The sequence below is a fragment of the Tachypleus tridentatus genome, chromosome 3 (genome assembly GCF_004210375.1).
Source record: "Tachypleus tridentatus isolate NWPU-2018 chromosome 3, ASM421037v1, whole genome shotgun sequence".
Taxonomy (NCBI): Eukaryota; Metazoa; Arthropoda; class Merostomata; order Xiphosura; family Limulidae; genus Tachypleus; species Tachypleus tridentatus.
The window spans coordinates 51,830,411-51,902,288 of NC_134827.1; the positions used below are offsets into that span (position 1 = coordinate 51,830,411).

The following is a 71,878-nucleotide window of genomic DNA, read 5'->3' on the forward strand; positions in this document are numbered from 1 at the left end:
TGGTTCTTTTCTTTAGTGATAGGAACTTCTTTTCAGGTTCTTTCTCTTCTTTAGGAATGGGAATAATCTCTGGTTTTTCAGCTTCAGCAACAAGAACTATTTCTTCAGGCTTTTCTTCTTTAGGAATAGGTGTTATTTCTGTTATTTTCCTTTCTTCAGGGAAGGGATTATTTTTGGTTTTCTTCTTCAACTTCCTAACATCTTTTGAAATAGTTATTTTTCTTGAAATTTCTTCCTCCTTAGTAATTGCAATTATTTCTTCAGTTTCTTTTACTTTAGGAATGGGAATAATTTCTGGTTCTTTTTCTTTAGTGATAGGAACTTCTTCTAAAAGTTCTTTCTTTTTTTTCGGAGTGGGAATTATTTCTAGTTTTTCAGCTTCAGCAACAAAAACTCGTTCTTCTGGCTCTTTCTCTTTAGGAATAGGTGTTATTTCTGGTATTTCCTTTTCGAGAGAAGTAGGGAATGTTTCCGGTTTTTCTTCCTCAACTTCTTTTGAGATAGTGATTATTCTTGAAACTTCCTCCTCCTCAGTAATTGGAATTATTTCTTCAGTTTCTTTTACTTCAGCAGAGGGAATAATTTCTGGTTCTTTTTCTTTAGTGATAGGAACTTCTTTTTCAGGTTCTTTCTCTTCTTTAGGAATGGGAATAATCTCTGGTTTTTCAGCTTCAGCAACAAGAACTATTTCTTCAGGCTTTTCTTCTTTAGGAATAGGTGTTATTTCTGTTATTTTCCTTTCTTCAGGGGAAGGGATTATTTTTGGTTTTTCTTCTTCAACTTCCCTAACATCTTTTGAAATAGTTATTTTTCTTGAAATTTCTTCCTCCTTAGTAATTGCAATTATTTCTTCAGTTTCTTTTACTTTAGGAATGGGAATAATTTCTGGTTCTTTTTCTTTAGTAATAGGAACTTCTTCTAAAAGTTCTTTCTTTTCTTTAGGAGTGGGAATTATTTCTGGTTTTTCAGCTTCAGCAACAAAAACTCGTTCTTCTGGCTCTTTCTCTTTAGGAATAGGTGTTAATTCTGGTATTTCCCTTTCGAGAGAGGTAGGGAATGTTTCCGGTTTTTCTTCCTGAACTTCTTTTGAGATAGTGATTATTCTTGAAACTTCCTCCTCCTTAGTAATTGGAATTATTTCTTCAGTTTCTTTTACTTCAGCAGAGGGAATAATTTCTGGTTCTTTTTCTTTAGTGATAGGAACTTCTTTTTCAGGTTCTTTCTCTTTTTTAGGAATGGGAATAATCTCTGGTTTTTCAGCTTCAGCAACAAGAACTATTTCTTCAGGCTTTTCTTCTTTAGGAATAGGTGTTATTTCTGTTATTTTCCTTTCTTCAGGGAAGGGATTATTTTTGGTTTTCTTCTTCAACTTCCTAACATCTTTTGAAATAGTTATTTTTCTTGAAATTTCTTCCTCCTTAAAAATTGCAATTATCTCTTCAGTTTCTTTTACTTTAGGAATGGGAATAATTTCTGGTTCTTTTCTTTAGTGATAGGAACTTCTTTTCAGGTTCTTTCTCTTTTTTAGGAATGGGAATAATCTCTGGTTTTCAGCTTCAGCAACAAGAACTATTTCTTCAGGCTTTTCTTCTTTAGGAATAGGTGTTATTTCTGTTATTTTCCTTTCTTCAGGGAAGGGGATTATTTTTGGTTTTCTTCTTCAACCTCCCTAACATCTTTTGAAATAGTTATTTTTCTTGAAATTTCTTCCTCCTTAGTAATTGCAATTATTTCTTCAGTTTCTTTTACTTTAGGAATGGGAATAATTTCTGGTTCTTTTCTTTAGTGATAGGAACTTCTCTTTTTTCAGGTTCTTTCTCTTCTTTAGGAATGGGAATAATCTCTGGTTTTCAGCTTCAGCAACAAGAACTATTTCTTCAGGCTTTTCTTCTTTAGGAATAGGTGTTATTTCTGTTATTTTCCTTTCTTCAGGGAAGGGATTATTTTTGGTTTTCTTCTTCAACTTCCCTAACATCTTTTGAAATAGTTATTTTTCTTGAAATTTCTTCCTCCTTAGTAATTGCAATTATTTCTTCAGTTTCTTTTACTTTAGGAATGGGAATAATTTCTGGTTCTTTTCTTTAGTGATAGGAACTTCTTCTAAAGTTCTTTCTTTTCTTTCGGGTGGGAATTATTTCTAGTTTTCAGCTTCAGCAACAAAACTCGTTCTTCTGGCTCTTTCTCTTTAGGAATAGGTGTTATTTCTGGTATTTCCTTTTCGAGAGAAGTAGGGAATGTTTCCGGTTTTCTTCCTCAACTTCTTTTGAGATAGTGATTATTCTTGAAACTTCCTCCTCCTCAGTAATTGGAATTATTTCTTCAGTTTCTTTTACTTCAGCAGAGGGAATAATTTCTGGTTCTTTTCTTTAGTGATAGGAACTTCTTTTCAGGTTCTTTCTCTTTTTAGGAATGGGAATAATCTCTGGTTTTCAGCTTCAGCAACAAGAACTATTTCTTCAGGCTTTTCTTCTTTAGGAATAGGTGTTATTTCTGTTATTTTCCTTTCTTCAGGGAAGGGATTATTTTTGGTTTTCTTCTTCAACTTCCCTAACATCTTTTGAAATAGTTATTTTTCTTGAAATTTCTTCCTCCTTAGTAATTGCAATTATTTCTTCAGTTTCTTTTACTTTAGGAATGGGAATAATTTCTGGTTCTTTTCTTTAGTGATAGGAACTTCTTTTCAGGTTCTTTCTCTTTTTTAGGAATGGGAATAATCTCTGGTTTTCAGCTTCAGCAACAAGAACTATTTCTTCAGGCTTTTCTTCTTTAGGAATAGGTGTTATTTCTGTTATTTTCCTTTCTTCAGGGAAGGGATTATTTTGGTTTTTCTTCTTCAACCTCCCTAACATCTTTTGAAATAGTTATTTTTCTTGAAATTTCTTCCTCCTTAGTAATTGCAATTATTTCTTCAGTTTCTTTTACTTTAGGAATGGGAATAATTTCTGGTTCTTTTCTTTAGTGATAGGAACTTCTTTTTCAGGTTCTTTTTTCTTTAGTGATAGGAAGTTCTTTTCAGGTTCTTTCTCTTCTGTAGGAATGGGAATAATCTCTGGTTTTCAGCTTCAGCAACAAGAACTATTTCTTCAGGCTTTTCTTCTTTAGGAATAGGTGTTATTTCTGTTATTTTCCTTTCTTCAGGGAAGGGATTATTTTTGTTTTTCTTCTTCAACTTCCCTAACATCTTTTGAAATAGTTATTTTTCTTGAAATTTCTTCCTCCTTAGTAATTGCAATTATTTCTTCAGTTTCTTTTACTTTAGGAATGGGAATAATTTCTGGTTCTTTTCTTTAGTGATAGGAACTTCTTCTAAAGTTCTTTCTTTTCTTTCGGAGTGGGAATTATTTCTAGTTTTCAGCTTCAGCAACAAAACTCGTTCTTCTGGCTCTTTCTCTTTAGGAATAGGTGTTATTTCTGGTATTTCCTTTTCGAGAGAAGTAGGGAATGTTTCCTGGTTTTTCTTCCTCAACTTCTTTTGAGATAGTGATTATTCTTGAAACTTCCTCCTCCTCAGTAATTGGAATTATTTCTTCAGTTTCTTTTACTTTAGGAATGGGAATAATTTCTGGTTCTTTTCTTTAGTGATAGGAACTTCTTTTCAGGTTCTTTCTCTTTTTTAGGAATGGGAATAATCTCTGGTTTTCAGCTTCAGCAACAAGAACTATTTCTTCAGGCTTTTCTTCTTTAGGAATAGGTGTTATTTCTGTTATTTTCCTTTCTTCAGGGAAGGGATTATTTTGGTTTTCTTCTTCAACCCTAACATCTTTTGAAATAGTTATTTTTCTTGAAATTTCTTCCTCCTTAGTAATTGCAATTATTTCTTCAGTTTCTTTTACTTTAGGAATGGGAATAATTTCTGGTTCTTTTCTTTAGTGATAGGAACTTCTTTTCAGGTTCTTTCTCTTCTTTAGGAATGGGAATAATCTCTGGTTTTCAGCTTCAGCAACAAGAACTATTTCTTCAGGCTTTTCTTCTTTAGGAATAGGTGTTATTTCTGTTATTTTCCTTTCTTCAGGGAAGGGATTATTTTTGTTTTTCTTCTTCAACTTCCTAACATCTTTTGAAATAGTTATTTTCTTGAAATTTCTTCCTCCTTAGTAATTGCAATTATTTCTTCAGTTTCTTTTACTTTAGGAATGGGAATAATTTCTGGTTCTTTTCTTTAGTGATAGGAACTTCTTCTAAAAGTTCTTTCTTTTCTTTCAGGTGGGAATTATTTCTAGTTTTTCAGCTTCAGCAACAAAACTCGTTCTTCTGGCTCTTTCTCTTTAGGAATAGGTGTTATTTCTGGTATTTCCTTTTCGAGAGAAGTAGGGAATGTTTCCGGTTTTCTTCCTCAACTTCTTTTGAGATAGTGATTATTCTTGAAACTTCCTCCTCCTCAGTAATTGGAATTATTTCTTCAGTTTCTTTTACTTCAGCAGAGGGAATATTTTCTGGTTCTTTTCCTTTAGTGATAGGAACTTCTTTTTCAGGTTCTTTCTCTTCTTTAGGAATGGGAATAATCTCTGGTTTTCAGCTTCAGCAACAAGAACTATTTCTTCAGGCTTTTCTTCTTTAGGAATAGGTGTTATTTCTGTTATTTTCCTTTCTTCAGGGAAGGGATTATTTTGGTTTTTCTTCTTCAACTTCCCTAACATCTTTTGAAATAGTTATTTTTCTTGAAATTTCTTCCTCCTTAGTAATTGCAATTATTTCTTCAGTTTCTTTTACTTTAGGAATGGGAATAATTTCTGGTTCTTTTTCTTTAGTGATAGGAACTTCTTTTTCAGGTTCTTTCTCTTCTTTAGGAATGGGAATAATCTCTGGTTTTCAGCTTCAGCAACAAGAACTATTTCTTCAGGCTTTTCTTCTTTAGGAATAGGTGTTATTTCTGTTATTTTCCTTTTCTTCAGGGAAGGGATTATTTTTGGTTTTTTCTCTTCAACCTCCCTAACATCTTTTGAAATAGTTATTTTTCTTGAAATTTCTTCCTCCTTAGTAATTGCAATTATTTCTTCAGTTTCTTTTACTTTAGGAATGGGAATAATTTCTGGTTCTTTTTCTTTAGTGATAGGAACTTCTTTTTCAGGTTCTTTCTCTTCTTTAGGAATGGGAATAATCTCTGGTTTTTCAGCTTCAGCAACAAGAACTATTTCTTCAGGCTTTTCTTCTTTAGGAATAGGTGTTATTTCTGTTATTTTCCTTTCTTCAGGGAAGGGATTATTTTGGTTTTCTTCTTCAACTCCCTAACATCTTTTGAAATAGTTATTTTTCTTGAAATTTCTTCCTCCTTAGTAATTGCAATTATTTCTTCAGTTTCTTTTACTTTAGGAATGGGAATAATTTCTGGTTCTTTTCTTTAGTGATAGGAACTTCTTTTTTTCAGGTTCTTTCTTCTTTCTTTTTAGGAATGGGAATAATCTCTGGTTTTCAGCTTCAGCAACAAGAACTATTTCTTCAGGCTTTTCTTCTTTAGGAATAGGTGTTATTTCTGTTATTTTCCTTTCTTCAGGGAAGGGATTATTTTTGGTTTTTCTTCTTCAACTTCCCTAACATCTTTTGAAATAGTTATTTTTCTTGAAATTTCTTCCTCCTTAGTAATTGCAATTATTTCTTCAGTTTCTTTTACTTTAGGAATGGGAATAATTTCTGGTTCTTTTTGTTTAGTAATAGGAACTTCTTCTAAAAGTTCTTTCTTTTCTTTAGGAGTGGGAATTATTTCTGGTTTTCAGCTTCAGCAACAAAACTCGTTCTTCTGGCTCTTTCTCTTTAGGAATAGGTGTTATTTCTGGTATTTTCTTTTCGAGAGAGGTAGGGAATGTTTCGGTTTTCTTCCTGAACTTCTTTTGAGATAGTGATTATTCTTGAAACTTCCTCCTCCTTAGTAATTGGAATTATTTCTTCAGTTTCTTTTACTTCAGCAGAGGGAATAATTTCTGGTTCTTTTCTTTAGTGATAGGAACTTCTTTTCAGGTTCTTTCTCTTTTTTAGGAATGGGAATAATCTCTGGTTTTCAGCTTCAGCAACAAGAACTATTTCTTCAGGCTTTTCTTCTTTAGGAATAGGTGTTATTTCTGTTATTTTCCTTTCTTCAGGGAAGGGATTATTTTTGTTTTCTTCTTCAACTTCCTAACATCTTTTGAAATAGTTATTTTTCTTGAAATTTCTTCCTCCTTAGTAATTGCAATTATTTCTTCAGTTTCTTTTACTTTAGGAATGGGAATAATTTCTGGTTCTTTTCTTTAGTGATAGGAACTTCTTTTAAAGGTTCTTTCTTTTCTTTAGGAATGGGAATTATTTCTGGTTTTCAGCTTCAGCAACAAAAACTCGTTCTTCTGGCTCTTTCTCTTTAGGAATAGGTGTTATTTCTGGTATTTTCCTTTTCGAGAGAAGTAGGGAATGTTTCCGGTTTTCTTCCTCAACTTCTTTTTGAGATAGTGATTATTCTTGAAACTTCCTCCTCCTCAGTAATTGGAATTATTTCTTCAGTTTCTTTTACTTCAGCAGAGGGAATAATTTCTGGTTCTTTTTAGTTTAGTGGTTCTTTTTCTTTAGTGATAGGAACTTCTTTTCAGGTTCTTTCTCTTCTTTAGGAATGGGAATAATCTCTGGTTTTCAGCTTCAGCAACAAGAACTATTTCTTCAGGCTTTTCTTCTTTAGGAATAGGTGTTATTTCTGTTATTTTCCTTTCTTCAGGGAAGGGATTATTTTTGGTTTTCTTCTTCAACTTCCCTAACATCTTTTGAAATAGTTATTTTTCTTGAAATTTCTTCCTCCTTAGTAATTGCAATTATTTCTTCAGTTTCTTTTACTTTAGGAATGGGAATAATTTCTGGTTCTTTTCTTTAGTGATAGGAACTTTTTCTAAAAGTTCTTTCTTTTCTTTAGGAGTGGGAATTATTTCTGGTTTTCAGCTTCAGCAACAAAACTCGTTCTTCTGGCTCTTTCTCTTTAGGAATAGGTGTTATTTCTGGTATTTCCTTTTCGAGAGAAGTAGGGAATGTTTCCGGTTTTTCTTCCTCAACTTTTTTGAGATAGTGATTATTCTTGAAACTTCCTCCTCCTCAGTAATTGAATTATTTCTTCAGTTTCTTTTACTTTAGCAGAGGGAATAATTTCTGGTTCTTTTCTTTAGTGATAGGAACTTCTTTTCAGGTTCTTTCTCTTTTTTAGGAATGGGAATAATCTCTGGTTTTCAGCTTCAGCAACAAGAACTATTTCTTCAGGCTTTTCTTCTTTAGGAATAGGTGTTATTTCTGTTATTTTCCTTTCTTCAGAGGAAGGGATTATTTTTGGTTTTTCTTCTTCAACTTCCCTAACATCTTTTGAAATAGTTATTTTTCTTGAAATTTCTTCCTCCTTAGTAATTGCAATTATTTCTTCAGTTTCTTTTACTTTAGGAACGGGAATAATTTCTGGTTCTTTTTCTTTAGTGATAGGAACTACTTTTTCTGGTTCTTTTCCTTTAGTGATAGGAACTTCTTTTTCAGGTTCTTTCTCTTCTTGAGGAATGAGAATAATCTCTGGTTTTTCAGCTTCAGCAACAAGAACTATTTTTTCAGGCTTTTCTTCTTTAGGAATAGGTGTTATTTCTGTTATTTTCCTTTCTTCAGAGGAAGGGATTATTTTTGGTTTTTCTTCTTCAACCTCCCTAACATCTTTTGAAATAGTTATTTTTCTTGAAATTTCTTCCTCCTTAGTAATTGCAATTATTTCTTCAGTTTCTTTTACTTTAGGAATGGGAATAATTTCTGGTTCTTTTCTTTAGTGATAGGAACTTCTTTTCAGGTTCTTTCTCTTCTTTAGGAATGGGAATAATCTCTGGTTTTCAGCTTCAGCAACAAGAACTATTTCTTCAGGCTTTTCTTCTTTAGGAATAGGTGTTATTTCTGTTATTTTCCTTTCTTCAGGGAAGGGATTATTTTTGGTTTTCTTCTTCAACTTCCTAACATCTTTTGAAATAGTTATTTTTCTTGAAATTTCTTCCTCCTTAGTAATTGCAATTATTTCTTCAGTTTCTTTTACTTTAGGAATGAGAATAATTTCTGGTTCTTTTCTTTAGTGATAGGAACTTCTTTTAAAAGTTCTTTCTTTTTTTTCGAGTGGGAATTATTTCTAGTTTTCAGCTTCAGCAACAAAACTCGTTCTTCTGGCTCTTTCTCTTTAGGAATAGGTGTTATTTCTGGTATTTCCTTTTCGAGAGAAGTAGGGAATGTTTCCGGTTTTCTTCCTCAACTTCTTTTGAGATAGTGATTATTCTTGAAACTTCCTCCTCCTCAGTAATTGGAATTATTTCTTCAGTTTCTTTTACTTCAGGAGAGGGAATAATTTCTGGTTCTTTTCTTTAGTGATAGGAACTTCTTTTCAGGTTCTTTCTCTTCTTTAGGAATGGGAATAATCTCTGGTTTTCAGCTTCAGCAACAAGAACTATTTCTTCAGGCTTTTCTTCTTTAGGAATAGGTGTTATTTCTGTTATTTTCCTTTCTTCAGGGAAGGAATTATTTTTCCGTTTTCTTCTTCAACTTCCCAACATCTTTTGAAATAGTGATTATTCTTGAAATTTCTTCCTCCTTAGTAATTGCAATTATTTCTTCAGTTTCTTTTACTTTAGGAATGGGAATAATTTCTGGTTCTTTTCTTTAGTGATAGGAACTTCTTCTAAAGTTCTTTCTTTTCTTTAGGGTGGGAATTATTTCTAGTTTTCAGCTTCAGCAACAAAACTCGTTCTTCTGGCTCTTTCTCTTTAGGAATAGGTGTTATTTCTGGTATTTCCTTTTCGAGAGAAGTAGGGAATGTTTCCGGTTTTCTTCCTCAACTTCTTTTGAGATAGTGATTATTCTTGAAACTTCCTCCTCCTCAGTAATTGGAATTATTTCTTCAGTTTCTTTTACTTTAGGAATGGGAATAATTTCTGGTTCTTTTCTTTAGTGATAGGAACTTCTTTTCAGGTTCTTTCTCTTCTTTAGGAATGGGAATAATCTCTGGTTTTCAGCTTCAGCAACAAGAACTATTTCTTCAGGCTTTTCTTCTTTAGGAATAGGTGTTATTTCTGTTATTTTCCTTTCTTCAGGGAAGGGATTATTTTTGGTTTTCTTCTTCAACTTCCCTAACATCTTTTGAAATAGTTATTTTTCTTGAAATTTCTTCCTCCTTAGTAATTGCAATTATTTCTTCAGTTTCTTTTACTTTAGGAATGGGAATAATTTCTGGTTCTTTTCTTTAGTGATAGGAACTTCTTCTAAAGTTCTTTCTTTTCTTTCGGAGTGGGAATTATTTCTAGTTTTTCAGCTTCAGCAACAAAACTCGTTCTTCTGGCTCTTTCTCTTTAGGAATAGGTGTTATTTCTGGTATTTCCTTTTCGAGAGAAGTAGGGAATGTTTCCGGTTTTCTTCCTCAACTTCTTTTGAGATAGTGATTATTCTTGAAACTTCCTCCTCCTCAGTAATTGGAATTATTTCTTCAGTTTCTTTTACTTCAGCAGAGGGAATAATTTCTGGTTCTTTTCTTTAGTGATAGGAACTTCTTTTCAGGTTCTTTCTCTTCTTTAGGAATGGGAATAATCTCTGGTTTTCAGCTTCAGCAACAAGAACTATTTCTTCAGGCTTTTCTTCTTTAGGAATAGGTGTTATTTCTGTTATTTTCCTTTCTTCAGGGAAGGCATTATTTTTGGTTTTCTTCTTCAACTTCCCTAACATCTTTTGAAATAGTTATTTTTCTTGAAATTTCTTCCTCCTTAGTAATTGCAATTATTTCTTCAGTTTCTTTTACTTTAGGAATGGGAATAATTTCTGGTTCTTTTTCTTTAGTGATAGGAACTACTTTTTCTGGTTCTTTTTCTTTAGTGATAGGAACTTCTTTTTCAGGTTCTTTCTCTTCTTGAGGAATGAGAATAATCTCTGGTTTTTCAGCTTCAGCAACAAGAACTATTTTTTCAGGCTTTTCTTCTTTAGGAATAGGTGTTATTTCTGTTATTTTCCTTTCTTCAGAGGAAGGGATTATTTTTGTTTTTCTTCTTCAACCTCCTAACATCTTTTGAAATAGTTATTTTTCTTGAAATTTCTTCCTCCTTAGTAATTGCAATTATTTCTTCAGTTTCTTTTACTTTAGGAATGGGAATAATTTCTGGTTCTTTTCTTTAGTGATAGGAACTTCTTTTCAGGTTCTTTCTCTTCTTTAGGAATGGGAATAATCTCTGGTTTTCAGCTCAGCAACAAGAACTATTTCTTCAGGCTTTTCTTCTTTAGGAATAGGTGTTATTTCTGTTATTTTCCTTTCTTCAGGGAAGGGATTATTTTTGGTTTTCTTCTTCAACTTCCCTAACATCTTTTGAAATAGTTATTTTTCTTGAAATTTCTTCCTCCTTAGTAATTGCAATTATTTCTTCAGTTTCTTTTACTTTAGGAATGAGAATAATTTCTGGTTCTTTTCTTTAGTGATAGGAATTTCTTTTAAAGTTCTTTCTTTTTTTTTCGAGTGGGAATTATTTCTAGTTTTCAGCTTCAGCAACAAAACTCGTTCTTCTGGCTCTTTCTCTTTAGGAATAGGTGTTATTTCTGGTATTTCCTTTTCGAGAGAAGTAGGGAATGTTTCCGGTTTTTCTTCCTCAACTTCTTTTGAGATAGTGATTATTCTTGAAACTTCCACCTCCTCAGTAATTGGAATTATTTCTTCAGTTTCTTTTACTTTAGGAATGGGAATAATTTCTGGTTCTTTTCTTTAGTGATAGGAACTTCTTCTAAAGTTCTTTCTTTTCTTTCAGGAGTGGGAATTATTTCTGGTTTTCAGCTTCAGCAACAAAACTCGTTCTTCTGGCTCTTTCTCTTTAGGAATAGGTGTTATTTCTGGTATTTCCTTTCGAGAGAAGTAGGAATGTTTCCGGTTTTTCTTCCTCAACTTCTTTTGAGATAGTGATTATTCTTGAAACTTCCTCCTCCTTAGTAATTGGAATTATTTCTTCAGTTTCTTTTACTTTAGGAATGGGAATAATTTCTGGTTCTTTTCTTTAGTGATAGGAACTTCTTTTTCAGGTTCTTTCTCTTCTTTAGAATGGGAATAATCTCTGGTTTTCAGCTTCAGCAACAAGAACTATTTCTTCAGGCTTTTCTTCTTTAGGAATAGGTGTTATTTCTGTTATTTTCCTTTCTTCAGGGAAGGGATTATTTTGGTTTTTCTTCTTCAACTTCCCTAACATCTTTTGAAATAGTTATTTTTCTTGAAATTTCTTCCTCCTTAGTAATTGCAATTATTTCTTCAGTTTCTTTTACTTTAGGAATGGGAATAATTTCTGGTTCTTTTCTTTAGTAATAGGAACTTCTTCTAAAAGTTCTTTCTTTTTTTTTCGGGTGGGAATTATTTCTAGTTTTCAGCTTCAGCAACAAAACTCGTTCTTCTGGCTCTTTCTCTTTAGGAATAGGTGTTATTTCTGGTATTTCCTTTTCGAGAAAAGTATGGAATGTTTCCGGTTTTTCTTCCTCAACTTCTTTTGAGATAGTGATTATTCTTGAAACTTCCTCCTCCTCAGTAATTGGAATTATTTCTTCAGTTTCTTTTACTTCAGCAGAGGGAATAATTTCTGGTTCTTTTTCTTTAGTGATAGGAACTTCTTTTCAGGTTCTTTCTCTTTTTTAGGAATGAGAATAATCTCTGGTTTTCAGCTTCAGCAACAAGAACTATTTCTTCAGGCTTTTCTTCTTTAGGAATAGGTGTTATTTCTGTTATTTTGCTTTCTTCAGGGGAAGGGATTATTTTTGGTTTTTCTTCTTCAACTTCCTTAACATCTTTTGAAATAGTTATTTTTCTTGAAATTTCTTCCTCCTTAAAAATTGCAATTATCTCTTCAGTTTCTTTTACTTTAGGAATGGGAATAATTTCTGGTTCTTTTTCTTTAGTGATAGGAACTTCTTTTTCAGGTTGTTTCTCTTTTTTAGGAATGAGAATAATCTCTGGTTTTTCAGCTTCAGCAACAAGAACTATTTCTTCATTCTTTTCTTCTTTAGGAATAGGTGTTATTTCTGTTATTTTCCTTTCTTCAGGGGAAGGGATTATTTTTGGTTTTTCTTCTTCAACCTCCCTAACATCTTTTGAAATAGTTATTTTTCTTGAAATTTCTTCCTCCTTAGTAATTGCAATTATTTCTTCAGTTTCTTTTACTTTAGGAATGGGAATAATTTCTGGTTCTTTTCTTTAGTGATAGGAACTTCTTTTCTGGTTCTTTTTCTTTAGTGATAGGAAGTTCTTTCAGGTTCTTTCTCTTCTTTAGGAATGGGAATAATCTCTGGTTTTCAGCTTCAGCAACAAGAACTATTTCTTCAGGCTTTTCTTCTTTAGGAATAGGTGTTATTTCTGTTATTTTCCTTTCTTCAGGGGAAGGGATTATTTTTGGTTTTTCTTCTTCAACCTCCCTAACATCTTTTGAAATAGTTATTTTTCTTGAAATTTCTTCCTCCTTAGTAATTGCAATTATTTCTTCAGTTTCTTTTACTTTAGGAATGGGAATAATTTCTGGTTCTTTTTCTTTAGTAATAGGAACTTCTTCTAAAAGTTCTTTCTTTTCTTTCAGAGTGGGAATTATTTCTAGTTTTCAGCTTCAGCAACAAAACTCGTTCTTCTGGCTCTTTCTCTTTAGGAATAGGTGTTATTTCTGGTATTTCCTTTTCGAGAGAAGTAGGGAATGTTTCCTGTTTTTCTTCCTCAACTTCTTTTGAGATAGTGATTATTCTTGAAACTTCCTCCTCCTCAGTAATTGGAATTATTTCTTCTGTTTCTTTTACTTCAGCAGAGGGAATAATTTCTGGTTCTTTTCTTTAGTGATAGGAACTTCTTTTCAGGTTCTTTCTCTTCTTTAGGAATGGGAATAATCTCTGGTTTTCAGCTTCAGCAACAAGAACTATTTCTTCAGGCTTTTCTTCTTTAGGAATAGGTGTTATTTCTGTTATTTTCCTTTCTTCAGAGGAAGGGATTATTTTTGGTTTTTCTTCTTCAACCTCCCTAACATCTTTTGAAATAGTTATTTTTCTTGAAATTTCTTCCTCCTTAGTAATTGCAATTATTTCTTCAGTTTCTTTTACTTTAGGAATGGGAATAATTTCTGGTTCTTTTTCTTTAGTGATAGGAACTTCTTTTTCAGGTTCTTTCTCTTCTTTAGGAATGGGAATAATCTCTGGTTTTCAGCTTCAGCAACAAGAACTATTTCTTCAGGCTTTTCTTCTTTAGGAATAGGTGTTATTTCTGTTATTTTCCTTTCTTCAGGGAAGGGATTATTTTGGTTTTTCTTCTTCAACTTCCCTAACATCTTTTGAAATAGTTATTTTTCTTGAAATTTCTTCCTCCTTAGTAATTGCAATTATTTCTTCAGTTTCTTTTACTTTAGGAATGAGAATAATTTCTGGTTCTTTTTCTTTAGTGATAGGAACTTCTTTTAAAAGTTCTTTCTTTTTTTTCGAATTTCTAGTTTTCAGCTTCAGCAACAAAACTCGTTCTTCTGGCTCTTTCTCTTTAGGAATAGGTGTTATTTCTGGTATTTCCTTTTCGAGAGAAGTAGGGAATGTTTCCGGTTTTTCTTCCTCAACTTCTTTTGAGATAGTGATTATTCTTGAAACTTCCTCCTCCTCAGTAATTGGAATTATTTCTTCAGTTTCTTTTACTTTAGGAATGGGAATAATTTCTGGTTCTTTTTCTTTAGTAATAGGAACTTCTTCTAAAGTTCTTTCTTTTCTTTCAGAATGGGAATTATTTCTGGTTTTCAGCTTCAGCAACAAAACTCGTTCTTCTGGCTCTTTCTCTTTAGGAATAGGTGTTATTTCTGGTATTTCCTTTTCGAGAGAAGTAGGGAATGTTTCAGTTTTTCTTCCTCAACTTCTTTTGAGATAGTGATTATTCTTGAAACTTCCTCCTCTTCAGTAATTGGAATTATTTCTTCAGTTTGTTTTACTTTAGGAATGGGAATAATTTCTGGTTCTTTTTCTTTAGTGATAGGAACTTCTTTTCAGGTTCTTTCTCTTCTTTAGAAATGGGAATAATCTCTGGTTTTTCAGCTCCAGCAACAAGAACTATTTCTTCAGGCTTTTCTTCTTTAGGAATAGGTGTTATTTCTGTTATTTTCCTTTCTTCAGGGGAAGGGATTATTTTTGGTTTTTCTTCTTCAACTTCCCTAACATCTTTTGAAATAGTTATTTTTCTTGAAATTTCTTCCTCCTTAGTAATTGCAATTATTTCTTCAGTTTCTTTTACTTTAGGAATGGAAATAATTTCTGGTTCTTTTCCTTTAGTAATAGGAACTTCTTCTAAAAGTTCTTTCTTTTTTTTTTCGAGTGGGAATTATTTCTAGTTTTCAGCTTCAGCAACAAAACTCGTTCTTCTGGCTCTTTCTCTTTCGGAATAGGTGTTATTTCTGGTATTTCCTTTTCGAGAAAAGTATGGAATGTTTCCGGTTTTTCTTCCTCAACTTCTTTTGAGATAGTGATTATTCTTGAAACTTCCTCCTCCTCAGTAATTGGAATTATTTCTTCAGTTTCTTTTACTTCAGCAGAGGGAATAATTTCTGGTTCTTTTTCTTTAGTGATAGGAACTTCTTTTTCAGGTTCTTTCTCTTTTTTAGGAATGAGAATAATCTCTGGTTTTTCAGCTTCAGAAACAAGAATTATTTCTTCAGGCTTTTCTTCTTTAGGAATAGGTGTTATTTCTGTTATTTTGCTTTCTTCAGGGGAAGGGATTATTTTTGGTTTTTCTTCTTCAACTTCCTTAACATCTTTTGAAATAGTTATTTTTCTTGAAATTTCTTCCTCCTTAAAAATTGCAATTATCTCTTCAGTTTCTTTTACTTTAGGAATGGGAATAATTTCTGGTTCTTTTCTTTAGTGATAGGAACTTCTTTTCAGGTTGTTTCTCTTTTTTTAGGAATGAGAATAATCTCTGGTTTTTCAGCTTCAGCAACAAGAACTATTTCTTCATTCTTTTCTTCTTTAGGAATAGGTGTTATTTCTGTTATTTTCCTTTCTTCAGGGGAAGGGATTATTTTTGGTTTTTCTTCTTCAACCTCCCTAACATCTTTTGAAATAGTTATTTTTCTTGAAATTTCTTCCTCCTTAGTAATTGCAATTATTTCTTCAGTTTCTTTTACTTTAGGAATGGGAATAATTTCTGGTTCTTTTTCTTTAGTGATAGGAACTTCTTTTTCTGGTTCTTTTTCTTTAGTGATAGGAAGTTCTTTTTCAGGTTCTTTCTCTTCTGTAGGAATGGGAATAATCTCTGGTTTTTCAGCTTCAGCAACAAGAACTATTTCTTCAGGCTTTTCTTCTTTAGGAATAGGTGTTATTTCTGTTATTTTCCTTTCTTCAGGGGAAGGGATTATTTTTGGTTTTTCTTCTTCAACCTCCCTAACATCTTTTGAAATAGTTATTTTTCTTGAAATTTCTTCCTCCTTAGTAATTGCAATTATTTCTTCAGTTTCTTTTACTTTAGGAATGGGAATAATTTCTGGTTCTTTTTCTTTAGTAATAGGAACTTCTTCTAAAAGTTCTTTCTTTTCTTTCGGAGTGGGAATTATTTCTAGTTTGTCAGCTTTAGCAACAAAAACTCGTTCTTCTGGCTCTTTCTCTTTAGGAATAGGTGTTATTTCTGGTATTTCCTTTTCGAGAGAAGTAGGGAATGTTTCCTGTTTTTCTTCCTCAACTTCTTTTGAGATAGTGATTATTCTTGAAACTTCCTCCTCCTCAGTAATTGGAATTATTTCTTCTGTTTCTTTTACTTCAGCAGAGGGAATATTTTCTGGTTCTTTTTCTTTACTGATAGGAACTTCTTTTTCAGGTTCTTTCTCTTTTTTAGGAATGGGAATAATCTCTGGTTTTTCAGCTTCAGCAACAAGAACTCTTTCTTCAGGCTTTTCTTCTTTAGGAATAGGTGTTATTTCTGTTATTTTCCTTTCTTCAGGGGAAGGGATTATTTTTGGTTTTTCTTCTTCAACCCCCCTAACATCTTTTGAAATAGTTATTTTTCTTGAAATTTCTTCCTCCTTAGTAATTGCAATTATTTCTTCAGTTTCTTTTACTTTAGGAATGGGAATAATTTCTGGTTCTTTTTCTTTAGTGATAGGAACTTCTTTTTCAGGTTCTTTCTCTTCTTTAGGAATGGGAAAAATCTCTGGTTTTTCAGCTTCAGCAACAAGAACTATTTCTTCAGGCTTTTCCTCTTTAGGAATAGGTGTTATTTCTGTTATTTTCCTTTCTTCAGGGGAAGGGATTATTTTTGGTTTTTCTTCTTCAACTTCCCTAACATCTTTCGAAATAGTTATTTTTCTTGAAATTTCTTTCTCCTTAGTAATTGCAATTATTTTTTCAGTTTCTTTTACTTTAGGAATGGGAATAATTTCTGGTACTTTTTCTTTAGCAACACGAACTTCTTCTAAAAGTTCTTTCTTTTCTTTCGGAGTGGGAATTATTTCTAGTTTTTCAGCTTCAGCAACAAACATTCGTTCTTCTGGCTCTTTCTCTTTAGGAATAGGTTTTATTTCTGGTATTTCCTTTTTGAAAGAAGTGGGGAATGTTTCCGGTTTTTCTTCCTCAACTTCTTTTGAGATAGTGATTATTCCTGAAACTTCCTCCTCCTCAGTAATTGGAATTATTTCTTCAGTTTCTTTTACTTCAGCAGAGGGAATAATTTCTGGTTCTTTTTCTTTAGTGATAGGAACTTCTTTTTTAGGTTCTTTCTCTTCTTTAGAAATGGGAATAATCTCTGGTTTTTCAGCTTCAGCAACAAGAACTATTTCTTCAGGCTTTTCTTCTTTAGGAATAGGTGTTATTTCTGTTATTTTCCTTTCTTCAGGGGAAGGGATTATTTTTGGTTTTTCTTCTTCAACTTCCCTAACATCTTTCGAAATAGTTATTTTTCTTGAAATTTCTTTCTCCTTAGTAATTGCAATTATTTCTTCAGTTTCTTTTACTTTAGGAATGGGAATAATTTCTGGTTCTTTTTCTTTAGTGATAGGAACTTGTTTTTCAGGTTTTTTCTCTTCTTGAGGAATGGGAATAATCTCTGGTTTTTCAGCTTCAGCAACAAGAACTATTTCTTCAGGCTTTTCTTCTTTAGGAATAGGTGTTATTTCTGTTATTTTCATTTTCTTAGGGGAAGGGATTATTTTTGGTTTGTCTTCTTCAACCTCCCTAACATCTTTTGAAATAGTTATTTTTCTTGAAATTTCTTCTTCCTTAGTAATTGCACTTATTTCTTCAGTTTCTTTTACTTTAGGAATGGGAATAATTTCTGGTTCTTTTTCTTTAGTGATAGGAACTTCTTTTTCTGGTTCTTTCTCTTCTTTAGGAATGGGAATAATCTCTGGTTTTTCAGCTTCAGCAACAAGAACTATTTCTTCAGGCTTTTCTTCTTTAGGAATAGGTGTTATTTCTGTTATTTTCCTTTCTTCAGGGGAAGGGATTATTTTTGGTTTTTCTTCTTCAACTTCCTTAACATCTTTCGAAATAGTTATTTTTCTTGAAATTTCTTTCTCCTTAGTAATTGCAATTATTTCTTCAGTTTCTTTTACTTTAGGAATGGGAATAATTTCTGGTTGTTTTTCTTTAGTGGTATTAACTTCTTTTTCTGGTTCTTTTTCTTTAGTGATAGGAACTTCTTTTTCAGGTTCTTTCTTTTCTTTAGGCATGGGAATAATCTCTGGTTTTTCAGCTTCAGCAAAGAGAACTATTTCTTCAGGCTTTTCTTCTTTAGGAATAGGTGTTATTTCTGTTATTTTCCTTTCTTCAGGGGAAGGGATTATTTTTGGTTTTTCTTCTTCAACTTCCCTATCATCTTTTGAAATAGTTATTTTTCTTGAAATTTCTTCCTCCTTAGTAATTGCAATTATTTCTTCAGTTTCTTTTACTTTAGGAATGGGAATAATTTCTGGTTCTTTTTTTTTCAGTAATAGGAACTTCTTCTAAAAATTCTTTCTTTTCTTTAGGAGTGGGAATTATTTCTGGTTTTTCAGCTTCAGGAACAAAAACTCGTTCTTCTGGCTCTTTCTCTTTTGGAATAGGTGTTAATTCTGGTATTTTCTTTTCGAGAGAGGTAGGGAATGTTTCCGGTTTTTCTTCCTGAACTTCTTTTGAGATAGTGATTATTCTTGAAACTTCCTCCTCCTTAGTAATTGGAATTATTTTTTCAGTTTCTTTTATTTCAGCAGAGGGAATAATTTCTGGTTCTTTTTCTTTAGTGATAGGAACTTCTTTTTCAGGTTCTTTCTCTTTTTTAGGAATGAGAATAATCTCTGGTTTTTTAGCTTCAGCAACAAGAACTATTTCTTCAGGCTTTTCTTCTTTAGGAATAGGTGTTATTTCTGTTATTTTGCTTTCTTCAGGGGAAGGGATTATTTTTCGTTTTTCTTCTTCAACTTCCCTAACATCTTTCGAAATAGTTATTTTTCTTGAAATTTCTTTCTGCTTAGTAATTGCAATTATTTCTTCAGTTTCTTTTACTTTAGGAATGGGAATAATTTCTGGTTCTTTTTCTTTAGTGATAGGAACTTCTTTTTCAGGTTCTTTCTTTTCTTTAGGAGTGGGAATTATTTCTGGTTTTTCAGCTTCAGGAACAAAAACTCGTTCTTCTGGCTCTTTCTCTTTAGGAATAGGTGTTATTTCTGGTATTTTCTTTTCGAGAGAAGTAGGGAATGTTTCCGGTTTTTCTTCCTCAACTTCTTTTGAGATAGTGATTATTCTTGAAACTTCCTCCTCCTCAGTAATTGGAATTATTTCTTCAGTTTCTTTTACTTCAGCAGAGGGAATAATTTCTGGTTCTTTTTCTTTAGTGGTATTAACTCCTTTTTCTGGTTCTTTTTCTTTAGTGATAGGAACTTCTTTTTCAGGTTCTTTCTCTTCTTGAGGAATGAGAATAATCTCTGGTTTTTCAGCTTCAGCAACAAGAACTATTTTTTCAGGCTCTTCTTCTTTAGGAATAGGTGTTATTTCTGTTATTTTCCTTTCTTCAAGGGAAGGCATTACTTTTGGTTTTCCTTTTTCAACTTCCCTAACATCTTTTGAAATAGTTATTTTTCTTGAAATTTCTTCCTCCTTAGTAATAGCAATTATTTCTTCAGTTTCTTTTACTTTAGGAATGGGAATAATTTCTGGTTCTTTTTCTTTAGTAATAGGAAGTTTTTCTAAAAGTTCTTTCTTTTCTTTAGGAGTGGGAATTATTTCTGGTTTTTCAGCTTCAGGAACAAAAACTCGTTTTTCTGGCTCTTTCTCTTTAGGAGTAGGTGTTATTTCTAGCATTTCCTTTTCGGGAGAGGTAGGGAATGTTTCCGGTTTTTCTTCCTCAACTTTTTTTGAGACAGTGATTATTTTTGAAACTTCCTCCTTCTCAGTAATTGGAATTATTTCTTCAGTTACTTTTACTTCAGCAGAGGGAATAATTTCTGGTTCTTTTTCTTTAGTGATAGGAACTTCTTTTTCAGGTTCTTTCTCTTTTTTAGGAATGTTAATAATCTCTTGTTTTTCAGCTTCAGCAACAAGAACTATTTTTTCAGGCTTTTCTTCTTTAGGAATAGGTGTTATTTCTGTTATTTTCCTTTCTTCAGAGGAAGGGATTATTTTTGGTTTTTCTTTTTCAACTTCCCTATCATCTTTTGAAATAGTTATTTTTCTTGAAATTTCTTCCTCCTTAGTAATTGCAATTATTTGTTCAGTTTCTTTTACTTTAGGAATGGGAATAATTTCTGGTTCTTTTTCTTTAGTAATAGGAAGTTTTTCTAAAAGTTCTTTCTTTTCTTTAGGAGTGGGAATTATTTCTGGTTTTCAGCTTCAGGAACAAAACTGTTTTCTGGCTCTTTCTCTTTAGGAGTAGGTGTTATTTCTAGCATTTCCTTTTCGGGAGAGGTAGGGAATGTTTCCGGTTTTTCTTCCTCAACTTTTTTTGAGACAGTGATTATTTTTGAAACTTCCTCCTTCTCAGTAATTGGAATTATTTCTTCAGTTACTTTTACTTCAGCAGAGGGAATAATTTCTGGTTCTTTTTCTTTAGTGATAGGAACTTCTTTTTCAGGTTCTTTCTCTTTTTTAGGAATGTTAATAATCTCTTGTTTTTCAGCTTCAGCAACAAGAACTATTTTTTCAGGCTTTTCTTCTTTAGGAATAGGTGTTATTTCTGTTATTTTCCTTTCTTCAGAGGAAGGGATTATTTTTGGTTTTTCTTCTTCAACTTCCCTAACATCTTTTGAAATAGTTATTTTTCTTGAAATTTCTTCCTCCTTAGTAATTGCAATTATTTCTTCAGTTTCTTTTACTTTAGGAATGGGAATAATTTCTGGTTCTTTTTCTTTAGTAATAGGAAGTTTTTCTAAAAGTTCTTTCTTTTCTTTAGGAGTGGGAATTATTTCTGGTTTTTCAGCTTCAGGAACAAAAACTCGTTTTTCTGGCTCTTTCTCTTTAGGAATAGGTGTTATTTCTGTTATTTCCTTTTCGGGAGAGGTAGGGAATGTTTCCGGTTTTTCTTCCTCAACTTTTTTTGAGATAGTGATTATTCTTGAAACTTCCTCCTTCCTCAGTAATTGAATTATTTCTTCAGTTTCTTTTACTTTAGCAGAGGGAATAATTTCTGGTTCTTTTCTTTAGTGATAGGAACTTCTTTTCAGGTTCTTTCTCTTTTTTAGGAATGGGAATAATCTCTGGTTTTCAGCTTCAGCAACAAGAACTATTTTTTCAGGCTTTTCTTCTTTAGGAATAGGTGTTATTTCTGTTATTTTCATTTCCTTTGGGGAAGGGATTATTTTTGGTTTGTCTTCTTCAACCTCCCTAACATCTTTTGAAATAGTTATTTTTCTTGAAATTTCTTCCTCCTTAGTAATTGCAATTATTTCTTCAGTTTCTTTTACTTTAGGAATGGGAATAATTTCTGGTTCTTTTCTTTAGTGATAGGAACTTCTTTTTCAGGTTCTTTTTCTTCTTTAGGAATGGGAATAATCTCTGGTTTTTCAGCTTCAGCAACAAAAACTATTTCTTCAGGCTTTTCTTCTTTAGGAATAGGTGTTATTTCTGTTATTTTCCTTTCTTCAGGGGAAGGGATTATTTTTGGTTTTTTTTCTTCAACTTCCTTAACATCTTTCGAAATAGTTATTTTTCTTGAAATTTCTTTCTCCTTAGTAATTGCAATTATTTCTTCAGTTTCTTTTACTTTAGGAATGGGAATAATTTCTGGTTCTTTTTCTTTAGTGGTATTAACTTCTTTTTCTGGTTCTTTTTCTTTAGTGATAGGAACTTCTTTTTCAGGTTCTTTCTCTTCTTTAGGCATGGGAATAATCTCTGGTTTTTCAGCTTCAGCAAAGAGAACTATTTCTTCAGGCTTTTCTTCTTTAGGAATAGGTGTTATTTCTGTTATTTTCCTTTCTTCAGGGAAGGGATTATTTTGGTTTTCTTCTTCAACTTCCCTATCATCTTTTGAAATAGTTATTTTTCTTGAAATTTCTTCCTGCTTTGTAATTGCAATTATTTCTTCAGTTTCTTTTACTTTACGAATGGGAATAATTTCTGGTTCTTTTTTTTTAGTAATAGGAACTTCTTCTAAAAATTCTTTCTTTTCTTTAGGAGTGGGAATTATTTCTGGTTTTTCAGCTTCAGGAACAAAAACTCGTTCTTCTGGCTCTTTCTCTTTAGGAATAGGTGTTAATTCTGGTATTTTCTTTTCGAGAGAGGTAGGGAATGTTTCCGGTTTTTCTTCCTGAACTTCTTTTGAGATAGTGATTATTCTTGAAACTTCCTCCTCCTTAGTAATTGGAATTATTTCTTCAGTTTCTTTTATTTCAGCAGAGGGAATAATTTCTGGTTCTTTTTCTTTAGTGATAGGAACTTCTTTTTCAGGTTCCTTCTCTTTTTTAGGAATGAGAATAATCTCTGGTTTTTCAGCTTCAGCAACAAGAACTATTTCTTCAGGCTTTTCTTCTTTAGGAATAGGTGTTATTTCTGTTATTTTGCTTTCTTCAGGGGAAGGGATTATTTTTCGTTTTTCTTCTTCAACTTCCCGAACATCTTTCGAAATAGTTATTTTTCTTGAAATTTCTTTCTCCTTAGTAATTGCAATTATTTCTTCAGTTTCTTTTACTTTAGGAATGGGAATAATTTCTGGTTCTTTTTCTTTAGTGATAGGAACTTCTTTTTCAGGTTCTTTCTTTTTTTTAGGAGTGGGAATTATTTCTGGTTTTTCAGCTTCAGGAACAAAAACTCGTTCTTCTGGCTCTTTCTCTTTAGGAATAGGTGTTATTTCTGGTATTTCCTTTTCGAGAGAAGTAGGGAATGTTTCCGGTTTTTCTTCCTCAACTTCTTTTGAGATAGTGATTATTCTTGAAACTTCCTCCTCCTCAGTAATTGGAATTATTTCTTCAGTTTCTTTTACTTCAGCAGAGGGAATAATTTCTGGTTCTTTTTCTTTAGTGATAGGAACTTCTTTTTCTGGTTCTTTTTCTTTAGTGATAGGAACTTCTTTTTCAGGTTCTTTCTCTTCTTGAGGAATGAGAATAATCTCTGGTTTTTCAGCTTCTGCAACAAAAACTATTTCTTCAGGCTTTTCTTCTTTAGGAATAGGTGTTATTTCTGTTATTTTCCTTTCTTTAAGGGAAGGCATTATTTTTGGTTTTTCTTTTTCAACTTCCCTAACATCTTTTGAAATAGTTATTTTTCTTGAAATTTCTTCCTCCTTAGTAATTGCAATTATTTCTTCAGTTTCTTTCACTTTAGGAATGGGAATAATTTCTGGTTCTTTTTCTTTAGTGATAGGAACTTGTTTTTCAGGTTCTTTCTCTTCTTGAGGAATGGGAATAATCTCTGGTTTTTCAGCTTCAGCAACAAGAACTATTTCTTCAGGCTTTTCTTCTTTAGGAATAGGTGTTATTTCTGTTATTTTCATTTCTTTAGGGGAAGGGATTATTTTTGGTTTTTCTACTTCAACCTCCCTAACATCTTTTGAAATAGTCATTTTTCTTGAAATTTCTTCCTCCTTAGTAATTGCAATTATTTCTTCAGTTTCTTTTACTTTAGGAATGGGAATAATTTCTGGTTCTTTTTCTTTAGTGATAGGAACTTCTTTTTCAGGTTCTTTCTCTTCTTTAGGAATGGGAATAATCTCTGGTTTTTCAGCTTCAGCAAAAAGAACTATTTGTTCAGGCTTTTCTTCTTTAGGAATAGGTGTTATTTCTGTTATTTTCATTTCTTTAGGGGAAGGGATTATTTTTGGTTTTTCTTCTTCAACCTCCCTAACATCTTTTGAAATAGTCATTTTTCTTGACATTTCTTCCTCCTTAGTAATTGCAATTATTTCTTCAGTTTCTTTTACTTTAGGAATGGGAATAATTTCTGGTTCTTTTTCTTTAGTGATAGGAACTTCTTTTTCAGGTTCTTTCTCTTCTTTAGGAATGGGAATAATCTCTGGTTTTTCAGCTTCAGCAACAAGAACTATTTCTTCAGGCTTTTCTTCTTTAGGAATAGGTGTTATTTCTGTTATTTTCCTTTCTTCAGGGCAAGGGATTATTTTTGGTTTTTCTTCTTCAACCTCCCTAACATCTTTTGAAATAGTTATTTTTCTTGAAATTTCTTCCTCCTTAGTAATTGCAATTATTTCTTCAGTTTCTTTTACTTTAGGAATGGGAATAATTTTCGGTTCTTTTTCTTTAGTGTTAGGAACTTCTTTTTCAGGTTCTTTCTCTTTTTTAGGAATGAGAATAATCTCTGGTTTTTCAGCTTCAGCAACAAGAACTATTTCTTCAGGCTTTTCTTCTTTAGGAATAGGTGTTATTTCTGTTATTTTCATTTCTTCTGGGGAAGGGATTATTTTTCGTTTTTCTTCTTCAACTTCCCTAACATCTTTCGAAATAGTTATTTTTCTTGAACTTTCTTTCTCCTTAGTAATTGCAATTATTTCTTCAGTTTCTTTTACTTTAGGAATGGGAATAATTTCTGGTTCTTTTTCTTTAGTGATAGGAACTTCTTTTTCAGGTTCTTTCTCTTCTTTAGGAATGGGAATAATCTCTGGTTTTTCAGCTTGAGCAACAAGAACTATTTCTTCAGGCTTTTCTTCTTTAGGAATAGGTGTTATTTCTGTTATTTTCCTTTCTTCAGGGAAGGAATTATTTTGGTTTTTCTTCTTCAACCTCCTAACATCTTTTGAAATAGTTATTTTTCTTGAAATTTCTTCCTCCTTAGTAATTGCAATTATTTCTTCAGTTTCTTTTAGTTTAGGAATGGGAATAATTTCTGGTTCTTTTTCTTTAGTGATAGGAACTTCTTTTTCTGGTTCTTTTTCTTTAGTGATAGGAACTTCTTTTTCAGGTTCTTTCTCTTCTTTAGGAATGGGAATAATCTCTGGTTTTACAGCTTCAGCAACAAAAACTATTTCTTCAGGTTTTTCTTCTTTAGGAATAGGTGTTATTTCTGTTATTTTCCTTTCTTCAGGGGAAGGGATTATTTTTGGTTTTTCTTCTTCAACCTCCCTAACATCTTTTGAAATAGTTATTTTTCTTGAAATTTCTTCCTCCTTAGTAATTGCAATTATTTCTTCAGTTTCTTTTAATCTAGGAATGGGAATAATTTCTGGTTCTTTTTCTTTAGTAATAGGAAGTTTTTCTAAAAGTTCTTTCTTTTCTTTAGGAGTGGGAATTATTTCTGGTTTTTCAGCTTCAGCAACAAAAACTCGTTCTTCTGGCTCTTTCTCTTTAGAAATAGGTGTTAATTCTGGTATTTCCTTTTCGAGAGAGGTAGGGAATGTTTCCGGTTTTTCTTCCTGAACTTCTTTTGAGATAGTGATTATTCTTGAAACTTCCTCCTCCTTAGTAATTGGAATTATTTCTTCAGTTTCTTTTACTTCAGCAGAGGGAATAATTTCTGGTTCTTTTTCTTTAGTGATAGGAATTTCTTTTTCAGGTTCTTTCTCTTCTTTAGCAATGGGAATAATCTCTGGTTTTTCAGCTTCAGCAACAAGAACTATTTCTTTAGGCTTTTCTTCTTTAGGAATAGGTGTTATTTCTGTTATTTTCCTTTCTTCAGGGGAAGGGATTATTTTTGATTTTTCTTTTTCAACCTTCCTAACATCTTTTGAAATAGTTATTTTTCTTGAAATTTCTTCCTCCTTAGTAATTGCAATTATTTCTTCAGTTTCTTTTACTTTAGGAATGGGAATAATTTCTGGTTCTTTTTCTTTAGTGATAGGAACTTCTTTTTCAGGTTCTTTCTCTTCTTTAGGAATGGGAATAATCTCTGGTTTTTCAGCTTCAGCAACAAGAACTATTTCTTCAGGCTTTTCTTCTTTAGGAATAGGTGTTATTTCTGTTATTTTCCTTTCTTCAGGGGAAGGGATTATTTTTGATTTTTCTTCTTCAACCTCCCTAACATCTTTTGAAATAGTTATTTTTCTTGAAATTTCTTCCTCCTTAGTAATTGCAATTATTTCTTCAGTTTCTTTTACTTTAGGAATGGGAATAATTTCTGGTTCTTTTTCTTTAGTGATAGGAACTTCTTTTTCAGGTTCTTTCTCTTCTTTAGGAATAGGAATAATCTTTGGTTTTTCAGCTTCAGCAAGAAAATCTCGTTCTTCTGGCTCTTTCTCTTTAGGAATTGGTGTTATTTCTGGTATTTTCTTTTGTTTAGGTGTAGGAATTATTTTTGGTTTTTCTTCCTCAACTTTTGAAATTGTGATTACTTTTGAAACTTTTTTCTCCTTAGTAATTGGAATTATTTCTCCTGTTTCTTGTTTTTCCTTAGAGGATGGTATTATTTCCTGTTCTTCAAATTTAGTAAAAAGAAGTCCTTTTTCGGGTTCTTTCTTTTCTTTAGTGGTTGGAATCATTTTCACTTTTTCTTCTTTTGTTGTTGAAACTACTTCTTGTTTTTGTTTTTTTGTTATTGTTTTTATTTCTGGTTTTTCTTCTTGTTTTGGTATTGAAACTATTTCTGTTTTTTTTTCTTCTTTTGTTATTGAAACAATTTCTGGTTTTTCTTCTTTTGTTATTGAAAGTATTTCCTCCACTTCCTTATATTGTTTAGAAAGTTGTACTAATTTTGTAACATCTTTTTCTTTAGTAATAACAGCTATTTCTCCAGTTTTATCCTTGATTTTAGGAGTGGGTATAATATCAGGTTCTTCTTTAGTATATGGAATTATTTCTTTAGGTTCTTCTTTCTCTTTACTACAGGGAATTACGTCTATTCTTTTTTCGTCCTTCTTTGGCATTAGGAGTATCTCTTTACGTTTATCACGTTCTTTAGAAACGGGTGTTATCTGTGCAGTTTCTTTTTCTTTTTTAATGGGAGCTCTTTCTTCAGGTTTTTGCTCTTCTTTAGAAGTTTGTGTTAGTTCATGTTTTTCTTCCTTGATGAGACAGACTATTTTTGATTTCTTTTTGTCGATTTGTTTTTGTTTGTCTGTAATGGTCTCATATTTAGTAAGTTCTAATTCTATATCGGAATCAGGTAGTTTTTTATGTTGCCTTTCAGTTTTCTTAATACTTATTTTAGGTAGGCGTTCCTTTGGTTCTTTAGTTATTTTTGATGTGATTTTTGGGGACGGAGGTTTAACTTTTCCATCTATTTCTACCTTTTTTGGTGCCTTTTGTATTATTGCTTGAGGAGGTCTTGTCTTTTGTACGTTCTTTGGGGAAGCAGATGGCGATCTTTTTTTACCTTCTTTCAGAGTTATTTTTTGTACGTGCTTTGGTGAAGCTGATGGCGATCTTTTTTTACCTTCTTTCAGAGTTATTTTTTGTACGTGCTTTGGTGAAGCAGATTGCGATCTTTTTTTACCTTCTTTCAGAGTTATTTTTTGTACGTGCTTTGGGGAAGCAGATGGCGATTTCCTTCTACTTTCTGTTGGAGCAGGTGTTCTTGTTGGTGTCAAGGAACGTATTTTTCTATGATCTATATCGACATATTTTCGGATTCTCTTTTCTACGCCATTTTGTAAAATAGCTTCCTTAGGTTTCTTCTCTGGAGACTTAGGCGTGTGGGCCAATCTTTTAATTTCTAATTCTTTCGCTGTTACTTTACTTGCAGTCATAATAACCCGCGTTTCGCGTCTTTTTGATACTTCTCTTTTCTCTGGAGATGTTTCACGTCTTATTTCTACTTTCTTAGAAGGAAATTTATAGGGTTCAGAAGTTTTTTCTTCTATTTTTTGTTCTGTTATAGATATATATTTTTTAGTCGGTGACTCAGGTGATGATCTTGCTTGTTTTGGAAGAACTTTTGCAACTGGTTTTTCTGTTTCTTTTTCTAACTTCAGTTTTTCTGTGGTTTGTTTAAGAATAGCTTGATAACATTTAGGGTGTTTTAATATTTCTAACTGTTTAAGTTTCTGTAAACCTTCAAATAATTTTATCTGAGGGACACTTCCTGGAAAGAGCATTCGAGTTATGTTATCATTTGGATCTGAAGGCTTCCAAATGATTAGGGCACAAATTGAGGTAAAGTCGGAGAGAGGAACAGATATTATTTTCTCACGAGATTTTGAAGTCACATTGAGGACACTAAAGTTGTCTTTTCTGGAGGACCACTGATGAAGAAATTCCTTCAGCTCTCGGCTATCTTTAGATGGATTTAACACATACATTTCCAGAGTTCCGTGGCCAACTTTTTGATATAAAATTAAAGGCTCTGTTGGACTTTCTCGAAAGCACAGGTGAGGTTGCAACCCTAACATATTTAGGTTTTGTAGGAATAAATGCCCCTCTTGGACAACATTAACAACAAGTTCATCTTTATCTTTTTCGTTTTCATCGATAGATGCGTCTTTTACACTGGATATATTTGCAAATATGTAGCCGATATTAGGACAAACTTTTCCTAAAGTTTTTCTCTTAATTAGTGAAGTAATCCCACTTAAATTTGTTTCACCAAAACGGGTAACCATCACAGCGTCAATCCTGTCAATATGACGGAGGAACTCCCAGAAGCAAGGTTTCCGTTCAAAACCACCATCTATCAGCATGACAAAACCACTCACTCCAACCAATGAACAATCACCATCTCCCCCAGGAAATACATATACAGTTGGACGATTGAAACGAATATTTCCAACAATAGACGTTGGCTGCATTATTCTCTCCAAAGGGCTACTTGGGATGGAATTCTTAAGAAACTGCAATAAGGCAGGGGTGCCTGGCACGGCAGCAAACATGTCGGGTGGATTTATTATGATTTTGGCCAAATTATCTATATTATATTCTACAATTCCTTTGTTTGTCCAGTCACCTTCAGAAGAGCAGTGTAAGTGAATTGAATATCTTGAGCGAGTCTTCAAGACCCGCTGGACTTCAGCATCATAGAAGGTGTCAACAAAGTCCTTGAAACTAAATGTTCCATCTCGAATGATCCAAGATCCAGATCCAGAATAGGAATATCCACTATGGATTAGATGTTTATGACCTGTGTAGGAGACTAACAGGTTTTTCAGGCACTGTTTTAGTGTATTCTTCTTTGGGCTGAAGAGTATTTCTACAGCAAGAGACTCCGTAGAGTGCTGAAAAATCAACTCTGAAAAAAGAAAAATTACAAAGATTTTTATCCATTCTTACCACATCTTCCTCATCTAACAGTAGAAATGTTGAGCAAATTTAAATATCTAGAAATGTAACTTATTTGAACGATGTTTAACCTACAATAATTCACAACGCTTGCTTGAAAGAATCGTCATAAAAAGAAATAAAATGAAGTGAGTAATTTATCAGTCAGTGTTCTCGACATAAACAAATTACATAGATTTTAGCCGTCAGTAAGTTTGTGCTATTTATAAAAGAGTGTACAGTACTGTTACCTTATTTTTGGAACTGATAGTTGAGGTGCTGGACTTTGGTTCTGCATGTTCAAACGTTCACTTACATCAACCATAAAAAAATATCGCACTTTACACTTCCGAATCTTGCGAGCGTTAAAAGGAAGACTATTCAGTCAAAAAAAAATAACTAAAGTGTTGGATACTGTCTAGTAGTTGGTTTCCTTCTTGTCTGTCAAATCGAAATTAGGGACAAACAGCTGCTTTCCCTCTTGTCTGTCAAATCAAAATTAGAGACAAACAGCTGCTTTCCCTCTAGTCTATCAAATCAAAATTAGGGACAAACAGCAGCTTTCCCTCTCATCTATCAAATCAAAATTAGGGACAACCAGCTGCTTTCCATCTTGTCTATCAAATCAAAATTAGGGATAAACAGATGCTTTCCCTCTTGTCTATCAAATCAAAATTAGGGACAAACAGCGGCTTTCCCTCTAGTCTATCAAATCAAAATTAGGAACAAACAGCTGCTTTCCCTCTTATCTGTCAAATCAAAATTAGGGACAACCAACTGCTTTCCCTCTTGTTTATCAACTCAAAATTAAGGACAAATAGCTGCTTTCCCTCTTGTCTGTCAAATCAAAATTAGGCACAAAGCGGCTTTCCCTCTTGTCTGTCAAATCAAAATTAGAGACAAACAGCTACTTTCCCTCTAGTCTATCAAATCAAAATTAGGGACAACCAACTGCTTTCCCTCTTGTTTATCAAATCAAAATTAGGGACAAATAGCTGCTTTCCTCTTGTCTGTCAAATCAAAATTAGGCACAAAGCGGCTTTTCCTCTTGTCTGTCAAATCAAAATTAGAGACAAACAGCTACTTTCCTCTAGTCTATCAAATCAAAATTAGGGACAACCAACTGCTTTCCTCTTGTTTATCAAATCAAAATTAGGGACAAATAGCTGCTTTCCCTCTTGTCTGTCAAATCAAAATTAGGCACAAAGCGGCTTTCCCTCTTGTCTGTCAAATCAAAATTAGAGACAAACAGCTACTTTCCCTCTTGTCTATCAAATCAAAATTAGGGACAAACAGCTGCTTTCCCTCTTATCTATCAAATCAAAATTAGAGACAACCACTGCTTTCCCTCTTGTCTATCAAATCAAAATTAGGGATAAACAGATGCTTTCCCTCTTGTCTATCAAATCAAAATTAGGGACAAACAGCGGCTTTCCCTCTAGTCTATCAAATCAAAATTAGGAACAAACAGCTGCTTTCCCTCTTATCTGTCAAATCAAAATTAGGGACAACCAACTGCTTTCCCTCTTGTTTATCAACTCAAAATTAAGGACAAATAGCTGCTTTCCCTCTTGTCTGTCAAATCAAAATTAGGCACAAAGCGGCTTTCCCTCTTGTCTGTCAAATCAAAATTAGAGACAAACAGCTACTTTCCCTCTAGTCTATCAAATCAAAATTAGGGACAACCAACTGCTTTCCCTCTTGTTTATCAAATCAAAATTAGGGACAAATAGCTGCTTTCCTCTTGTCTGTCAAATCAAAATTAGGCACAAAGCGGCTTTCCCTCTTGTCTGTCAAATCAAAATTAGAGACAAACAGCTACTTTCCCTCTAGTCTATCAAATCAAAATTAGGGACAACCAACTGCTTTCCCTCTTGTTTATCAAATCAAAATTAGGGACAAATAGCTGCTTTCCCTCTTGTCTGTCAAATCAAAATTAGGCACAAAGCGGCTTTCCCTCTTGTCTGTCAAATCAAAATTAGAGACAAACAGCTACTTTCTCTCTTGTCTATCAAATCAAAATTAGGGACAAACAGCTGCTTTCCCTCTTATCTATCAAATCAAAATTAGAGACAACCAGCTGCTTTCTCTCTTGTCTATCAAATCAAAATTAGGGATAAACAGATGCTTTCCCTCTAGTCTTTCAAGTCAAAACTAGGGACGACTACCTTCTTTCCCTCTACACTTATAAAAGTTTTTCGTTACCCATTCATTTCATAACTTGATCGTTGAGAAGAACCATAATCTTTTCTTGGACTTCATATCAACATCTGTTAAATCGAAATATTACACTTCTCAATTTTTCATAAAGTTAAACCTTCAGTGCTAGAGAGAAATGTCGTAGGATAACAATTAATTATCTTACCTTGCAGTGTTCTGTCAACTGGTTTGGTGCTTTGGTACACATGTTGAAGGTCTGACAAATCACATCCGGATGACTTGACATCCCACGAAAGCAGACCTGCGTGTGAAACGAAACAATTCAGTGTATGGAAATTGCTTTATATTTTGGAATGTTTATTCTAAAACGTTGTTTAATAGATGTTATCACTCATTATAACCAATATTAAAAACTTACCTGTGCTCATACTGATTTACTGAAATAACAAGATTTTAAACTAAATGTCCGAAATTTCAATACAGAAAGTGTATCATCATTTCTGTCTTTGTAGAAGGCTTTAATGACTAAAATATGTAGTAGGACGTCTACAAAAAATGTTCAGCAAAATAAAAGAAACTAACCCAACTACACCTTTTTAGATCATTAATCAAATAAACCCTTATGAAGATGGATGTGTGTGAAACTTGGAAAATGGGTCTCCATGATTAGGCACAAGCCAACCTTAGAGCAAGAGTGGACATTTGCACTTCTCTGCACTCTCGTGAACATAACTCACTTTTTTTGGATAGGTTAGTCACTGGAGATGAAAAATGGATATTTTATAAAAATGTTAAGCGCCGCGGACAATGGCTCAGTGCAGATAAACTGGCTAAAGTACAACCCAAAATGGATCTCCACACTAGGAAAGTCTTGTTAAGTTGCTACCACTTAATGTAAAGATAACATCAGACTTCTAATGTCAACAGTTAGAGCACTTAACTGTTGCACTGAAAAGAGGTCTGCTTTGATCAGTCGTAAAGGTGTTGTGTTACACCAGGATAATGCAAGGCCTCATACAGCAAGGATCACATCTGGAAAGATTGAAGAGCTACACTGGGAAAATCTTCCACATCCTCCTTATTCTCCAGACCTTGCCCCATCTGATTATCATCTGTTCTGAATTTTGTATAACTATCTTGATGGAAAAGAACTTGGAACACATGAAGATGTCAACACTACCCTCTCTACATTCTTTTCCTCCAAACCCCAAGAATTTTATAGAAGTGACATTCAGAAGCTTGTGGATCGTTGGCAGGAAGTAATTAATAATAATGGAACATACATTATTGATTAAATAACATTAAAATCATTTGAAATCCTTTCTCCTTTTCTGAACCTAAAATCGGACATTACTTAAGGGATGACCAGATATAATTGTTTTCTCGCGTTCAATACTTAAATGGTCGTTATTTTATCACAAACAAATATTATTTGACGAAGGAAACTAAAACTTATAAAATAAGTTAATCTGAAAAAATAATGAAAAGTAGCTAGCTTTCAAATCTACGAAGAAACTGTAATATCAAATCGCATTTATTATTCTTAACTGTTTTTCTAATCATCACATATGAAAAATTCAAGCGAATTAATTGATAAATAATCCGTTAGGTAGCCTTTATGGAACAGTACACAGACGTGTAATACGAAATGAGACTTCAAATTATGCAGTTCCTTGAGAAATAGTGGAGATATTTACCTGTCTCCCGATTGAACCTTTAGATACACGTAACACTTAAAGGTCAGTGCTTGTCTCATATCTCTAGCCTTGCAGTATATAATGGATACGTTAGGGTTTAAAATAAAAATAATACTTTTGGACATGCCTAAGCTATAAGTTATGGTAATAAGAACAGGAAAGTGTGGGATAACAACGGTTGTGACCCAAAAATGTATCAACTGTTCGGCTTAGTACGATGAACAATATATTTTTACTAATTTATTGAGATTTTGTAAATGATACAACTAAGAAGGCAACTAGTGATGTTAAGAAGATCAAATAGTATTAGTGAGGCAGAAACGTCAACTACGCTAAGATTTTCTTCTTTAACTAATTGACTTAGAACTATCAAATACGATGTTTAAAATGCATATTTACATCTTAAAATAATTTATTGTTTCCGAATGATTAGCTACGCTCTAGTTATCGCCAAGCGTGTTAAGGCGTGCGACTCGTAATCCAAGGGTCGCGGGTTCGCATCCCAGTCGCGCCAAACATGCTCGCCCTCTCAGCCGTGGGAGCGTTATAATGTGACGATCAATCCCACTATTCGTTGGTAAAAGAGTAGCCCAAGAGTTGGCGGTGGGTGGTGATGACTAGCTGCCTTCCCTCTAGTCTTACACTGCTAAATTAGGGACGGCTAGCGCAGGTAGCCCTCGAGTAGCTTTGTGCGAAATTCCAAAAACAAACAAATAAACGCTCTAGTTAAAATCTATTTAATTAAATATGTTGTCTACACGACACCATATTTACGTTATTACATTCTACGCACTGTATGCATACTGAATACGAATTACCAGGCATTCTTCAAGTTCAATATTGTCCTTCAATAAACTCATTACCATTCACTTATTTAGGGAGGGAAGAAATCGTGAACTTGTATGTTAGGCCTAATTAATACACCTACAAAGAAAGCTTTTCATGAGGGTTTTTTTTTTTCAACTGCACAATTATATTTAAAAATTATCATTTTTAATCCATAACGCCTTATTATACCTCATTTATAGCTGTTCTAATTAATGATGAATATTCCAATTAATACATTTATTTATCAACTCTGGAGTGGAAGTTTTGATCTTAGTTGTTGTTTTTGTAATATTTGTACACTCAAACTTTCCAACGTAAGTGAATTTTCAATTACACGAATACACATGTACTATTCGTAATTAGCTACACGCTAGGAAAAAACACCCTACCCACAAATAAAGGTAGCATAGCGTGTCAGTAGACATCGTTAGTTCCTTGAATTATTAGGGTAGGCTTAATTAATTAACACACCTAAAGATAAAGACGGCATGATGTGTCAATAAAACCCATTTAATCGGTGAACTACTTTGTAATCTATGACACTAAGTTTAAGAGGATATGTTATCAGACATCACTTAGAGCGGAGCTAATTCTAACAAATGTAATAAGCTCTTACAAAGTACGAAAGAGACGCCATCTTTTAAACTTTCCGGTTTTTAACGAAACTAAAAACAGTCTCTGCAACTATCAAAGTAACATATAAACTATAGTTTCCACACGTTACAAAAAGTGGGTTAACAGTCCCTAGAAGTATCTAACTAGCATATAAACTATAGTTTCCACACGTTATAAGAAGTCGGTTAACAGTCTCTGAAAGTATCTAACTAACATATAAACTGTAGTTTACACAATTTACAATAAGTCGGTTAACAGTCACTAAAAGTATCAAACAAACCTAAACTGTAATTTACACACGTTACAATAAGTCGGTTAACAGTCACTACAAGTATCTAACTAACATATAAAATGTAGTTTACACACGATACAATAAGTTGGTTTACAGTCCGTGTAAGTATCAAACTAACATAAACTGTAGTTTACACACGATACAATAAGTCGGTTAACAGTCATTAAAAGTATCAAACTAACATATAAAATGTAGTTTACACACGATACAATAAGTCGGTTTACAGTCCCTGTAAGTATCAAACTAACATAAACTGTAGTTTACACACGATACAATAAGTCGGTTAACAGTCACTAAAAGTATCAAACTAACATATAAAATGTAGTTTACACACGATACAATAAGTCGGTTCACAGTCACTACAAGTATCAAATTAACATATAAAATGTAGTTTACACACGATACAATAAGTCGGTTAACAGTCACTACAAGTATCAAACTAATATATTAACTGCAGTTTAGAAGTTTTTACATGAACTACATAAATATTCCTCATTAACTGTATATTCGTTTTCTTCAAAAGAGATTATTTATGGTTCATTCTATCGTTCACGTTTTATTCTTTTTAGTATTTTAAAATTATTTTTAATAACGAGTCAGTTTAAATAGCTGTCACCACCAAGACACATCTTCAGTGTGAGGTTTTAAACACTTTAACAAAATATCTCTAAAGATTACAAAATTGTCTGTACATTCACAGTACAGACACTATAAAACTAGACCATACCCATTCTATGTATTAATCAGATTTCAAAACGTAAACAGAGATTTATTCAGCTTTCTTTGGGGGTATGAGAGAGGTAAAAGTGACGTTTAGTTCAATAACTTCATTTCGATTTAAGGCTGTTTGGTAAGAGCTGAATAGAAAATAGTAGGGTGAGGTTTATTGGGTAAACAAATAATACATAGTTAAAAGTTCATAGAACCGTGGTATGTGTGTTGATGTGCCCCTAGTAACTCAAATATCCCACGTACTAAAGTAGTCACAGGTGCAAACGTGTAAACGTCGTCACGTGCACTAAGGAACAGTTCTTGGAACGTTAGACGAAAGTTTCATTCGACAAATTCTACAGCCAGGGGCTACTATGTGTTCGATAAACAGGGACATCTTTACCTTAACAATAACAGTACTATAATATTATTACGCGTTAAAATTAGTGCTTTGTTTCACATTGAACCACTGTGTTCCTATTTTAACAAGTTTTTCTGGATATATAGAGGAAGTAAAACATTATACTATTGTAAATATATGTAGTGTCTTGCAAGTAGAATAAATATACATAAATATGCTTTATTTTAGATTTAAAATTGTGGATGGTTTTATCAACTATTTGAATTTGATGTTAGGTTTTTCTTCACAACAGTTTGCTGTGTCAGTAAAGTTAGAAGGTATATTTATATAAAATGGATTATATATTAAACCATATCTGTACTTGCGGACTTTAAATAAAATTACTTTGATTCTGTAACAATTATTAATGCGGAGATGTTGTTCTTGGAAGTAATGCTTCAATAAGAGGTTATCTAGATAGTTCACAAATAAAAATCTTGTTCTTTCAGGTTTTAACAAATATAATGTAAATTATTTCAAGCCATGTGAGTAATATGTTGCCCGTGTTAATGCTTGTTTGCTGTGTAACTTGTGGATGTGAATCAGTTGATTGTTTATCTAGATTCTGACCACAAACATTTTGCTTCTGGTACGTGCACGGTGAACTGTGTAACTTGTGGATGTGAATCAGTTGATTGTTTATCTAGTTTCTGACCACAAACATTTTGCTTCTGGTACGTGCACGGTGAACAACTGTCACATTTTTGTGGATGGCTGAAAGGTATCTCTTCGTAAAATTATTATCAATAAAAATATCTCACCTTAAATATTTGATATTTTAAAACTTATTTTACTTTTGTTTTAATTTATGAAATATTTCACTCAAATAACAGATACTTCATATAAAATAACACTCATTTTGATTTATTCGATACACGTGCCAGCAGAGTGCAGACAGTTCATTGAGTAGCTTCAAACAAATTAAATCAAAATCACTTTGGTTTAATATTAACAACTTATATTCGAAACATTCTCAGCGGAGCTGCCACCTGGCGAGTTAAATATTATGATGATTTTTTAAGACTATTTATAAAGTGTTTGACACTCCTGAACACACGTGATGTACGGAAATATCCACAAATCCATCTTCGTTCTTAGGCTGCTGAAATAAAGTTAAAGAAAAATATTCTTTCATTTTGTTTTTCAAGTTTGTAACGAACTACAAAACTGTTCGTAAGTTTATTCTTTATATTATTATAGAATGTTCCATTTACCAATCAACAGTCTAGTAAGATAATTCATTTTTTGTTTATGATAAAATTAGATAGAAAATTTTATGCACTACGACACATCACAATCGTGCCAAACAAGTGAATATTCCCTTACAAACCTGTGACACATCACAATCGTGCCAGACAAACAAGTGAATATTCCCTTTCAAACTTGTGACACATCACAATTATGCAAGACAAACAAGTGAATATTTCCTTACAAACCAATAACACATCACGATCGAACCACACAAGTGAATATTCCTTTATAAACCTCTGAAACGTCACGATTGGGCCAGACAAACAAGTTAATATTCCCTCATAAACTTGTGACACATCACGATCATATCAGACAAACAAATTAATATTCCAGCCCGTAATTATAACGTCACGTCTCAGACAAGTTTTTTCGGACAACCAATCACGGTAACACACATGTTCATTAACATCTGGCCTGTTTTTGTGCCACTTACACATTTTTACATGCTTGCGAAACATGCCCTACGAGTCGTCGAGGCCCGGATGTGGAATATTCACTTTTAACATAATGCATGAAAATTAATTTCATGAATAAGAAACTCGTTTATTACATACAGTCAGAATTTAATATTGCATCACGGTGTTTCCAACGCATTTAATTTTTATATTAATATCATTTCACTGTCAATGTCTTACAATATTTATTATATGCTTATTATGTATTCAGATAACCACTAAATATGGCCGACAGTTAAACAGGTTTTGCTCTTTTAAAAAATTTATATAGTGACTACGTAAACTTCTATTAGCATTGTTAGGAGTCTTCTGCAAGAAACCCATGACGTCAGCAAAGAATAAACACACCTAATATTTAGGGGAATTTGGATCATATCAATAAGAGGCGTTTAATTATAACCCTAATCAGGGTAGATATATTCATGGTTTGATTATTGCACCAGGGTTTAACATGGCCACGGATGACTAACACACTGGTAATTATGGGATCATTTGTGGTCGATATCAAATAAGGATTGCAATGAGAGGATGTTTACATTTCGCAGAATCTAACTGCTATACTGACACGAATATATTTAGTTGAAACGTTCACTTGAAGAAGAGATTGCCAGCTGAGACAAATACTAGGGACATACCTTCTTTGTTTATGGGAGAATCAGCTTGGTGAAACACATATTGTAGATGACAGGAAGTTCAAGAAACGTTGGACGTATACAGTGTCACTCTGATGTAGGAATGGAGATTAGACTGGACTATACAACGTCAGTGTAACGTAGGAATGGAGATTAGACTGGACTATACGTCAGTGTAACGTAGGAATGGAGATTAGACTGGACTATACAACGTCACTGTGAAGTAGGAATGGAGATTAAACTGGACGTATATTCCAAATGTGCCTGACCAGTAAAAGTATAATCTCTTTAGACTTGTATTTATTAGTTCTGTATATACAACCTAAAATCCTATTTGCCCTACCGCTAGCAACAGCACACTGCTTGGATGGCTTTGAAGACTGATCAACTACCGCTAGTAACAGCACACTGCTTGGATGGCTTTGAAGACTGATCAACTATTACACCAAGATCTCTTCATTTTATAATATTGTTATGGTTATCCACATCCAAATTATACTTATAATTCAAATTATGATTACCAACATGTATTATATTGCATTTATTATAATTAAAACCGACCTAACATTTATTTGTCAAACTCACTAAATGAAGATTCTGTTGCTAAAACCCACCTAACATTTATTTGTCAAACTCACTAAATGAACATTTTGTTGTAAATCAGCAACATCCTCAATGATCTTGATGTCATTTGTAAATTAAAATAATTTATTGACTATTCCTTCATCTGTGTCATCGATATAAATCAAAAAGGACAATAATCAGTGATGTCGAGAAACCCACTTGTTGAGAAATTTATATGCAAAAACGGCTCGTTTGGGTTGAGAAAATATTTTACATAGAAGAGCGAACAACGTTTCGACCTTCTTCGGTCATCGTCAGGTTCACAAAGAAAGAGGTAACTGACCGGAAGCTGAGCACATGTTGACAAAAAGGACAATGACCCTAAGACTGAGCCCAGAGGTACCCCACCTGTGACATTAATCCAGTCTGATTAGATTCCATTGACAATAACCAGGGCCCGGCATGGCCAGATGGTTCACACACTCGACTCGTAATCCGAGGGTCGCGGGTTCGAATCCCCGTCACACCAAACATGCTCTCCCTTTCAGCCGTGGGGTCATTATAATGTAACGGTCAATCCCACTATTCGTTGGTAAAAGAGTAGCCCAAGAGCTGGCGGTGAGTGGTAATGACTAGCTCCTTTCCCTCTAGTCTTACACTGCTAAATTAGGAACGGCTAGCGCAGATGGCTGTTGTGTTGCTTCGCGCGAATTTCAAAAAACAAACAATACAATAATCATCTGCTTTTTCCATCCAGCGATGTTTCCATCCAACTTCCTAACTTTTCCTTCTCACCTGCAGATGTTTTTTCACACGCCTTTTCTGTGATACCTTGCCAAACGCTTATGACAAGCCTTCTATATAGTACCTCATCAAACACTTTCTGAAAATCCAGATACACCACATTCACTCTTGTAAACAATAACATTTTCAAAGAATGTCAAAAGATTTATAAGACAAGAATTTCCCTTAATGAAACCATGTTGACTCTCCAATAAAACTCTGAACTTTGTTAAATGACTTTGCAAAACATCTTTTAATAGATTTTCCAAAACTTTTCCCACAGCTGATGTAAGACTAATGCGTGTATAATTACTTGGACAATTTTTATCATTTCCCTCGAAGAGAGGAGTTACATTACATAACATCCAATCCTCTGAATACAGTGTCAGTGTGACGTAGGATGTAAGACTGGACGTATACAGGGTCAGTGTGACGTATGAAGTCAAACTGGACGATGTTAGTGTGATGTAAGAAGCAGTTCAGAAACAACGGAATTTGCAAAATTGAGCTGAGTTTTATTATTATTTCCACAGCTTCTGTCGGCAATAATATGAAAATAAAAATATCTCTTTGACCTGAAGCAAGTGTAAACACAACTTACAACAAGGTTCGACACCCACTTTGAAGTAAACACAACGTACAACAAGGTTCGACACCCACTTTGAAGTAAATATAACGTAAAACAAGGTTCGACACTCCCTGTATGTTCGATATTTGAAACATAATTACTGATACAAGGGGATAGATAGATATTAACATATGTTTTCCGATTGTAAGAAAGCAGATTTAAACCTGTTTAGAACTAGTCTAAGTGATTTATTTAAGGTACTTTTCTCATATCGCTTTTATTGTATAACATAAGTAAACACCGATGATGGGAAAACTGTTTCTAAAATGCATCAGAGCTTCAGGTGGTCATGGGAAAACTGTTTTATTTAATTTTTGATCTCGCTTGTTTACAATATGAGAAGATTCATATTTCATTTCTTACAACAAACTTGAATAGAATATTTATCTTGCTCGAAGGTTAAAACTCCCAGTGAAGAGATATGAAACTACAGTTATTAATACGTGTCCAAATACGCTTGTAACTTTTAAAACATTATCTGTAAATTTAAACGTGTTATCCATACGTCTCTATTTCTATTCCCATTTTCTGTACGTCAAGGTTCGCGGACTATTCATTTTAAATTTTGTATGCAATATGTAATTATATTTCACTTCTCTAAAGAAAACTAAAATTACAACAAGGAAGGCACCACTAAGGCTAGCATGTATCCATAACTTGTTCAGCTATTACCCATACTAAAGTTCTGTTTACAGAGTTATGGGGTCACGTGGTTTTAATCCCTCTTTTGTATACTGATATCCCCCCCGATGTGGCTCAGTGGCATGTCTGAAAACTTATAAGGCTAAAACTTGGATTTTGATGCCCGTGGTGAGCACAGCACAGCTAGCCCCTTGTGTAGCTTTGCGTCTAACAACAAACGAGCAGTGTGAGAATAACCTTTATATTTGTTTTTAAATTTCACATAATTTATCTAGTGAGTTTACCTTATTGGCCAACAGGTGGCAGGAGCGATCTTGGAATGTTTTGTAATACGCCGCGAGGTAATTAACTACCAGAGTGGTTATTAAACGAATCTAATTTAAATGTTTGAAACGTAGGTTTTTTAATATTTATCCAAAACTTGGGTTTGTATAAAAACTGCATATCAGAGCTCACAGACTTTTTTGTATTTTAATGTCTACTTGTATGAAAACACGCAACCTTCATCAGCGCATGTGCGGCGATTTGAATGTTTTCAATTTGAAAAGTAGCATGTGGTACACAGTTTTATAAATTGATTTTATATCTCACTTTAAATTTGTTTAATAGTTTATGCTTTTAATCAACATTTATTTTCAGACAAAAATCAATTAGTATTACGCATGACGGTACGAAGATATAAAATCTCAGATAAGCAATGACTTGATAAAAGCCTTTTTCCTTTATTAATAAGAATAAAGCTACATTTTAAGATTTTAAATATTGTGTTTTTATTATGTTTGATTAAATGGGCTAAGCGTAACCTCGTAGTTACTGTGCCGAACTGTTACAACCCTCACTGTCACAAATTCGTATTCTTCACTCTGTGGGTGTTAGTTGTTTAGAACATACAAATCAGCAGGTGTCATTTGTTTAGAACATACAAGTCAGCCGGTTTCATTTGTTTAGAATAGCCCAATCGGCATGTGTCATTTGTTTAGAATAGCCCAATCGGCAGGTGTTATTTGTTTAAAGTATCCTAGGAGGCGGGTGGTATTTCTTTAGAGTAACCCAAACGGTGAGAGTTTTTGACCACATACCTGGTCTATCAGATGAAATCAGAAACAGTTGTAGCACAAATCGAGCTTATGTATGTTGTGTGATTATACGAAACGAGCAAACAATTATGATAAGAAGTGTTATGTTAGTAACATTTCAATTGTTTTCTGGGTATTTAGGTTTGTACAAAGACATAATATTAAATTAATAATACCTAAATTACTTTGCGATAGTTCAGTTTGTACAGCAACAAAATGTTAGAATGTGTTTCAGAATGGCTGGTACTGGTATTAACACTTTTACTAATAAACAAGGAATGATGTGTCGACATCTGCTTATCAATACCCATTCCAACCGTTGTGAGATACATTTTTATTTCAAGTTGGTTTCTCCTCATAAAAAATGTTAGATTTATAATACCTGATATGTTTTCCAAGCATTCCTTCTCAAACACAAATTTATGATAGTTTTTGCTTAACTAAACAGTAGATGCAAATATTACACTGCAGATATTTTATATTTAACCACCAGGGGACATCAAAACAGCTGAAAAATCAAATATATTAGAGAAGTTGGATGTTCGTCTGTTTCGTTGTCCCCTGGTGACCAAATATAAAATATCTGCGGTGTAATAGTTTCTATAATTATAAGTCCCGCAGACATAACGCTGTGTTACTGGGAATCCGTGGTTAGAGTAGCTTAATATAATACTAATAAATGCGATATTTAATGGTTACAACACTTTAACACTAAAATATGGGATATTTAACGGTTACAGTACCTTAATATAACACTAAAGTACAAAATATTTTACGGTTACAATACCTTAATATAACACTAAAATATGGGATATTTTATGGTTACAGTACCTTAATATGACACTAAAATATGGGATATTTAAAGGTTACAGTACCTTAATATAACAATAAAATGTGCATATCTCAGAATTTATCAAAATCGCGAAGGAAAACATATTTTGGTGATGAATTAATTTTCTCAGGTGTCGTAACAAAATGTTTAGTAAGCACAGTGTCAGTAATATTTGTTGGTGTTATAAGCCAAGAGAGAGCTTACATTCAACCCTTATGATCGGGTGGGTTGTAAGCCCAAACTCCTGCTGCCTAATGTTCGATCGAACATAGTTCGTTCAACACTTACGTAAACCCCTGTTTTTCCTAGGACGATTTAAAGCAGTTATTAGTTGTTTCAAAAAACAAAGACTAAATAAACGTCGGAAGAATCAGAGGAATATTTTAAACTGACCTCTTTAAAGGTATTTTCCTACTGAAAACCGCAAAGTAAAGATTGCTTACCTTTAGAAATTTTCTCGAGTATTCGTTTCTTATGTTCGTCGGAGTGTGGTTCCCCAATCACCAGTAGGAGATAACATCCACCCGGAGGTGGAGGGTCCGCTGGATCGGGGTCCATGGCAACTCAGACTGGAGAATGAATGCTCCAGCTAGGAGTCTACTTAACTGTAGAATGGGCCGCGCGTGCGTTAGTATGGCATGATTTGCTGCAATAGCGCTGTCACGTGAGCCCTTCGGAAGTATTCGGACATACTCGTATACACAAAACGCTAAACTAGCTCGGTTGTCATGGCTACCGACACGCCAAACGAAATGTAGCTGTCCGGTCTTAGCTTCAGTGCAGAATATAGAGTAACTGTCTATGTGATTATCTTAAAGGCCCTACTAACTTTAACAACTTCTATATAAAACAGGTTATGTTACACAAGCAAGTTAATTATATTATTGGAAAAAAATTTACCAGAACTGAAGATTGTACGTACTTCTCTGTATCATTAAAATATACACAATTCTAACGTATGAAATTAAAAATATGTATATATATATACGTATACACACTTCTAATGTAGTCAGTTAAATAAGTATATACACTTCTAATATTGTCACCTGATATATATATACACACACAGTTTTAATGTGTGTATATACATTATGTATATACACTTCTAATGTAGTCTGTTATATATATATATATATATACAAACTTCTGATGTTGTCAGTTAAAATAATATGTATGTACACTTCTAGCATAGTCACTTAAATATACCTACATACACTTCTAATGTTGTCAGCTGATATATATATATACACACAGTTTTAATGTAATATGTTACAAAGATAATGTATATACACACAGTTTTAATATAATCAGTTAAAATATAATGTATATACACACACAGTTGTAATGTTGTCAGTTGAAAACATTATGTATACACACACACACAGTTTTAATGTAGTCAGTTAAAAATATAATGTATATACACACACAGTTGTAATGTTGTCAGTTAAAAACATAATGTATATACACACACACTTTAAATGTAGTCATTTAAATATATATACACACACTTGTAATGTAGTCAATTGAAAATAATACGTATATACACTTCTAACATAATCAGTAAATATACCTATGCACAATAATAATATAGTCAGTTAAATATATATATATATATATACACACACACTTCTAAAATAGTTAAAAATAATATGTATGTATACACACACTTCTAATGTAGTCAATAAAAATAATATGTTTTATACACTTTTAGCATAGTCACTTAAATATACATATATACACTTATAATGTTGTATATATATATATATACATATATAGACACACACGCAGTTTTAATGTAGTCAGTTAAAAACATAATGTATATACACACACACTTCAAACGTAGTCATTTAAATATATATGTCTACACACTTCTAATGTAGTCAGTTATATATATATACACACTTTTAATGTTGTCAGTTAAAATAATATGTATATACACTTTTAGCATAGTCACTTAAATATACCTACATACACTTCTAATGTTGTCAGCTGATATACATATATATATATACACACACAGTTCCTACAACTGTCTGTAGGCAGTGAAGGGTGAGATAGATGGGCTACAGCACCAACATCTGGCTCTCTTAGCTTCACCTTCCTACAACTATCCGTAAGCAGTGAAGGGTGAGATAGATGGACTACAGCACCAACATCTGGCTCACTTAACCTCACCTTCCTACAACTGTCTGTAGGCAGTGAAGGGTAAGATAGATGGGCTACAGCACCAACATCTGGCTCTCTTAGCTTCACCTTCCTACAACTATCCGTAAGCAGTGAAGGGTGAGATAGATGGGCTACAGCACCAACATCTGGCTCACTTAGCTTCACCTTCCTACAACTGTCTGTAAGCAGTGAAGGGTGAGATAGATGGGCTACAGCACCAACATCTGACTCACTTAGCCTCACCTTCCTACAACTCTCTGTAGGCAGTGAAGGGTGAGATAGATGGACTACAGCACCAACATCTGGCTCACTTAACCTCACCTTCCTACAACTGTCTGTAGGCAGTGAAGGGTGAGATAGATGGGCTACAGCACCAACATCTGGCTCACTTAGCTTCACCTTCCTACAACTGTCTGTAAGCAGTGAAGGGTGAGATAGATGGGCTACAGCACCAACATCTGGCTCACTTAACCTCACCTTCCTACAACTGTCTGTAGGCAGTGAAGGGTGAGATAGATGGGCTACAGCACCAACATCTGGCTCACTTAGCTTCACCTTCCTACAACTGTCTGTAAGCAGTGAAGGGTGAGATAGATGGACTACAGCACTAACATCTGGCTCACTCAGCTTCGCCTTCCTACAACTGTCTGTAGGCAGTGAAGGGTAAGATAGATGGGCTACAGCACCAACATCTGGCTCTCTTAGCTTCACCTTCCTACAACTGTCTGTAAGCAGTGAAGGGTGAGATAGATGGACTACAGCACTAACATCTGGCTCACTCAGCTTCACCTTCCTACAACTCTCTGTAGGCAGTGAAGGGTGAGATAGATGGGCTACAGCACCAACATCTGGCTCACTTAGCTTCACCTTCCTACAACTATCCGTAAGCAGTGAAGGGTGAGATAGATGGACTACAGCACCAACATCTGGCTCACTTAACCTCACCTTCCTACAACTGTCTGTAGGCAGTGAAGGGTAAGATAGATGGGCTACAGCACCAACATCTGGCTCTCTTAGCTTCACCTTCCTACAACTATCCGTAAGCAGTGAAGGGTGAGATAGATGGGCTACAGCACCAACATCTGGCTCACTTAGCTTCACCTTCCTACAACTGTCTGTAAGCAGTGAAGGGTGAGATAGATGGGCTACAGCACCAACATCTGACTCACTTAGCCTCACCTTCCTACAACTCTCTGTAGGCAGTGAAGGGTGAGATAGATGGACTACAGCACCAACATCTGGCTCTCTTAGCTTCTATTGCTATTCCTTAGAATATTTCATTAATTAGTTACGATAAGTATTTGTGAATTTCTTCGTGTAAGAATGGCGAAGACTGATAGACGGTGTATCCCATCACAATATGGCTCCTACTTCCTTATCACTTCCAAAACCTAGGCCACATTTTAAATGTCACATTATATCTTGTTCCCTTGTGATCCTTTCGATTGATGCAACGTTTTTGATTTTCCTTTAGGCTTATCTTTGTTTACTAGAAAATATCATTTGTCTGGGGTTTGGGTTTTATATTTTTAATTTTGATTTTGTTTTATTTTAGTTGATTCTTGAATATACTTTATATATATATGTCTAATGTTGTCAGGTAAAAATTATACACACACTTTAAATACCTATTTATACTGCCAAAGCTCTTAGTTAAAAATAACACATACAGACACTTCTAATGTACGTTGTTAAGCAAAAATATTTTTACACAATTTTAATGTAACAACTAAGAAACTGAAATATTACTGCCAATTTATTCAGTTAAAAAGCTATACATTGTTGATTTATTCCGTTAAAAATATATACATGTATATTCTTAACTTATTCCGTTACAACTATACACATTGCTAATTTATTCAGTTAAAAAGCTATACATTGTTGATTTATTCCGTTAAAAATATACACATGCTTAACTTATTCGTTACAAATATTCACACTGCTAATTTATTTAGTTAAAAAGCTATACATTGTTGATTTATTCCGTTACAAATATACACATGCTTAACTTATTCGTTACAAATATTCACACTGCTAATTTATTCAGTTAAAAAGCTATACATTGTTGATTTATTCCGTTACAAATATACACATGCTTAACTTATTCGTTACAAATATACACACTGCTAATTTATTCAGTTATAAAGCTACACAGTCTTAATTTATTCCGTAACAAATATACACACTGCTAATTTACTCAGTTAAAAAGCTATACATTGTTGATTTATTCCGTTAAAAATATACACATGCTTCACGTATTCCGTTATAAACTTACATACTGCTAATTTACTTAGTTAAAAAGCTATACATTTTTTATTCATTGAATTACAAATATATACATTGTTAACTTATTCCGTTACAAATATACACACTGCTAATTTACTCAATTAAAAAGCTATACATTATTGATTTATTCAGTTAAAATGTATGTACATTGTTAACTTATTCAGTAAAGAAGCTACACAAAAAGGTAAGGTGCATCATTATCCTCTATTTCTTCGCTCCGAACTTTAAAGCCATGAGCGCATTATAAGAGTGACAATAAGAATCTTATTATTCAATTAAACGTAGCCCACGAACTGGTGGTTGGTAGCGTTCACTAGTTGCCTTCTCTTGATTTAAAGAAATTAAACAAATAATCCTTGTCATCCTTTGTGTGTTTATTATGAACAAAAGACCAACTGTTTTTTTAAATTAACTGAAAATCAATTGTCTTAAGTGTTTAAAAATCCATTTATATTGAATGCGAAATAAGCAAGAATTCCGTCTTCGAACCCAAAACACCTTATGAACGAAACCAACCATACAAAAAATAATTGTTTTAATATTATAAGCAGTTGACACAAAATAACCGATCACATTATGATTGTCACGGTATTGGAATCAAAGAAAACAAAGCTTTAAAAAACAAATTATTAACCAGGAACCTTTGAAAGCTTATAATACCCAAATTTAGGATTCGATTTATGAGAGGCTTAAAAAAACTTTGTACATCAATTTCCAGAGTTCTAAGAATCCAATAATTAATTAATTATATTTTCCCAAGTCTAATTAAACTACCAAAAATACATATTACGAAGATTCTATGTTCATATGAGAATTGCCCTCTATATACATCACAGAACCATAGGTTCGGACATGAAAACAAGGTGCTTGAACCCGAATCAAGGGTTCCAGGTGCTTGAAATTGGACGGGTAAAACAAAGAAACGCCTTAAGGAAGTCTTTCATTGAAAATTAAATAGTATTATGCCAATTTTAATACAAATTGAACCAGTTTTTTAGGTTTGTACAAATACAAGCACAGAAATTTTAGTAGAAGAATTGGAACAGTGTATGGAACTTCATTTTCGATTTAGGCCTAGCATGTGGAGCAGCTCTGCCACCTAACGGAAGTATAATTTTTTATACAAATAAATTGTTAGTCGATTTTGTCTGTATAATTACTATTTAGTTTTACATTTATGAATGTATACTATTATCCTACTTTCAGTGTTTCACGAGCTTCATTGCTTATTCTTAGTTTTGTGATTTGTAACACTGAACAAACGAAAAAAACAAAAATTGAGTTAAAAAATCTCTTAACTTTTTGCGTAAACTTTGTTGAAATCCTACAGACCTCAGCTGTTATAACCAATGGTCTTCAATGTTGGTGAGGATAGTTATTGTTATTTCTGGTACAATCACTGGTTAACCCTAGTAAAAACTATGTAAGGCTCTATATTGTTAACTCAAGTATAAATACACTTAAAGCCAAGTAAGAGCTGATATTGTTAACACTAGTCATTATACCATTAAATTAAAGTAAGAGCCGATATTGTAAACTCTAATGTAAATACCCTTAAAATCAAGTAAGAGTTAATACTGTTAACACTAGTCATTATACCACTAGTCTTAGGTAGAAGTCTACATTGTTAATTTCAGTGTAAATACCATTAAAGCCAAGTAGGAGTTGGCATAGTTAACACTAGTCGTTATACCATTAAACTAAGGTAAGAGTCTATATTGTTAACTCCAGTGTAAATACTCATAAAGCCAAGTAAGAGTTGATATTGTAAACATTAGTAATTATACCATTAAACTAAGGTAAGGGTATATGCTGTTAACTCCAGTGTAAATACCCTTAAATTCAAGTAAGAGTTGATATTGTTAACACTAGTCATTATACCATTAAACTAAGGTAAGGGTATATGCTGTTAACTCCAGTGTAAATACTCATAAAGCCAAGTAAGAGTTGATATTGTAAACACTAGTCATTATACCATTAAACTAAAGTAAGAGTTGACATTGTTAACAGTAGTCATTATACCGTTAATGAAGGGTGTTAACTCAAGTGTAAGAGTCTGTCTTTATAACGACGAAATGCCCTTGAACTCAGGCGATATTTGGTATCACTTCCACTGGTATAAACAACCTCCATCTTTGGTGTATGTCTTTATTATTATTGCTGGTACATATTCTTCATCTTAAATAAAACTGTTTGAACTTTAGTTGGATTTGTTCGTTCATGCTCTTACAACGTACACGTATAAACTCTCACAAACTGAATTAATAAGGCTTCTTTCTATCCCCGAGAGAACAAATAGACAATTACACGTAAATATAACATTGAATATAAGAAAGGTTTCCTTCGCCGAGATAATCCCTGAAGACAATTTCCCCAAAGGCATTAACTAGACTGTAGTGGTTTCACAAATCGCTCGATATTGGAGATTTTTTTTTAATTGGTATCATATAAGGCGTTTTAAAAGTTATTATATTGGATTATTAAGTAAATACATTCTTGAAAACAAATTTAGCAAACTTATAGAGTGTGCTGTTGGCGTATCAATGTGTGTGTTATGTGTTGAATCTTAAAAGAAAATTGCACGTGGCATTTTTCTCACATCAGTGCTTTACTATGTAAGACTTTGTTTGTTAGGATGTTTCTATGACTAATCCAGAATTATTAGAACTATAATGTTCAGGAGATAAATAACTTAACAATTAGCAATTATCTCTATACATTGAGCGATTAAATGGCCCCCTCTATAACAAACTTTTATACAAAGGTGAATAAGAAACCAGCTTTAGACGGTATCCTTTTTTCATTATATGAACCGATAAAAGTTGTTTCTTTTATAGAATTGTAATTAAAGTTAAGTACAAAGTTTAAACATAGAAATTTATTTTAGAGTTTTTGTCTAGTGCTACACGACGATTATCTGCAATAACTGTATTTAATTTTAAACTGGAAAACAGAGGGACGACAGCTAGTCAACAACACCCTCCGCTAACTCTTGGGTTTCAGCCCCAATAGTGGGGTTTGATCATCATTCCTATATTGCATACACAGCCACAGATTACAGAGCCAATCTTTGTAAAAAATATATGACCCAAACCGTGAAAAATTCACATTTCGGACATGTTAACAGCCAGGGCACGTTAGATATAGTTTAAATTTTATTACTAATAAAGCACGTCATCATCTACTGGTATGTGACGTCAGAATTGTACAAGCTTGTACTGCTCAACAGTAAGTCTAAGAGATAACACAAGTTTTTACTTCAGCTTTGCTCTTAACAACAACCAAACTCAGACTTCAAGTTATCACAGTTTAATTAGTTTGAATAACTCTAATCTGCAGCGAAATGTTCTGTAATTAAATGTTTTCTTCGAGAAAAAATAAAACACCGCAGTGTTCGTACCTGTACAAACACGAATACTGCGTCTCAGTAACTGTCTTCATTTTCAGTTTCGTGCTTGTAACTGGTTAACAGTGGTCCGGTTCCGCGGCAGAATGCCAGATGGGCCTCTTTACAAATCAATACGTTTGAATATCTAAATTGTCTGTCCGGTCTATTTATAGTAAGCCTCTTTTGTCGTGGTTCTTTCCTCAGCATAGTAAAACACTTCAAGCTGCAATAAATACAAAATATGACGATCTTGTTGGACAGAAATGCCTAGTTTATTTTAATTTTCATTACACTGCGTCTGTAAGTAAACTAAAATAAATATTTTCAATTTTATAACCATTTACAATTGTGACTAAGTGAAAGGTAAGATAATACGATATTGAAATTAAAGATTTGTTTGTTTGTTTTGGAATTTCGCACAAAGCTACTCGAGAGCTATCTGTGCTAGCCGTCCCTAATTTAGCAGTGTAAGACTAGAGGGAAGGCAGCTAGTCATCACCACCCACCGCCAACTCTTGGGCTACTCTTTTATAACGGTTAGGAGGGCGAGCATGTTTGGCGCGACTCGGGCGCGAACCCGCGACCCTCAGATTACGAAGCGCACGCCTTAACACGCTAGGCCATGCCAGGCCTGAAATTAAAGAGCTCCTAAACTAAGCCTTTTGCCATGTTAGTTAAAATCGCGTGCTTATTTCTAACAATGGGAGTAGTAATTCAAATTAGTATTTATAAATATATTTGTTACATTTTAAATTAGTATTTATAAATATATTTGTTACATTTCAAATTAGCACTTATAAAGATATTTTTATAATTCAAATTAGCACTTATAAATATATTTGTTACATTTCAAATTAGTATTTACAAAGATATTTGTTACATTTCAAATTAGCAATTATAAAGATATTTTTTATAATTCAAATTAGCACTTAATTATAAATATATTTGTTACATTTCAAATTAGTATTTATAAATATATTTGTTATAATTCAAATTAGAACTTATAAATACATTTGTTATAATTCAAATTAGTGGCCCGGCATAGCCAAGCGTGTTAAGGCGTGCGACTCGTAATTTGAGGGTCGCGGGTTTGCATCCCCGTCGCGCAAACATGCTCGCCCTTTCAGCCGTGGGGGCATTATAATATTACGGTCAATCCCACTATTCGTTGGTAAAAGAGTAGCCCAAGAGTTGGCGGTGGGTGGTGATGACTAGCTGCCTTCCCTTTAGTCTTACACTGCTTTATTTGTTTATTTGTCAATTGTTTTATTTGAAAAGTCCCATGCAACTATCACTGTTTTCTCACTATGATAATAACGTTTTACAAACTTTTGTTTGTTTCTGTGATTATCAAATACAACTTTAAGTTCTGATACTGACAAAAAAAATATTCTTCAACAGTGAATTATGCGCCAAAATGTCGATCTAAAATATTATTTTTAAAAACCCTTACTCTGAGCCACAAACTAACAGGAATGTGAGAAAATTATTTAGCAATTAGCCTAATTTTTAAATTAAAACATAGTTTTCTAAATTTGTAGCAACTCCATTTTTGATTACCTCATTTCAACTGTATATTTATAAACTTTACTGTGCTGCCACCTCGTAACGAACAGATAAACAACTTATGAAATTTATAAAATGTCTACAACCTAATTATATTACACACACGCACAGTACCACTAAATGTCATGCTCCGTCAGCTAAACAAAGTATATAATCTAGGATATGTAATACCTATGCTAATATCGATAGCCGATTTGATTAACAACATAATGCAAACTATATCCTTCATAAAATATATTTTTAGCATTGGCGATAAAAATAATGCGTTACGAACTCATGGTATATCACGCAAGGCTTCAATTAATTATTATTCTCTTAGCGACATCTATATATTTTGTTTTTACATGGCGATACAGATAATTTTATTTATTTGTAAGAAGATAATCCCAAAGGTTTTATCACATTTTTTTACGTTAAATTTAAGGAAGAATATCGGCCATTCATTATTTACTAACAGTATGTTTAATTTTGTTTTCGGTCGTAACGTGGTATAGTAATCGCACTAATACACTGCTGGCCAAAATCTTACGGCCAATAAATGTAAAAAATATACATTTTTCGTTGTTAGACTCAACAACTTATTTGAGTTGGGCTTCGAAAGATGAAAATAAGAAAAGGAAAAATAAAAATAAAAAACGTTTTCAGCATTTAATACGGAAAATGTTGAACATTAAGAAATTATCCTAAATTCCAACTGGTCAAAAAGTTTAAGACCATACCAAAAAGAAGTCCTAAACATTGTAGGAAATGCCCAACAAGAGGTCTCAGTAGTGAGTTGCACGGCCGTCATTGCGAATAACTTCAAACATTCGCTTTGACATTGTCGATATAAGCGTTTGCAAAAGGCTGGCTGGAATGTTATTCCAAGTAGTGAAGATGGCTTCACGAAGATCATGCACTGTTTGCAATTGACGTCCAATTCTATAGATTTCTCTTGCCATCCACCTCCAAACATTTTCAATGGGGTTCAGTTCGGGCGAACACGCTGGACGGTCCAAAAGAATCACATTATTCGCCATGAAAAAGTCCTTTGTCCTGCAGGCATTGTGAACTGCAGCATTGTCCTGCTGAAAGATCCAATCATTTCAACACAAACAAGGGCCTCAGTCAATAAGGATGCTTTCTCCAAAATGTCAATGTAACCAGCTGCTGTTTGACGCCCCTGTATAACCTGAAGTTCCATTGTTCCGTGGAAGGAGAAAGCATCCCAGATCATGATGGAACCTCCTCCACTGTGTTGTGTAGAACATGTCTCCGGTGGAATATCCTAATCGTGCCAGTAACGTTGGAAGCCATCTGGACCATCCAGGTTAAATTTTTTTCTCATCAGAGAACAAAACCTTCGTCCACTTTTCTACGTCCCATGTTTGATGCTTTTCAGCAAAGTTTGACCAAGCTGTTTCGTGGTGTGGAAGGAGGCATGGCCTTTGAAGAAGTTTACGGTTTTTAAAGCTTTTCTCTCATGGATGCCATCTTATTGTTCTTGAGCTGCATTCTGCGTCCGTAAGGGCCTTAATTTGGTTCGACGATCGGCAGGTATCTTGCAGGACAACCTGTCGAACCCTCCTGCTCAATACCGGCGAAATTTTCTTGGGCCGACCACTTGAAATTCTTGTTCCGTATCCCTCACGGTCTTTCAAGAAATTTGCAACAGCAGTTTTACTATGCTCAATCTCACCAGCGATGGCACGTTGAGAGAGACCTCGCTTTTGCAGCTCAACAATTCTGCCATGTTCAAACTCTGTCAACCTTTTAGCCTTTACCATGTTTTTACCCAGTAGAAGCTGACAATGCTAATGCTTGAACACAAATGACTAAATTTCGTTACGTGTTTACCGATTAACGCTTCGTTTCAGTATGGTCTTAAACTTTTGACCAGCGAGTATTTATACTAATTTCATATTGTTTCCGTATTAAATACTAAAAGTTTTTTATTTTTATTTCCCTTATTTTCATCTTTCGAAGCTCTACTCAAATAAGTGGTTGAGTCTAACAACGCAAAATGCATATTTTTTCTTTATGTTCATTGGCCTTAAGATTTTGGCTAGCAGTGTATGTGGAAAACTTGTGTCTCAAGACGACTGGTATAGGTATTAACACTTACTAATAAAGCATAGAACAATGTTTCATCCCTCCGAGATGATCTTCAGGTTAACAAAGATAGAGTTTTATTGGCGAGCTTTCGGGCATCTTACCAAATCCTTCGTCGGACAATAAGGTACAAATTAAAACATTTTGACGGAGATGAAAGTCTGTGTGTTATTATGGTTATACCGATATTATGAGCGGTATCCATTTTGTGTCAAACGTAACAGCAATTTTACGTTTTTATTAATGTTATTATCGTTTAGCTACAATAAAACAGTGTTGATAACACTGGAAGATTGTTCTGCAAGTCGGCTTAACATACTGGTTTGTCTGAACCGGATTTTGATATAAAGATTGGCCCAAGTTTTACTCGAATAATTCAGCGCCCTCTATATATCTACGTTATATTTACGAAAAAGATTATTACCGATTAGTGACAGGAGTCTATTTTCGCTTACCGGTTCTTTCGTATAAATTTGTTGTTACATGTCGGCCTTGCCAGTTAACTTTCATTACCTTAAGAACAAATGTAACAGGAAGCCAAAATCGTTTAGGTCTATGGTAAGCTTAAATGAAAATACACTTTAGAAATAAATAAATAAAGACCCATGTTTATGGAATATTCTGTGTCTAAGCAGATTTTTAAAATTCAGAATCCTTGTGTATAATTTCTGTATGTACGAAACATAGACGAACACCCCATAAATTAGCTCTAACATCCGACATTTAAAAAAAAAAACACTGTGAATAATGTGGCCTGTATGGCTATAAAAATTCACTCTGATGTCTGAATATCATGTACATAAACCAGTTTGATTGGTTAATAATACATAGCATGCAATCCATGCATGATATAAATGCCACAAGAAACACGCAGAGCACGTGCACCGATAGAATATGCTCTATTAGCCTCCTGTGTTTTCCAAAGTTATTAATACATTAAATACATATTGTGTGTGTATCTCATGTATTGAAAGTTAGTATTTGTGCTGTTTTTTTTTTTTGGGGGGGGACACGAGATCTGCTGAATAATTGGTTAAAAACCCAACTCACTTTGAACTACCAATCACATAGAACCGCCTTAAGGCCAAAACACAGATGGGTCTGTGTTGTTATTAATTAACAAATAAACAGATAAAAGAAAAAGACTTGCATTTTCCAAATCGGGAGAAAAACGTGTCGAATGTCATTCTCAGGGAGAGAACTAAAACGTGAAATAGCAAAAATCTAAGTAAACTGGCCTGTGGCTTATTCTTCAAATATACATTTTTCCCTAATATAGGTTTAATACGAATAATTCAACCGTTATGTTCTACTAATCTCCGCCTATAAATACAACGTTGTTAGATAAGGGGAGCTGAATTATTCGAGTGAGGCTTGGCCTATCTTTATACCGAAATCCAGTTAAGACAATACAGTATGTTTAGGCCTACTAGCAGAACAACGTTTCACTGTTATCAAATTTTATTTTAACTAAACGATATTTCAACAGTATTAATAAAAACGTAAAATTGCTATAACGTTTGACACAAAATGCATACCGCTCATAATATCGTTAAATTTATAACCAAATAGACCTTCATCTACGTTAAAATATTTTTATTTATACTTTGTTATCCGAAGAAGGACACAGTATGATTGAAAGCCCGGAGATAAAAATACTTTAACGTAAATAAAAGTCTACGTATAATTCAGCACATGAATCTCTTCTCACACCTAATACTTTAGCCACGTTTCACAGCAACAGAAAATACTCTGAATAAAATAATTATTCCTCACTATCTACAACTTACCAATTAGATATTCTAACAACTACGACACACAATTTTCGATCAAACTCCTCTTAAAAATCATATAAAATCGTTAGAACAAAGCGATAAGGTTGAATTGTTTCAGTTTATCACTTTTACGAATAAAACTGGGGTTGTTCGACACTTGTTCTTTCTAGTTTAGCTACGATCATATGCGAAATTTTTACCACCACCACCACTATGTTGAACATAAAGACGAGGGAAAAAATATTAAAAATACAAGTTATATTAACAGATACGTTGAGTTTTAATAAGTTCTTATTTGTTTGTGGAAATATTGTAGTAATTGATGTCTTTCTTTTTATGAATCGTGAAAAACAAATAAAACCATTGTAAAAAGGGATATAAAATTATCGTGGAATAAATCCATTTCCTCTCTCGCGTGAGAAATAAATATTTAGAGACACGCGAAATATTATTTTCACAAACCTCATTCCAACCCTTGTAATTCACCACAACACGAGAATAAAACAGATGAATACAGCAACAAATATCTTTACTAAACTTTAATATTGGTAATATACCAACAAGATAGCTCATTCATTGCTGGTTTCATAAGAACAGCAATGTCGTCACTACTGTCTTAAATAACATATAGAATAAAATCAAATACAAATTTATTACATTATAAACACAGTACATGTTTTGTGGTAATATTATAACATGTCTAAAGAACCACTTTTCAGTTCAACATACTGCAAACTGAAAGGATATGCTGTTCACAGATATATTTCACTGGAATATCCAACAGATGTCACAATATTTTAGACGTCAATTTATCAGTAACTAAATAATTCTTCTATCAACACTTACCCAAACTGTTTATCATGTAGTAAAAATACTTAAACATTTAAAACTATTTACAAATGTACTAAAATAATATTTATTCACGAAGATTTAGTCTTTGGCTACACCAAAAACTGTTGTTTTTTTAACACGCTATCTTTTTGAGTTGGTTGAGAAACACTCAATAATTATTGAATAGTGTAGTTTTGCTTATTAAGTTATTCAATAATACACCTGGCATTATTGTTAGATATTTTCATTACATTGTAATATAAAAACAGTTAAAATGCTTCAAGACTTCACCACTAGGTTCTATTATAGAAAATACAAGTTCACTGATTAGGAAAGTTTACTGAGTAATTACAAAACATGCTTTACGAACATCGAGTTGAAAAATACAACTGGAACTGTCTGTACTACACCTCGTTAAAACAACGATTAAAATATACAATTTTGATGGATAGAACAGAAAACATACTTTGAATAACCTACTTCTAAACACTTGTCTTTCAATGTTCATTTTTAAAATTCTACTTTCAATTCCACTCATCTTGGAATTCAAAATAGAACAGTCAAGCACATACATACATTGATAGAATGTAAAAGTAAAGGTAAATATTTAACCCTAATTCAAAGGCTTTTTACCTTGTAACTTAAAGTTTAAAACTACACAAATTTTGAGTTTTTTAAAATGAACAATGGGAATCGAATTACGATGGTTTCATAAACTTTACGAGTTAGATTAATGAAACAAAGATATAAAAAATTAGTTTTATGACATACAGTAAGCATATCTTACATGGTACTTTTATAAACCCTTCCTACTTGTAATCACACTGGTGAGGTATCTTTATTTGTATTGATAAATCAACAATATATGTATCAATTATTATTTTGTTTCAGAAATAATTCTATTACTTATAAATAAGTTAATTTATGCTGCAGTACATACCAAATATTACTATTATTTTAAAATTGTGTCTCAGATGTATAGAAAACATTTACATGCTTAACAAGAAACACTGTTACTTCCAAAACAAAATATAAGTCAACGTGGAACATCTTAACCTGTACAGATTACAAATGTAGTTGTTTACAGAAACACATAACCATGTTAGGTTTGTTTTATCTGTGGAGTTTGTTACACAGTGACCTTCTTGCTTTACATGTACCAGTTTCGTGGTCTTTTTTACAATCAGACATATAGTTAGTTTCTCTCAAGACCACAGGGGATGTTGTCAGATGTAAAAGGCTCAGGGCTGATGGTGGGGTATAATTTTGCTTCATGTTATGTCTTGGAGTTACCCCTTTCATGTCCAGGTTCTGTGAAGGATCTCTTGTTTTGTTAAATGGTGACACAAGAAACACTTCATCAGCTTTCACTTCCTCACCAACGGTATTTGTTGGTAAACTTATTTCTGATTTTGTTCGAGAATTGGCTTCAGTCCGTCGTCTTTTTTGGAGCGGTCTTGTAGTACACTCATCTACACTACCTCGTTTCCTCAAACCAAACATGTCAGCTTTAGATAACTTATTCTGTAGTTTTTCTGTACAAGAAAGAGATGCCTTGTAAGGAGATGAACTGGTCTTTTCCTGTGGATGTTGGTATGTTGGAGACTTGGTTGTCAGAATAGTAAAGAAGTCAGAAGACACACCCATTTCTTTAGATTTACCCCGAGTGAACCGTGGAAATTTTAAAGACAGGTCCTCATGTATTTTATTATTATTTGTTCTAAATGTACATTCTTTCACATTTTTATTTACCTCTCCGGATCCATGGTCAATGTTCTCCTCTACTGGCACCAACTCTGATAACTTATATTCTTCTTTGTCCAGACTGAGGTCTTCACTATGGATGTGGTTAAGATTAGTAAGTATTACCTTTGGTGTACAGTGAACCTCATTATCATGTGTTTTAATTTCAGTAGCATCTAGAGATATACCTTCTTTAAAGCATCTTGGTGTTTTCTTTATTTCTGGTGAGATGCTGCTATGTGAGCTCAAAATACCACTATCAGATGAATCTCCATCCTTGAATAGAATTCTTCTTTGTATTTTTGTTGATGAAGTAGGTGTGGATGGGTGTTTCAGAGAGGAAAAACTCTGTTTAGCTGGAGTTTTGGAACGTGTGTTTTGACTAGGACTACCCCAAAGAGAGAGAGAGGTCTTCATGATTGATGGAGAAACCCTAGGAGTTCTTGAGGCTGATGACATCTTCCTATTAAGGGTCATAAGGATTGGAGGAGAAGTCCCAGGAGTCTTTGGAGATGATGACAGCTTCTTACTAGGGGTCTTAAGGATTGATGGAAAAGTCCCAAGAGTCTTTGGAGATGATGTTGGCTTCTTACTAGGAGTCTTAAGGATTGATGAAGAAGCTCCACTGGTCCTTGGGGATGATGACATCTTCCTACTAGGGGTTTTAAGGATTGATGAAGAAGCTCCACTGGTCCTTGGGGATGATGACATCTTCCTACTAGGGGTCTTAAGGATTGATGAAGAAGCTCCACTGGTCCTTGGTGCTGAAGACATCTTTCTACTAGGGGTTTTAAGGATTGATGAAGAAGAAGCTTCTGGGGTCCTTGGGGCTGATGACATCTTCCTAGTAGGGGTCGTAAGGACTGATCGAGACAAAGTTCCACGGGTTCTGGGTGTTGACATGTTCCCAGTTGGGGTCTTATGATTATATGAAGAAACCCTGTGGATCTTGAGGTTTGAAGACATCATCTGGATGTCTTGTAAAGAAGTCATACAAACCTTTGGACTTGAACACAGTTCTGAAAATAAAGTGTGTGGGCTCACATTACTACATCCATGAATGCGTTGGGCTAACAAGGAAGCATCAGCTTTCTCCATGTTTCGAGATTTGGATGTTTCAGTATCATAGAAGGAACAACTTCGTCTTAATCCTTGAAAAGGTCTTCTTTGATTAAGTAATGGTTCTGGAAAAACAATTTTATATGAATAACAGTACTAGACTTCATAACTAGCCTTTACAATTTATATTAAAAACAAACAAACAATAAATTAAGTAAATATTATATTCAGAAATTTCTGTAAAACAAACAGTAACAAAAGTTTAATACACGAAATCCATGTGTGCAATTAGGTATATTATCTTGGGGTTTTGTAGATCAGTAAACAGGCTTTATTTATTGAAAAACAGGCTTTATTTATTGAAAAACAAAACAATGACAGATCAATAAAGTTAACACAGGTGCTGACACATACCAGCTTCCTTCAGAACTTTGTCAGGTGATTCCTCCACAACAACCGCATTTAGGAGGGTTAGAGTTGAGCTTCTGAGATGCTCTTGCTTTCTAAGTACTACGTGTGGCCCTTGTCTGTGAGAAGGTGTCTCCGGAACAAATCTGGTTTTTAAAACATTGTTACCTGAAAACAAATAGAAATATTCATTTAAAGAATTAGCAACCAATGACTGAGGCAGTACATGATTATGATAAAGCTAAACACCTCACAACAAGATGAATACACTGCTGGACAAAATCTTAAGGCTAATGAACATAAAGAAAAAATTTGCATTTTGCACTGTTAGACTTATTTGAGTAGAGCTTTGAAGGATGAAAATAAGAAAAGGAAAAATAAAAATAAAACTTTTTTAGCATTAATAGGGATAATGTGAACACTATGAAATTAGTCTAAATACTCGCTGGTCAAAAGTTTAAGACCATACTGAAACAAAGCATTAATCAGTAAAAATGTAATGAAATTTAGTCATTTGTGTTCAACATTAGCATTGTCAACTTCTACTATGTTAGACTGGGTAAAAACATGGCAAAGGCTAAAAGGTTTACAGAGTTTGAACATGGCAGAATTGTTGAGCTGCAAAAGCGAGGTCTCTCTCAACGTGCCATCGCTGGTGAGATTGAGCATAGTAAAACTGCTGTTGCAAATTTCTTAAAAGACCCTGAGGGATACAGAACAAGAATTTCAAGTGGTCGGCCCAAGAAAATTTCGCTGGTATTGAGCAGGAGGGTTCGACAGGTTGTCCTGCAAGATACCTGCCGATCGTCGAACCAAATTAAGGCCCTTACGGACGCAGAATGCAGCTCAAGAACAATAAGATGGCATCCATGAGAGAAAAGCTTTAAAAACCGTAAACTTCTTCAAAGGCCATGCCTCCTTCCACACCATTAAACAGCTTGGTCAAACTTTGCTGAAAAGCATCAAACATGGGACATAGAAAAGTGGACGAAGGTTTTGTTCTCTGATGAGAAAAAATTTAACCTGGATGGTCCAGATGGCTTCCAACATTACTGGCATGATAAGGATATCCCACCGGAGACATTTTCTACTTGACACAGTGGAGGAGGTTCTGTCATGATCTGGGGTGCTTTCTTCTTCCATGGAACAATGGAGGTTCAGGTTATACAGGGGCATCAAATAGCAGCTGGCTACATTGACATGTTGGAGAGAGCATCTTTATTGACTGAAGGCCCTCTCTTATGTGGAAATGACTGGATCTTTCAGTAAGACAAAGCTGCAATCCACAATGCCTGCAGGACAAAGGACTTTTTCATGGTGAATAATGTGATTCTTTTGGACCATCCAGCGTGTTCACCCAAACTGAACACCATTGAAAATGTTTGGGGGTGAATGGCAAGGGAAGTCTATAGAAATGGACGTCAATTGCAAACAGTGCATAATCTTCGTGAAGTCATCTTGACTACTTGGAATAACATTCCAGCCAGCCTTCTGCAAATATTTATATCGACCATATCAAAGCGAATGTTTGAAGTTATTTGCAATGATGGCTGTGCAACTCACTACTGAGACCTTATGTTGGGCATTTCCTACAATGTTTAGGACTTCTTTTTGGTATGGTCTTAAACTCTATATCAGCTAGTATTTAGGCCAATCTTATAGTGTTCACATTTTCCCTATTAAATGCTAAAAAAGTTTTTTATTTTTATTTTCCCTGTTCTTATTTTCATCTTTTGAAGCTCTAATCAAATAAGTGGTTGAGTCTAACAATGCAAAATGCATATTTTTTCTTTCTGTTCATTGGCCTTAAGATTTTGGCCATCAGTGTATGTTTATTACTTTAACTGGAAGTTTTAAGACATTATTAAACTCAAGTTAGAAATAATAAAAACACTGTTCAATAAATGATACTTAAAAAATAAACCAAATTTATTAAATGGCATTAAATCCAATTATAAGTTCTTACGTCAAATTACTCTTAACCGTTAACATGTTATAACAAACATTCAGTGGGCTCACCCCGAGGTGTAGTAACTTCACTTTTCTGGTTATACTTCCGACTAACTTGAACAGGACAAGAATACTTTCTGAAGTGTTTTGTTGTGTCGAACAAGTTCCTACAGACTTGCTTTACTTCTTTCTTTGGGGAAGTTTTGGGCACATGAGGTGACGCCTTCTTAGCAGACACACGAGGTGAAAATCTCCGAGAGGAGGATTTTAATGTACTTTTATCTCTGGTTCTCTGAATGAATGCAAGTTAAATGTAGAAAGAAAATTATCATCACACACTTGGCACGATAAACCATTTATCATCACACACTTTGCAGGATAAACCATTTATCATCACACACTTGGCACGATAAACCATTTATCATCACACACTTGGCACGATAAACCATTTATCATCACACACTTGGCATGATAAACCATTTATTCACTTGTGTCTTCATAATATCTAAACAATTACTTAGATTGAGAATTTTATCTATTAAATGCATCAGTAATTTACCTTTCTTGAATTTTCCTTTGTCTTGTACTTATTAACTACAATCTGTCTTGTTTGTTTCAAGTCCATCAAGCTTGGGTGTTTCATCACATTGGTACTGCTTTATAATTGGTGGAAAAATAAAAAGTTAGATACTTGAAATTTACATTTACACGTTAAAAAATTAGGTTTCTATAAAGATGTTGGTAACCAACTTTAATGTGTTAAACAATGTTTCTGTAAAGATGTTGGTCACCACCTTTAATGTGTTAAACTATGTTTCTGTAAAGATGTTGGTAACCAACTCTAATGTGGTAAACTCTGTTTCTGTAAAGATGTTGGTAGCCACCTTTAATGTGTTAAACTATGTTTCTGTAAACATGTAGGTAGCCACCTTTAATGTGTTAAACTATGTTTCTGTAAACATGTAGGTAGCCACCTTTAATGTGTTAAACTATGTTTCTGTAAACATGTTGGTAACCACCTTTAATGTGTTAAACTATGTTTCTGTAAAGATGTTGGTAACCACCTTTAATGAGTTAAACTATGTTTCTGTAAAGATGTTGGTCATCACCTTAATGTGTCACTAAGTTTCTAATCTAGGTAAATGTGTATCAGTATAGAAGTATACAAAAGCATGTAATATGGTATGCTGTATTACTAAGTTTCTAATTTGGGTAAATGTGTATCAGTGTGGAAGTTAATAAAAGCATGTAATAAGGTATGCTGTGTCACTAAGTTTCTAATCTGGGTGAATGTGTATCATCAGTCTAGAAGTTTACAAAAGCATGTAATAAGGTATGGTGTGTCACTAAGTTTCTAATCTAGGTAAATGTGTATCAGTGTAGAAGTTTACAAAAGCATGCAATAAGGTATGCTGTGTTACTAAGTTTCTCATCTAGGTAAATGTGTATCAGTGTAGAAGTTTACAAATGCACGTAATAAGGTATGGTGTGTTACTAAGTTTCTAATCTGGGTAAATGTGTATCAGTGTAGAAGTTTACAATAAGGTATGCTGTGTCACTAAGTTTCTAATCTGGGTGAATGTGTATCAAAAGTGTAGAAGTTTACAAAAGCATGTAATAAGGTATGCTGTGTCACTAAGTTTCTAATCTGGGTGAATGTGTATCATCAGTCTAGAAGTTTACAAAAGTAGGTAATAAGGTATGGTGTGTCACTAAGTTTCTAATCTAGGTAAATGTGTATCAGTGTAGAAGTTTACAAAAGCATGTAATAAGGTATGCTGTGTTACTAATTTTCTAATCTGGGAAAATGTGTATCAGTGTAGAAGTTTACAAAGGCATGTAATAAGGTATGCTGTGTCACTAAGTTTCTAATCTGGGTAAATGTGTACCAGTGTAGAAGTTTACAATAAGGTATGCTGTGTCACCAAGTTTCTAATCTGGGTGAATGTGTATCATCAGTCTAGAAGTTTACAAAAGCATGTAATAAGGTATGGTGTGTCACTAAGTTTCTAATCTAGGTAAATGTGTATCAGTGTAGAAGTTTACAAAAGCATGCAATAAGGTATGCTGTGTTACTAAGTTTCTCACCTAGGTAAATGTGTATCAGTGTAGAAATTTACAAAAGCATGTAATAAGGTATGCTGTGTCACTAAGTTTCTAATCTGGGTGAATGTGTATCATCAGTCTAGAAGTTTACAAAAGCAGGTAATAAGGTATGGTGTGTCACTAAGTTTCTAATCTAGGTAAATGTGTATCAGTGTAGAAGTTTACAAAAGCATGTAATAAGGTATGCTGTGTCACTAAGTTTCTAATCTGGGTGAATGTGTATCATCAGTGTAGAAGTTGACAAAAGCATGTAATAAGGTATGGTGTGTCACTAAGTTTCTAATCTAGGTAAATGTGTATCAGTGTAGAAGTTTACAAAAGCATGTAATAAGGTATGGTGTGTCACTAAGTTTCTAATCTGGGTGAATGTGTATCAGTGTTGAAGTTTACAAAATCACATAATAAGGTATGGTGTATTACTAAGTTTCTAATCTGGGTAAATGTGTATCAGTGTAGAAGTTTACAATAAGGTATGGTGTGTTACTAATTTTCTATCTAGATAAATATGTATCAATGTAGAAGTTTACAAAAGCATGTAATAAGGTATGCTGTGTTACTAAGTTACTAATCTGGGTAAATGTGTATCATCAGTGTAGAAGTTTACAAAAGCATGTAATAAAATATGCTGTGTCACTAAGTTTCTAATCTGGGTGAATGTGTATCATCAGTGTAGAAGTTTACAAAAGCATGTAATAAGGTATGGTGTGTTACTAAGTTTAATCCAGATAAATGTGTCATCAGTGTAGAAGTTTACAAATAAGGTATGGTGTGTCACTAAGCTCTAATCCAGGTGAATGTGTATCAGTGTAGAAGTTTATAAAAGCATGTAATAAGGTATGCTGTGTCACTAAGTTTCTAATCTGGGTGAATGTGTATCATCAGTGTAGAAGTTTACAAAAGCATGTAATAAGGTATGGTGTGTCACTAAGTTTCTAATCTGGGTAAATGTGTATCAGTGTAGAAGTTTACAAAAGCACGTAATAAGGTATGCTGTGTTACTAAGCTCTAATCCAGGTAAATGTGTATCAGTGTAGAAGTTTACAAAAGCACGTAATAAGGTATGGTGTGTCACTAAGTTCTAATCTGGGTAAATGTGTCAGCATAGAAGCTTACAATAAGGTATGCTGTGTCACCAAGCTCTAATCCAGGTAAATGTGCATCAGTGTAGAAGTTTACAAAAGCATGTAATAAGGTATGCTGTGTCACTAAGCTCTAATCCAGGTGAATGTGTATCATCAGTCCAGAAGTTTACAAAAATGCATGTAATAAGGTATGGTGTGTCACCAAGCTCTAATCCGGTGAATGTGTATCAGTGTAGAAGTTTACAAAAGCATGTAATAAGGTATGCTGTGTTACTAAGTTTCTAATCTAGGTAAATGTGTATCAGTGTAGAAGTTAATAAAAGCATGTAATAAGGTATGCTGTGTCACTAAGTTTCTAATCTGGGTGAATGTGTATCATCAGTCTAGAAGTTTACAAAAGCATGTAATAAGGTATGGTGTGTCACTAAGTTTCTAATCTAGGTAAATGTGTATCAGTGTAGAAGCCTACAAAAGCACGCAATAAGGTATGCTGTGTTACTAAGTTTCTAATCTAGGTAAATGTGTATCAGTGTAGAAGTTTACAAATGCAACGTAATAAGGTATGGTGTGTTACTAAGTTTCTAATCTGGGTAAATGTGTATCAGTGTAGAAGTTTACAATAAATAAGGTATGCTGTGTCACTAAGTTTCTAATCTGGGTAAATGTGCATCAGTGTAGAAGTTTACAAAAGCATGTAATAAGGTATGCTGTGTCACTAAGCTCTAATCTGGGTGAATGTGTATCATCAGTGTAGAAGTTTACAAAAGCAGGTAATAAGGTATGGTGTGTCACTAAGTTCTAATCTAGGTAAATGTGTATCAGTGTAGAAGTTTACAAAAGCATGTAATAAGGTATGCTGTGTTACTAAGTTTCTAATCTGGGAAAATGTGTATCAGTGTAGAAGTTTACAAAAGCACGTAATAAGGTATGCTGTGTCACTAAAGCTCTAATCTGGGTAAATGTGTACCAGTGTAGAAGTTTACAATAAGGTATGCTGTGTCACTAAGTTCTAATCTGGGTAAATGTGTATCATCAGTAGAAGTTTACAAAAGCATGTAATAAGGTATGGTGTGTCACTAAGCTTCTAATCCAGGTAAATGTGCATCAGTGTAGAAGTTTACAAAAGCATGTAATAAGGTATGCTGTGTTACTAAGTTTCTAATCCAGGTAAATGTGTATCAGTGTAGAAGTTTACAAAAGCATGTAATAAGGTATGCTGTGTCACTAAGTTCTAATCCAGGTGAATGTGTATCATCAGTGTAGAAGTTTACAAAAGCAGGTAATAAGGTATGGTGTGTCACTAAGCTCTAATCCAGGTAAATGTGTATCAGTGTAGAAGTTTACAAAAGCATGTAATAAGGTATGCTGTGTCACTAAGTTTCCAATCTGGGTGAATGTGTATCATCAGTGTAGAAGTTTACAAAAGCATGTAATAAGGTATGGTGTGTCACTAAGTTTCTAATCTAGGTAAATGTGTATCAGTGTAGAAGTTTACAAAAGCATGTAATAAGGTATGGTGTGTCACTAAGTTTCTAATCTGGGTGAATGTGTATCAGTGTTGAAGTTTACAAAAGCACGTAATAAGGTATGGTGTGTCACTAAGCTCTAATCCAGGTAAATGTGTATCAGTGTAGAAGTTTACAATAAGGTATGGTGTGTTACTAATTTTCTATCTAGATAAATATGTATCAATGTAGAAGTTTACAAAAGCATGTAATAAGGTATGCTGTGTTACTAAGTTACTAATCTGGGTAAATGTGTATCATCAGTGTAGAAGTTTACAAAAGCATGTAATAAAATATGCTGTGTCACTAAGTTTCTAATCTGGGTGAATGTGTATCATCAGTGTAGAAGTTTACAAAAGCATGTAATAAGGTATGGTGTGTCGCTAAGCTCTAATCTAGATAAATGTGTATCAGTGTAGAAGTTTACAATAAGGTATGCTGTGTCACTAAGTTTCTAATCTGGGTGAATGTGTATCATCAGTGTAGAAGTTTATAAAAGCATGTAATAAGGTATGGTGTGTCACTAAGTTTCTAATCTGGGTGAATGTGTATCATCAGTGTAGAAGTTTACAAAAGCATGTAATAAGGTATGGTGTGTCACTAAGTTTCTAATCTGGGTGAATGTGTATCAGTGTAGAAGTTTATAAAAGCATGTAATAAGGTATGCTGTGTTACTAAGTTTCTAATCTAGGTAAATGTGTATCAGTGTAGAAGTTAATAAAAGCATGTAATAAGGTATGCTGTGTCACTAAGTTTCTAATCTGGGTGAATGTGTATCATCAGTCTAGAAGTTTACAAAAGCATGTAATAAGGTATGGTGTGTCACTAAGTTTCTAATCTAGGTAAATGTGTATCAGTGTAGAAGTTTACAAAAGCACGTAATAAGGTATGGTGTGTTACTAAGTTTCTAATCTGGGTAAATGTGTATCAGTGTAGAAGTTTACAATAAGGTATGCTGTGTCACTAAGTTTCTAATCTGGGTGAATGTGTATCATCAGTGTAGAAGTTTACAAAAGCACGTAATAAGGTATGGTGTGTTACTAAGTTCTAATCCAGGTAAATGTGTATCAGTGTAGAAGTTTACAAAAGCATGTAATAAGGTATGCTGTGTCACTAAGCTCTAATCCAGGTAAATGTGTATCAGTGTAGAAGTTTACAAAAGCACGTAATAAGGTATGGTGTGTTACTAACTTTCTAATCCAAGGTAAATGTGTATCAGTGTAGAAGCCTACAAAAGCACGTAATAAGGTATGGTGTGTTACTAACTCTAATCCAGGGTAAATGTGTATCAGTGTAGAAGTTTACAAAAGCACGTAATAAGGTATGGTGTGTCACTAAGTTTCTAATCTAGGTAAATGTGTATCAGTGTAGAAGTTTACAAAAGCACGTAATAAGGTATGGTGTGTCACTAAGTTTCTAATCTAGGTAAATGTGCATCAGTGTAGAAGTTTACAAAAGCACGTAATAAGGTATGGTGTGTCACTAAGCTTCTAATCCAGGTAAATGTGCATCAGTGTAGAAGTTTACAAAAGCATGTAATAAGGTATGCTGTGTCACTAAGTTTCTAATCTGGGTGAATGTAGAATATGGTGTGTCACTAAGTCATCAGTGTAGAAGTTTACAAAAGCATGTAATAAGGTATGGTGTGTCACTAAGCTCTAATCCAGGTAAATGTGTATCAGTGTAGAAGTTTACAAAAGCATGTAATAAGGTATGGTGTGTTACTAAGTTTCTAATCTGGGTAAATGTGTATCAGTGTAGAAGTTTACAATAAGGTATGGTGTGTTACTAATTTTCTATCTAGATAAATATGTATCAATGTAGAAGTTTACAAAAGCATGTAATAAGGTATGCTGTGTTACTAAGTTACTAATCTGGGTAAATGTGTATCATCAGTGTAGAAGTTTACAAAAGCATGTAATAAAATATGCTGTGTCACTAAGTTTCTAATCTGGGTGAATGTGTATCATCAGTGTAGAAGTTTACAAAAGCATGTAATAAGGTATGGTGTGTCACTAAGTTTCTAATCTAGGTAAATGTGTATCAGTGTAGAAGTTTACAAAAGCATGCAATAAGGTATGCTGTGTTACTAAGTTTCTAATCTAGGTAAATGTGTATCAAAGTAGAAGTTTACAAATGCACGTAATAAGGTATGGTGTGTCACTAAGCTCTAATCTGGGTGAATGTGTATCATCAGTGTAGAAGTTTACAAAAGCACGTAATAAGGTATGGTGTGTCACTAAGTTTCTAATCTAGGTAAATGTGTATCAGTGTAGAAGTTTACAAAAGCATGTAATAAGGTATGCTGTGTCACTAAGCTCTAATCCAGGTAAATGTGTATCAGTGTAGAAGTTGACAAAAGCATGTAATAAGGTATGCTGTGTCACTAAGCTCTAATCCAGGTGAATGTGTATCAGTGTAGAAGTTTACAAAGCATGCAATAAGGTATGGTGTGTCACTAAGTTTCTAATCCAGGTAAATGTGTATCAGTGTAGAAGTTTACAAAATCACGTAATAAGGTATGGTGTGTTACTAAGTTTCTAATCTGGGTAAATGTGTATCAGTGTAGAAGTTTACAATAAGGTATGCCAGTGTCACTAAGCTTTCTAATCCAGATAAATGTGTATCAGTGTAGAAGTTTACAAAAGCATGTAATAAGGTATGCTGTGTCACTAAGTTTCTAATCTAGGTAAATGTGTATCAGTGTAGAAGTTTACAAAAGCATGTAATAAGGTATGGTGTGTCACTAAGTTTCTAATCTGGGTGAATGTGTATCAGTGTAGAAGTTTACAAAAGCACGTAATAAGGTATGGTGTGTTACTAAGTTTCTAATCCAGGTAAATGTGTATGTGTATCAGTGTAGAAGGGTGAATGTGTATCATCAAAAGCAAAAGCGTAATAAGGTATGGTGTGTCACTAAGCTTCTAATCTGGGTAAATGTGTCATCAGTGTAGAAGTTTACAAAAGCACGTAATAAGGTATGGTGTGTCACTAAGTTTCTAATCTGGGTAAATGTGCATCAGTGTAGAAGTTTACAAAAGCATGTAATAAGGTATGGTGTGTCACTAAGTTTCTAATCTAGGTAAATGTGTATCAGTGTAGAAGTTAATAAAAGCATGTAATAAGGTATGCTGTGTCACTAAGTTTCTAATCTGGGTGAATGTGTATCATCAGTCTAGAAGTTTACAAAACCATGTAATAAGGTATGGTGTGTCACTAAGTTTCTAATCTAGGTAAATGTGTATCAGTGTAGAAGTTTACAAATGCACGTAATAAGGTATGGTGTGTTACTAAGTTTCTAATCTGGGTAAATGTGTACCAGTGTAGAAGTTTACAATAAGGTATGCTGTGTCACTAAGTTTCTAATCTGGGTGAATGTGTATCATCAGTGTAGAAGTTTACAAAAGCATGTAATAAGGTATGGTGTGTTACTAAGTTTCTAATCTAGATAAATGTGTATCAGTGTAGAAATTTACAAAAGCATGTAATAAGGTATGCTGTGTCACTAAGTTTCTAATCTAGGTAAATGTGTATCAGTGTAGAAGTTTAGAAATGCACGTAATAAGGTATGGTGTGTTACTAAATTTCTAATCTGGGCAAATGTGTATCAGTGTAGAAGTTTGCAAAAGCACGTAATAAGGTATGGTGTGTTACTAAATTTCTAATCTAGGTAAATGTGTATCAGTGTAGAAGTATACAAAAGCACGTAATAAGGTATGGTGTGTTACTAAGTTTCTAATTTGGCTAAATGTGTGTCAGTGTAGAAGTTTACAAAAGCACGTAATAAGGTAAGGTGTGTCACTAAATTTCTAATCTGGGTAAATGTGCATCAGTGTAGAAGTTTACAAAAGCATGTAATAAGGTATGGTGTGTCACTAAGTTTCTAATCTAGGTAAATGTGTATCAGTGTAGAAGTTTACAAAAGCATGTAATAAGGTATGCTGTGTCACTAAGTTTCTAATCTGGGTGAATGTGTATCATCAGTGTAGAAGTTTACAAAAGCATGTAATAAGGTATGGTGTGTCACTAAGTTTCTAATCTAGGTAAATGTGTATCAGTGTAGAAGTTTACAAAAGCATGTAATAAGGTATGGTGTGTCACTAAGTTTCTAATCTGGGTAAATGTGTATCAGTGTAGAAGTTTACAATAAGGTATGGTGTGTTACTAATTTTCTATCTAGATAAATATGTATCAATGTAGAAGTTTACAAAAGCATGTAATAAGGTATGCTGTGTTACTAAGTTACTAATATGGGTAAATGTGTATCATCAGTGTAGAAGTTTACAAAAGCATGTAATAAGGTATGCTGTGTCACTAAGTTTCTAATCTGGGTGAATGTGTATCATCAGTGTAGAAGTTTACAAAAGCATGTAATAAGGTATGGTGTGTCGCTAAGTTTCTAATCTAGATAAATGTGTATCAGTGTAGAAGTTTACAATAAGGTATGCTGTGTCACTAAGTTTCTAATCTGGGTGAATGTGTATCATCAGTGTAGAAGTTTATAAAAGCATGTAATAAGGTATGGTGTGTCACTAAGTTTCTAATCTGGGTGAATGTGTATCATCAGTGTAGAAGTTTATAAAAGCATGTAATAAGGTATGGTGTGTCACTAAGTTTCTAATCTCGGTAAATGTGTATCAGTGTAGAAGTTAATAAAAGCATGTAATAAGGTATGCTGTGTTACTAAGTTTCTAATCTAGGTAAATGTGTATCAGTGTAGAAGTTAATAAAAGCATGTAATAAGGTATGCTGTGTCACTAAGTTTCTAATCTGGGTGAATGTGTATCATCAGTGTAGAAGTTTACAAAAGCATGCAATAAGGTATGCTGTGTTACTAAGTTTCTAATCTAGGTAAATGTGTATCAGTGTAGAAGTTTACAAATGCACGTAATAAGGTATGGTGTGTTACTAAGTTTCTAATCTGGGTAAATGTGTACCAGTGTAGAAGTTTACAATAAGGTATGCTGTGTCACTAAGTTTCTAATCTGGGTGAATGTGTATCATCAGTGTAGAAGTTTACAAAAGCATGTAATAAGGTATGGTGTGTCACTAAGTTTCTAATCTAGGTAAATGTGTATCAGTGTAGAAGTTTACAAAAGCAAGTAATAAGGTATGGTGTGTTACTAAGTTTCTAATCTGGGTAAATGTGTATCAGTGTAGAAGTTAATAAAAGCATGTAATAAGGTATGCTGTGTTACTAAGTTTCTAATCTAGGTAAATGTGTATCAGTGTAGAAATTTACAAAAGCATGTAATAAGGTATGCTGTGTCACTAAGTTTCTAATCTGGGTGAATGTGTATCATCAGTCTAGAAGTTTACAAAAGCAGGTAATAAGGTATGGTGTGTCACTAAGTTTCTAATCTAGGTAAATGTGTATCAGTGTAGAAGTTTACAAAAGCATGTAATAAGGTATGCTGTGTTACTAAGTTTCTAATCTGGGAAAATGTGTATCAGTGTAGAAGTTTACAAAGGCATGTAATAAGGTATGCTGTGTCACTAAGTTTCTAATCTGGGTGAATGTGTATCATCAGTGTAGAAGTTTACAAAAGCAAGTAATAAGGTATGATTGCCACTAAGTTTCTAATCTGGGTAAATGTGTATCAGTGTAGAAGTTTACAAAAGCATGTAATAAGGTATGCTGTGTCACTAAGTTTCTAATCTGGGTGAATGTGTATGATCAGTGTAGAAGTTTACAAAAGCAATAAGGTATGGTGTGTCACTAAGTTTCTAATCTAGGTAAATGTGTATCAGTGTAGAAGTTTACAAATGCACGTAATAAGGTATGGTGTGTTACTAAGTTTCTAATCTGGGTAAATGTGTATCAGTGTAGAAGTTTACAAGAACGTAATAAGGT

General features: G+C 33.5%; 3 protein-coding genes across 3 annotated transcripts; all 3 read right to left on the reverse strand.

Annotated features, from left to right (window-relative positions):
* Positions 1-14,852: 14,852 nt before the first annotated feature.
* On the reverse strand, positions 14,853-18,963 carry LOC143245855 (uncharacterized). The gene is made up of 2 exons (XM_076492110.1): positions 18,886-18,963; positions 14,853-17,906 (listed from the first exon to the last, which is right to left on the reverse strand). The coding sequence occupies exons 1-2, from the start codon at positions 18,961-18,963 to the stop codon at positions 14,853-14,855; spliced, it is 3,132 nt and encodes a 1,043-aa protein (XP_076348225.1).
* A 785-nt stretch (positions 18,964-19,748) lies between these two features.
* On the reverse strand, positions 19,749-42,674 carry LOC143245856 (uncharacterized). The gene is made up of 4 exons (XM_076492111.1): positions 42,512-42,674; positions 30,868-30,963; positions 21,344-28,473; positions 19,749-20,501 (listed from the first exon to the last, which is right to left on the reverse strand). The coding sequence occupies exons 1-4, from the start codon at positions 42,624-42,626 to the stop codon at positions 19,749-19,751; spliced, it is 8,094 nt and encodes a 2,697-aa protein (XP_076348226.1). The 5' UTR covers positions 42,627-42,674.
* Positions 42,675-55,973: 13,299 nt separating this feature from the next.
* Positions 55,974-62,010, reverse strand: LOC143246828 (uncharacterized). Its single transcript, XM_076494012.1, has 4 exons — positions 61,891-62,010; positions 61,401-61,623; positions 59,388-59,549; positions 55,974-59,098 (listed from the first exon to the last, which is right to left on the reverse strand). Exons 1-4 carry the CDS (start codon positions 61,972-61,974, stop codon positions 57,285-57,287), a joined length of 2,283 nt encoding a protein of 760 aa, XP_076350127.1. The 5' UTR covers positions 61,975-62,010; the 3' UTR covers positions 55,974-57,284.
* Between the last annotated feature and the right edge of the window lie 9,868 nt (positions 62,011-71,878).

Coding starts and splice junctions, on each gene's coding strand:
- LOC143245855 (XM_076492110.1), bottom strand. CDS start 18,963: ATGCCTTCCCTTGAAGAAAGGAAAATAACAGAAATAACACCTATTCCT. Junction 17,907..18,885: donor AGCCTGAAAAAATAGTTCTT/GTTGCTGAAGCT, acceptor AAGAATTTTTAG/AAGAAGTTCCTATTACTGAA.
- LOC143245856 (XM_076492111.1), bottom strand. CDS start 42,626: ATGGACCCCGATCCAGCGGACCCTCCACCTCCGGGTGGATGTTATCTC. Junction 28,474..30,867: donor AGTTGACAGAACACTGCAAG/GTAAGATAATTA, acceptor TTCTTTTTTCAG/AGTTGATTTTTCAGCACTCT. Junction 20,502..21,343: donor ATCCCTTCCCTGAAGAAAGG/AAAATAACAGAA, acceptor TTACTGAGGAAG/GAGGAAGTTTCAAGAATAAT.
- LOC143246828 (XM_076494012.1), bottom strand. CDS start 61,974: ATGAAACACCCAAGCTTGATGGACTTGAAACAAACAAGACAGATTGTA. Junction 59,550..61,400: donor TGAAGTTACTACACCTCGGG/GTGAGCCCACTG, acceptor ATTTGTTTTCAG/GTAACAATGTTTTAAAAACC. Junction 59,099..59,387: donor CAAAGTTCTGAAGGAAGCTG/GTATGTGTCAGC, acceptor TTGTTTTTCCAG/AACCATTACTTAATCAAAGA.